The sequence below is a fragment of the Nyctereutes procyonoides genome, unplaced genomic scaffold, assembly GCF_905146905.1.
Source record: "Nyctereutes procyonoides isolate TBG_1078 unplaced genomic scaffold, NYPRO_anot_genome, whole genome shotgun sequence".
Classification (NCBI taxonomy): Eukaryota; Metazoa; Chordata; class Mammalia; order Carnivora; family Canidae; genus Nyctereutes; species Nyctereutes procyonoides.
In genome coordinates this window covers 26,548,264-26,620,352 of record NW_026575128.1, presented here as the reverse complement: position 1 = coordinate 26,620,352, position 72,089 = coordinate 26,548,264, and the positions used below count along the sequence as shown (strand labels likewise).

Below are 72,089 nucleotides of genomic sequence, written 5' to 3'. Positions count from 1 at the left end.
AAATACAAAACTGTATTAAGGTGCCAACAGTGGGCCATTTAACTATGCTTGGAAAGCTCAGCTACAAATAATTGTGGTGAAAAACACTAGATTGTATTGTTAATAAATCCATCCTTTTCAAGGGTACTGAACTTGGTAAGACATTTGTAGCAGTTTTTTTGACCCACCCTGAGTACTCATCAATTACCTAATTAGTTTCCACCAAACATCATTTACAAGCTTTAATTTCTAATGGACAACACATATCCCTACCAGAGTGACATCTATGTATGTGCAGAAATGTTTCTGAAGAATTATGTTGGGTATACAGGAAGACCTGCACATTTTTCAAATACTGACTTGAGGGCTGGTAACAAAGCTGGATTTCATAAATACCAATATTTTACGATTGTATTGCCCATGTAAGTAGCACCTCTATGTTGCTAGCTTTTTATTTCCTATCTACAAATAATCTGTGTATAAAATCATATTCAGAGTCTAGTTTTAAGTAATAATATTGTTGGTAATAGGATTGTAAAATTAGGCTACCATCTGAGTTTAGAAAATAAGGCGAGGAACCCAGAATATACAGGGATTCCTTTTGAAATTTGGTGGTGGGTGATGAGAATTACAGATACAAATACAGATTTTAGAAATCAAGATATTAACACAAGAAAGAAAATGAAATCACAGAATCCAGATGCACTATTATGTTGATCAGTGAAACTGGCTTTTTAACAATCCCGTCTTCTGTTTTCATTTCCAGCCACATGTCCATAATCACAAAACATTGTTTTCAATTCCAAAAACCAAGGTGGGTACTTTTAAGGGTGAAAAGAAAAGATGTGCTGGTATTTGCTGTACCTTAATTATGGATCCATATATGTCTTCCAGTGAATTAAAAGTAGGTTGAAGTCATACTGCTACCAATTTTATAAATAGTTTCCAAATTAAACCAGTATAGAATAAATTTTCTTTTAAGGATTTTTCTAGACCTACCTCCTCTGTCAACTCCTCAGGTTGATATTATCATCCAGCTATAGATTTTGTAGATCATTTTGCATTCTAAACTAACCTTATTATTTATATTAAAATTAGTCTGTAACTTAGGAATATTAAGATTTTTCCCCAAAATTGAAAATACAGGGCATTGAGAAATTATTTCCTTAAACTCATCTCTACCTGCCCCTACCTTCCCCCTCGCCCCCAGACAAATCACTACACAACTAGAGAAACCTTCTGGCCTAGGAATAAACATTCTATTTTCATCATTTTTTTTTTTTGCTGATATGATCTGATGAACTTAAAACCACTTCTCAGTGGCAGATGAATTACTTTAAGAGTAAGAAATGGTTGAAATATTGTCAGGCAATAACTACGGGATCATTTCTCAACAGGTCAAGATACATAAACCTGAACCAACGGACCAATGTGTTAAGTCTGTAAGATAACAAAAATGTGATGCACCAAAATAAGTCAATACATAAAAAGCACTAGGATTGACTTTTATTGTAGTATCACTGGGTTTTTTTATATTTCTTTTTCCACCTGAAATAATAAGAATCTAGGCGATTCAGGTATCAATTTCACTTTCTCATGAATAGAAAGATTAATATGTACCTTTTGGAGTAACAACAGATTTTCTTTACCTGATTGAGTACTCCACCATTTGGAAACTGTAAGTACTTCATGGTGTACTTAGTAACTACTTCACTTGGAAACAAAGATACATAGTTTCCTGGCTTGGAGTTGTGAAGGAAAGTTAGATAAGTGTTGATAGTTTTTGGAATGTGGTTCCAGGTGAAGAGATCATAGAAAGTTAGCTGTCTACAACATATTTCAAGGTTGTAAGCTTGAAAAATAAGTTAGTTCACATTCTCTAGGATCACATTCTCTAAGGTATACTTCCTGTTTTAAAAAGTAATCTTAATGTACTAATGTAGTTTGTTTTCTTTTCTTTTTTTTTTTTTTTTTGAGGTTTTTTTTTTTATTTTTTTTATTTTTTTTTTATAAATTAATTTTTATTGGTGTTCAATTTACCAACATACAGAATAACACCCAGTGCTCATCCCGTCAAGTGTACCCCTCAGTGCCCGTCACCCATTCACCCCCACCCCCCACCCTCCTCCCCCTCCACCACCCCTAGTTCATTTCCCAGAGTTAGAAGTCTTTATGTTCTGTCTCCCTTTCTGATATTTCTCACACATTTCTTCTCCCTTCCCTTATATTCCCTTTCACTATTATTCATATTCCCCAAATGAATGAGAACATACACTGTTTGTCCTTCTCCGGTTACTGTGGCCAAGTTCAAAAAGGGTGTTGCCTGAGTTCTTCTCTGGGATTTTGATGGAATCTTGTCTCACATTTAGATCTTTCATCCATTTTGAGTTTATCTTTGTGTATGGTGCATGAGAGTGGTCCAGTTTCATTCTTCTGCATGTGGATGTCCAATTTTCCCAGCACCATTTATTGAAGAGACTGTCTTTCTTCTAGTGGATCGTCTTTCCTCCTTTATTGTATATTAGTTGAGCATAAAGTTCAGGGTCCACTTCTGGGTTCTCTGTTCTGTTCCATTGATCTATATGTCTGTTTTTGTGCCAGTACCACACTGTCTTGATGAACACAGCTTTGTAGTACAACCTGAAATCTGGCATTGTGATGCCCCCAGATATGGTTTTCTTTTTTTAAAATTCCCCTGGCTGTTTGGGGTCTTTTCTGATTCCACACAAATCTTAAAATAATTTGTTCTAAGTCTCTGAAGAAAGTCCATGGTATTTTGATAGGGATTGCATTATACGTGTAAATTGCCCTGGGTAACATTGACATTTTCACAATATTAATTCTGCCAATCCATGAGCATGGAATATTTTTCCATCTCTTTGTGTCTTCCTCAATTTCTTTCAGAAGTGTTCTGTAGTTTTTAGGGTATATTTTGAGAACCATTTGAATGGTAAATGGTTCTCCAACCTTTTATTTTCAGGTTGTAGGTGTCCTTCTGTCTAAAATGAGTCTCTTGTAGACAGCAAATAGATGGGTCCTGTTTTTTTATCCAGTCTGAAACTCTGCGCCTTTTGATGGGGTCATTAAGCCCATTCACGTTCAGAGTTACTAGAACTTCTTCTTAAAGGGGAGTTTTAAGAGTCCCCCTTAAAATTTCTTGCAGAGCTGGTTTGGAGGTCACATATTCTTTCAGTTCCTGCCTGTCTTGGAAGCTCTTTATCTCTCCTTCCATTTTGAATGAGATCCTTGCTGGATAAAGTATTCTTGGTTGCATGTTCTTCTCATTTAGGACCCTGAATATATCCTGCCAGCCCTTTCTGGCCTGCCACGTCTCTGTGGAGAGGTCTGCTGTTACCCTAATATTCCTCCCCATGAAAGTCAGGGACTTCTTGTCTCTTGCTGCTTTAAGGATCTTCTCTTTATCTTTGGAATTTGCAAGCTTCACTATTAGATGTCGAGGTGTTGAACGGTTTTTATTGATTTTAGGGGGGGATCTCTCTATTTCCTGGATCTGAATGCCTGTTTCCCTTCCCAGATTGGGAAAGTTTTCAGCTAGGATTTGTTCAAATACATATTCTGGCCCTCTGTCCCTTTCGGCGCCCTCGGGAACCCCAATTAAACGTAGGTTTTTCTTCCTCAGACTGTCATTTATTTGCCTTAATCTGTCTTCATGGTCCCTTAATTGTCTGTCTCTTTTTTCCTCAGTTTCCCTCTTTGCCATCAACTTGTCTTCTATGTCACTCACTCGTTCTTCCACCACGTTAACCCTCGTCGTTAGGACTTCTAGTTTGGATTGCATCTCATTCAATTGATTTTTAATTTCTGCCTGATTGGATCTAAATTCTGCAGTCATGAAGTCTCGTGAGGCCTTAATGCTTTTTTCTAGAGCCACCAGTAGCTGTATAATGGTGCTTCTGAATTGGCTTTCTGACATTGAAGTGTAATCCAGATTTTGTAACTCTGTGGGAAAGAGGGCTGTTTCTGATTCTTTCTTTTGAAGTGAGGTTTTCCTTCTAGTCATTTTGCTCAGTGCAGAGTAGTTTGTTTTCTATGAGTCTAACATAAAATCATGAATTAGTTTAGGTCAGGAGATCTGGCGAACTAGCTCTTCTTGAGAGGTAAATGGTAAGTGTAGATGCTTAAAACATTTCTGTTGGCACAAACAACCTATGAAATGGTCAAATTGAGCTTCTTTTAATCAATGAATGTTTATCAAGCAGCTAGGAGATACCAATATTGTGAGAGATAATGGAAATACAAATGAGTGTTGTATCTTCTAGTCTCAAGGTGCTCCAGCCAGGAAGAGACATAGGAAAATCAGCAAACGTTTAAATGTGTTACGATGAATGCAAAATAAAGACTTTCAAATGCAATTGTAGGAGTGTAAGAAGAATTGAGTGACTCCGGGGCCTCAGAGAAGGCTTCATAAAATGTAGACATAAGAAAGTTTTAAAGGATAAACAGAGTTTACTAGGGGGAAAAAGTTGCGATTGTATTCTAGGCAAGGAAAACAGTGTAAGCAAAGATTTACAGTATGAAAAAGCATGGTTTTGTTTTGAAGGGGGATATAAGGGTTTCCATGTTGTTGAACCAAAAAGGAGCACAGTCCTTAGAAAGGCCAGATGATTTTAGAAAAACAGAATGTGAAGGAGGAATATGAAAGGTAAAGTTAGGCAAGGACTTGTAGTCACTGGTAGGAGGAGAGGGCATTGGAGGGTTTTAAGCACACAGATATACTTAGATGTGTATTCCAGAAATGCCATAGTGACATCAGCAAGGAAAATCTGGTTTACAAATGCATATTCTTAGGTAATTTTAAGACAAAGAAGTTATCACAAAATCAAAATCATAAAATACTCAGAATATGGCACAGATTGAACCAAATTTAGTGAACTCTTTAGTTCCAGAGGGGAGAATTTTTTGGTCTATTTCTTCTATGGAATTTTTGTTTATATTTGGGAAATTAGCATATTGTACTCTAACTTTGTCTTTATCTTTTCCTCTCTTAATAGTGGGTGATTTTTTTTTCTCTTTTTAAGCAAGGACCATATTTTATATTTACTCTGTTAAACAATATATTGAATATATTCAATGAAATATATTCATAAAAGTCAGTAACTATTGAACGAATGAATGAATGAATGAATGAGTCAAAGATCTAGTCAGCTACCCATATGTAGCAGATGTATCCAACACCTCGTTTTGTTCTGAAGAACATGCTCAGCATTTGACCATGTAGTGATTCTTCACTCAATGTCAAAACTCTATGCTGTTTTTGCATCTATTTTACATCCCTACCTTGCATACACAGGTAGGCAAAGAAACAACATTTGAGGACTTATAAATATTTTTATGAAAATAAATGAGATTAGTTACAAAGTTATTTGCTACACTGGCATTCCAATATGTTTTTTTTTTTTCTACAAGGGAAAAAATACAGATTGGGTTAACAGCAGCATGAATTTCACATAATTCAGCTTGTATCCTTAAGCATATACCCATATGTATATCCTTACAGGGAAACAAAAACTGAAGTGCCAGCACCAAGGAAAGGGGAATGGGAATAAAACAGGTATGCAGAGATCTGTTTTCATCAAAGGAGAGAAGCTATTCAGTCTTTTCCTTCCATAAACTTACATAAGGTGTCTCTTCTCTGAAAGTGGTCCAAAGCCCAGCCTTTGATCTGTCTGTTGGAAAACCAAAATAATAATTTATCTAATGTAGCATCACAAGAGATATTTCTTTGTGAATAGTAATTAGTAGAATAATTAGACTATAACTTTGAACTTCTATATTTGATCAATAGTAATGAGGAGAAGCTCATTGATAATTTTTCTATTATCTCTTGCTTTTTCTACATGCATTTGTGGAACTGTTTATGTCTTTCTAGAAAAAGTTTATAATTGGAAATGAGAGAATAATTTTAAAAAAATAAACAAAATCCAAACATAATATAAGTAGCTTCCCTTTTAATAGAAATTGACATTTTCAGGGGGAGAAAAACCCACAAACCCTAGTATTTCCTATTTGTTTACAGTCTTTAATTATTTACATTATACATTTTTATTAAATGCACACTGTGAATCCTGCATTGCTCTATGTGCTTGAGATATATCAGCTGGAAATATAAAGAATCTTACCTTCATGGGATTAAAGAAAAATACAATAAACATAGCAAAGAAATAATTATAGCTAACGAGAACACAATAAATGCTATGGAAAAAGAATAATTAGAACAGGGTAGGGAAAATTGAGAGTGCTAGAGCTGAGTGATGGGATGAAATTTTTAAAGATATGATGAAGAATACTTGAATAGAGTTTGAGATGAGGACATTGGCTTGCAGATATTTGGAATGAAAGTGTTTCAAGCAGAGGGAACAGCCACTGCAAAGGCTGAGGGTGAAACATGCCTAGGGTGTTTGAGAACAAGAAGGAAGACAAGGTGGCAGATGCTGTGGTAGCAAAAGGGATGAACAAAATTGCATGCAAGTTCAGGGATGTTCAAGCAGTGTGCTCAGGGATGGAGAACAGATCATGGAAGACCTTGTAGGCCATTTTATGGAATTTTACTGTACTCTGAATGAAGTGAGGAGCTACTGCAGATTTTTAAGAATGGGAATGACAGCTTAGGACTTCTTTTTCAAAGTATTATTTTGGCTGCTATTAGAAATGAAGCATAGAGGGCCAGGGCAAGATTAGGTCAACCAGTTAGAAGGCTATTGGAGTAGTATAGGTGAGAGATAGATGATGGTTCACACCAGGAAGATGGAAGGTTAGAAGATAGAAGTAGCCAGTTTCTAGAAATATTTTGAAGGTGTATTACTAATTTAATTTGATTTAATTTGTTTAATTTGTTCTTGTATAAACTCGGCAAGAGACAAAAGCCTTAAAATGGTTATGTAATGCTAAAATATTCCCTTAAAATGTTGCATTTGCTGTTTCTTTGAAGTATATTTCTATTATCTCACATGTGGATGGTGAATTGCTTGAGTGAATGATGTGAATCTTAAGTATCACTCTGCCTTAACTGTACAAAGTACTCAGTAAGCATTCTTCAGTGAAGACTTTTCTTAAGTGAAGACTTGAGAAAGCTTTCTGAAAATTTCCAGTTTTGCATAGTTCTCTTGCTTATTAAGTCTTCTGTAATTGTAAAAAACATTATGCAAGATCTAAGAATATGTTTTATGGCAACAAATACTCATTATTTTAATAAAATATTGTGGTTACAAAGGTTAACTCACTTAATCTTTTCATCAATTATAATATTCTTCTGGTGATAGAATTTAATATTCTTTGTATTTTTGGTGCAAATATACAATCAAGAAAGAAACACTACCAGTGAAGGAGAAGCATAAAAAAGAAAGAGTAAATATTAGTGGAAGTTCAAATTTCCCCCTTGAAAGAGTTGTCTATTTATGTTAATGAAATATTCTTGGTAACAGTTAATACAGTATGCTTGGATATAACTCTTGTCATAAAGATATGAAAATTAGTGCAATAAATATAATTTATCTTTTGGTATTTACTGTTTTTAAAGTTACATTATTCTTTAGGACAAAATAAACAGAAATGTCCAATAACCTCCATAATGTAAGCTATATAACAAGACAAATAATATAATATCGCTTTCAAATCTGACCACAAATTGAAAACACATATCCTGTCTTTACCCCCTACATAGGGCAATACACATTTTAACCTGGATCCTGTCTTTACCCCCTACATAGGGCAATACACATTTTAACCTGGATCCAGGAGAATACACATTGTCCTAAAGGAAAAAAAATATTCAACATAAAGTGTAATTTGAATTTATAAGATAAAAGTTAATTTAACTGTGCTCACCTAATTTTTGTATTTTGTTATTTTGATCTCAAGCCCATAAAATCAGTGAAGGTAACTAATCCAAGAATTTGAAGGATATGAGGCATTATGCAGAAAGTATATCTGACATAACATGTTTAATCACTAGAGAAGAGAATAATCTTGCTTGCATTGTTGGGATAACACCACTTTGCCTCTATAAGCTCAGCCTACAACAACCTTTACATTTATATTTAAATTTCAATGTGATTGAAACCAGAATTTTTCTTGTTAAAAAATGAGCACAACATTAATAACTGTTAATGATAGATTGGAGATATTTAGGGCATGGGACAAAATGATTAATGACAAGTTTTTGTAGAACTTCATGTAACACAAGTAGTTCAGTTTAAAAATACTTCTGAAGCATCTGCTCTTTCACAATCTGAGTTCATTGGATAATTTTGTGATTTTTTTCCCTTCTAAAAAGTCACCTTTAGTAGCCTTCACAGAATGGATAATAGCATTATGCAAATCACAAAGCTATTTTAGCAGCGTTCTTATGTGGTAGAGGTGTGTGTGTGTGTGTCTGTGTGTTTGTGTGTTAAAATTTGAAAGCAAAAAAAAAATCTGAGTTTTATAAATAAAGATGTTTTAATCTTTGACTATTTTACTATCTAGTGGAAAATAATTCAACTAGAGCCACATGGAGATGTTTCAACATTCTTAACTTAGAAATAAAAGATAGACTTCAAAATAAAATCTGAAGCACCCATTGATTCCAGTTTATCATGAAAAGTGTTTAAATGCACATTTATACCCAGGCAGCAAGCCAATTCATTAAGCTTATATGATTCTTATACTAAGTTTATAGGATTCTTTATCTGTAATAATACTTTCATCTGAGAATAGATCAATTTAGTTGCAGGATGTGCACATTTGTCAGGTAACCTTTCCTTATAACTTCTCATCTTCACTGAGAATGAAAATCATCCATAAGAGAAATCCTTAGAAATTTGGATCTGTACTTCTACTCAAATTGCATAGAACATCTTTCATGCCTGTAGATATTTTTACATCTAAGACAGCCTGCAGTTCTGCTTGGCAACATGAAACTTGTTTCACAAATTTCTCAGCAGCTGGTATGATAATGAGCCAGTTTTTATGTAAATTAGTGATCTTCCTAATCAATTTTTAACTACGGAATTGAGATTTAAAAAATTTTTGAGTAAATTTTTCAATGGTAAAACACTTTATCAAATCTATTTATTTAGCTTGCTTTTCATTCAGTCTCTAATTTTAATAAATGTTTCTATGAAACAGAAAAAAATTTTCTGCCAGAACTATAGTTGTCAAAGGTGTGATATATTAAAGGCACTTTTTTATCTTTTCTTTTAATTAATGTTATTATAAAATAATGCATTTTTACTAATTAAATATAGCGAAGTTGACATATTCTTGCACGGCCACTTTAAAAGCAGTATATTTACATCAATCATTTCTTTAGAAAAAGTACTGCAAAATAAAAATGCTACTTTTGATGCTGCAGCTAGTTATTCTTTTTGATTGCCTGAGCCAACGTTTTCAAACCACAAACTAAGCAACTATTAAATGTTATACAGTTATTGACAAAGCGCAAATTATTATTAACCCATGAAATGTCCATTCTTTTGAGACTAAAGAGTAATACTACTCATGGGCTTATCATTCTCTGACTGTATTTTTGCGCACATGGACCTACTTTCCCAATTTAATACCTTGGAGTACAGTAGTGTCCTCAGAGATGATGGGGAAAATGTACTCGACCTTTAGCATAGAACAGAGAATGAAGTTTATTGTTATATTTATATTTTATCTAAATGGTATACATCTTTCTGTAAAACACAATTGGTTGTACCTATGAATTCAGTTATTTCTAAAGTACTTAGAGATAACTTTTGACCCTAAAAATTGAAAGATAAAGATTTATCTTTGATTCAATAACATAGACACTTCAAATATGCACTGAGCATATTGTGAAATACTAAAATTCTAAATTATATAGGAACATTTTATTCCTATCAATTTAAATAATTAAATGAATTCCTAATATTCAAAGATGAGTTTTTTTAAAAAAGACCATGGATTTGACTGATATTTTTGGTAGGTATTATTTTTAAAAATCTGCCCTTCAACTTTGTAGGTTTAGGTATGGAATAACATATAGGTTGCCACAAATCAAAATATGCTAGCGTTGAAAACCAAAACAGATAATTATTTTCTTAATGACACTATCATGTGTTTTTGCACTTGTTCTCAAATTCAAGATCCATTTTATGTCCAAACGTTACTTCCTTTGCCTCTGAAATCTAGAATTCAGAATGCCCAGAAAGAACAAACTAGATTCTTAATATATATTTAGCAATTAAATGAATGAAAATAGTTTCCTTGTCATTGTACTAACAGTGCAGTCTTTAATTTTTATTGATTTTAAGTTTTGTATGTCAGTTTGGTGAATAGAAAACGTGTATTTGGGATCCCTGGGTGGTGCAGTGGTTTAGCGCCTGCCTTTGGCCCAGGGCGCGATCCTGGAGACCCGGGATCGAATCCCACGTCGGGCTCCCGGTGCATGAAGCCTGCTTCTCCCTCTGCCTGTGTCTCTGCCTCTCTCTCTCTCTCTCTCTCTCTCTCTCTCTCTGTGTGTGTGTGTGACTATCATAAATAAATAAAAATTAAAAAAAAAGAAAACGTGTATTTTATTTTTTTCAGCTTTATTGACATCAATTTCCCTGATGAACATAGATGCAAGAAATCTCCCCAAAATACTAGCAAACTGAATCCAACCACATCTTAAAAGGATCACGTTCCATAATCAACAGTAATCGATCTTTGGGATGCAAAAATGTTTCAACAAATGCAAATCAATAAAGGTGATAAACGACATTAATAGAGTGAAGCATAAATATCATTTCATACCATCATCTCAATAGATGCAGAAAAAGCCCTTGACAAAATTCAACATTAATTTATGACAAAAACTCTAAACAAATTAGGTATGGAAGGAATATACACCAAATAAGAAAGGCTGTATATGACCAACCAACAGCTAACGTCATATTCAATGGTAAAAAGCTGAAAGCTTTTCCTCTAAGCTTTTCCTCTTACCACTTCTATTCAATATAGTAGTGGCAATTCAGGTCCGAGCAATTAGGAAGAATAAATAAATAAATAAATAAATGGCATCCAAATAGGAAAGGAAGGATTTAAGCTGTCTCTATTTTTAAACGAAATGACATATAAGGAAAACCCTGAAGATTCCACCAAAAAAGCTATTAGAATTAATAAATGAATTGAGTAAAGTTGTGGGACATAAAATCAACATACGAAAATCAGTTGTGTTTATGTACACTAATAACAAAGTATCCAAAAAAGAAACAATCTCGTCTATAATAGCTTCAAAAACCAAACAAAACCAAATCAAAAATTTAGGAATAAAATTAACCAAGCAAGTGAACATTGGAAAACTATGTCATTGATGAAAGAAATTAAAAGAACAAGGCTGGTGCACCTGGGAGGCTCAGTGGTTGAACATCTGCCTTTGGCTCAGGTCATCATCCTGAGGTATTGGGATGGAGTCCTGCATCTGGCTCTCCACAGGGAACCTGCTTCTCCCTCTCCCTATGTTTCTGACTCTCTCTGTGTCATAAATAAATAAATAAATAAATAAATAAATAAATAAATAAATAAATAACAGAGCTAAATGAAAAGATATTCCATGACCGTGAATTGGAATTGGAAGTAATATTGTTAAAATGTCGGTACCACACGATGCATTCTTTAAGACAAATTACTGTTACCTCCTTGGCACTTATGAAAATTGATGCAGGTTCCTAGTTTCAAAGCCATCCACCTCTCTGTGTCGACTAACAGAAAGCCAGCCTCAAAACAAGTTAGTAAATGCTTTCATTTGTTGTGTGACTAAGCAATGAATGTAGCCCAGAGACAGACTTTCAGGTTGCTCTGAAGAACTGCTCTGCAGCTTGTTAGCTGTAAGGGATCATATACACAAAAAAGGAAAAGAAATGTACATGTTTGCAAGTCGTTCTCACAAGGTATAATCTGTTCAGTTGTAAAAATTAAGGTTGACTGATTTCCACATGGACATGTGAAAGACCCTTAGGTCATTTAATACGTTCTGTTTTTAGTCATATCTGATCATTCAAAAATATTGCTTGCAATGCTCCACTTAACTGATTGTCCAGTTCTTCCTGTTTTTGATAGCTCCTTGAGGTCACTTGAGATGGTCGCAGAAAGCTGACATCAGCCGCCTATGCAATTTTAGGGGACACCTTTGCAAACCCTGGAGAAAAAGAGCTCAGTGCTCAGTAAGCCTGTAGGTCTTAACCCAGGCAACATGTCATAAACTTTCCACAGCAAGCCTTAATAGAAATGGAATGCCTAACAAACTGCCTCTTCACTATGCTGACTCAAGGGCTGCGCAAGGCTACGCCTACAAGTGGAAGGTCTTTAAAACATGCCTTTAGGCAAGACTGGAATCATTAGGAACTGAGAAATTGAACTACCTGGGGGACAGCTGGATGGGGAAATAGGTGTGAAACAAGAGAGAGAAATCTAGCTACAGAAAATACCTTAGATTACTTAAATGTTTGGGTTGTGTTAGATTATTGTTCATAATATTCAGGACTTTCCTTAACCTTATGGGAGAAATATACTTCCCTGTCCCATTATATGGGACTTGGCCAAGTGACTTGCTTTGGCTGATAGAATATGGGAAGTTTTGATAGTGTGCTAGTTCTAATTCTGGCTTTAAGAGGCATGAAGTTTCTATTGGGCCATTTTGCACTCCTGCCTTTTTGCCATAAGAAGACCATGCCTTGGAAGTTAATGGTTTAAGGTGGGTGGGAGACATGTGGAGCAGCACTGAATGAAGCTTAGAACCAATAGAGCCAAGTCAGTCTCTCTAAGGCAATTCCCAACCACCTCATAGATATGTGATGAGGACAATAATTATAGTTTTAAGCCACTGAATTTGGGAATGATTTGCTTTTGCAGCATTATTGTACCAATGACCGATTTACTCAGTACTCCTCACTTATCCTTGAATTAGCACCATCTTTTAATTGAATTGGCCCAGTCCCTCTCACTTCCTCCTGTCATACTATTATTTTGAATTATAACTATTATCTTTCCTTTCATAATTAGAAATTGACAGATCTGTACATGTAGGTGGGGAGGGACAATCAAATGGTATTCCCCAGCATTATCAAATACAGAGAGAATCTAAAGATTGGGGGAGACGAAGCAGAATTTAATTTAAGAAACTACCTGACTGGGTGGGAAATATAATTTTCAAGTATTACTCACAAGAGAAGTATGTGCAAATAACTAAGAGATTACAATATGACAATTAGAGTAAGGGCGTGTGGAAATAATAGAAGGGAAAAATTGCTGTTAGAGTCTTTATTAGACTATAGATTCTCTTCTGACTCACTCATATTTTACACATATTCCCAAATCCTTACAGGCATAACACTAGATGAACATATTATTAAATATGATTGCATACTGCTGTTTCTTGAACAGCTATTATATCTCCCTCTACTTTTAAGTTCTGCAAATTAGTTTGGCTTAAGTCCAAAAGAACACCAATACTTATGCATTATTTAATTTAAAAAGCCCTAAAATCAATTTTTAAATCCCTGAATATTATTATTTTCAAAGGAAATATGATCTTCTTGGCTTTATTTCCCACAATAAACAAAGCTATTCTAAGAAATTATTTGACAGAACATATAAATGTAATTGGACTATAGTATATCAACTTAGAATTAAAATTGCTCTGTTTATTACAGAGTAGTTTACAGGTTTTTTTTTAATGTAGAAACCTGGAATAATTAAACTCTATTACTTTTAGGACTTTTTATAATAAAATACTTGTTATTGTAACAGATCTACTGTGTTTCCTGGAAGGTAGGTCTTCAAAACAGTCTGCTTTCAGCTTCTTAGCCCTAACTTAGTTGTCTTATTTTTGTATTTTTATTTTTTTTAAGATTTATTTATGTAACAGAGAGTGAGAACGAGAGATCACAGTGGGAGAGGGAGAAGCAGACTTGTCTCAGAGCAGGGAGCCCAATGAGGGGCTCAAACCCAGGACTCCAAGACCATGACTTGAGCAGAAGAGAGACGCTCACTGGCTGAGTCACCCAGGTGTCTCTTGATTGACTTTTAAACTCTCTGTTGTGGTGAAGCTCAATATCAATTTCCCGATTATTTGAGTTGTGGCTAATAGTAAGCCCTTACTCTCCTACAGTAAACTGTGTCTAATTAACCACAAAATCTTTTGCAATTGTTCTTTTCAGTATTTCTTAGAGGTGTTCTTCCCTTCCCAGACCTTTAGCACTTCTTAAAGCACTGCGAAGACCATTGTGATGCTTGCATATGCTTAGCATTCAGCAAATGTTTACTGTAAAGAATGAGTGAATGAATAAATAATTATTCTTTCCCCCAAAAGACTCTTATAATTTCCCATTTTTTAATGTTCTTAAGCCATAAATCTTAAGCACTGTGATCAAGCAGTTCACCAAGACATGACTTAATTACCTTTGCAATCTCATCTCTTAACTGTACCAGACCCTATCTCAGTTCCCTCTCCTGAGTAAACTTCATTTGCACAACGACATGCTTTTGCTAATGTTTTCTTGATCTGAAATATTTTTCCCCGAATTTCCTATCTGGAAAACTCCCATTTTTCTTGCAAATTTCATTTCACCTCTATTGCAGAATAATTAAGAACACAGACTTTGAAGTCCGATTTCTCTGGAAAATGTTATTCAGTTTCCTATAAAACTGAACATATATCTACTACATGGTACAGGAAGTTTACTCCTAGGAACTTACCCAAGAGAAATAAAAAAATATATCAGTGAAAAGAAGTTTGAAAGAATATTTATAGCAATCTATTCATAATAGCCCAAACTGGAAGTAGCCCAGGTATCCATCAATAGGAATATGGATAAAGATTGTATATTTATATTCATACAAAAGAATACTACGCAGTAATAAAAAGGAGTGAACTACTACCACTACATGGATGAATTTTTTTTAAAGATTTTTTTTAAGATTTATTTATTTATTCAGAGAGAGCGAAAGAGTGGCAGAGACCCAGGCAGAGAGAAGCAGGCTCCATGCAGGGAGCCCGACGTGGGACTCGATCCCGGGTCCGCAGGATCACACCCTGGGCTGCAGGTGGTGCCAAACCGCTGCGCCACCGGGGCTGCCCTTACATGGATGAATTTTAAAGGTATTATTCTGAATTAAAGAAGACAAGAAAATAGACTATGGTTTCATTTATATGAAGCTTTAGAGAAGTAAAAACTGAGCTCACTGCAGTTGTCAGAATGTCATATGAGTAAAAAAAAATGCTTGTTGTAAGCAGCTATAATTCTTGGGTAGTTAGTTGTACAGCAAGTTTGACTAATAAAAGCATAACTACGAAACATATTTTTAAAGTATAATATGATATTATGCCCAATTCTAGGTTTGACATTTGGTTGAAATAAAGAATAGGCTCTGAAAAAATGTTTTTTTTTTCCTAAAATGACTAAAAAGGAAGAAGAAAACCTAAAAAGGCAGATTTTTTAGAAGTTCTTGGAAAAAAACATGAATTACCTCTGAAAGATTACTAGGCCCAGATGGTTTTACAAGCTAATTCATTTCAATCTTTTAAAGAAGAGATACTTCCAAGAAGATATATACACACTAGTCAACAGTTTAGTAAAACAAAATCTTCCCAATTCAATTTGTTAAGTCAGTACAGGATAAAAACACTGAAAATATCACACACACACACACACACAACTCATTTAAAGCTAGAGATGTTAGGAGGTAGGTTGGCTGTCGTCAGTTCAATGCCATCATTACTTCCCTCTAAGGTGGGCACACCTTTTTTTTTTTTTTTTAGCAGTTAAACTTTTATTTTACTTTTTAAAATTTTTATTTACATTTTGGTTTTTCTTTTCTACAAAAGGCAGATAATGATTCTTGATCTGCAGTTGTTGTGTTGTGCACGCCCCATAGGGGCCAAAGTAGGAAGCTAGGGCATGTGTGCTGAGAAGGCTTTCCACAGGATGGCTGAAGGACCTCCAAACCTCACTAGAGAGCACCCCTAGGCTAAGAATACCCTTCTTTGAAAACTGTGAGGGTTTGTCAATAAAAGGAACACATGTAATTTGGAGGACAGAAGTGAAGTGGAAGTCACCACTTTCACAAGATCACATGGCCAGACACAGTGGCTTCTTGGGGTTCATTGTGGTCTTGGAAATCTCCACCAGCTACACTGCTTCAGGCTACATTGTTAGTGATCTCTAGCTGCATTGATCTTGACCTTTACTTCCCTTTTCTAATTCCTTCCACATTTTCTAACTTTTATTTCCTATATTCAATTCTTATTCCTGTACATTTACAATGGTCCTGCTTTGCTGACCAACAAGACTGATAAGAATGTTCATACTAGAGTGGTTCTAAGGGAAGAGAATCTTCTTCTTAAGGAAGAGAGTCTGGAATTGATTCTAGAATGTGCTTATATTTTTTAAAATTATCTTTAAAGGCTTCATGAAATTCCTGTAATGGGTATAAGAGCTTCTGATAGTCTCTCTAATATGAGGAAAGAGACTGAAGAACAATGACAAAACTGAGTGAGAACTATGAATAGTATGAATTCAGACTATAGGGGTTTACAAATTTACAATATTTGATATTTGATCTAGATTTTGATTGTTTTTGCCCATGAATGATGTAGCCCCTCTCTCACTACAAGCTTTTCTCCTTTATCTCTCATTCTCTTACAGTGTGTGACTTTTTTTTTTTTACAGTGTGTAACTTTGCCTGTGTTTGTGTGTTTGTTTTGGGATTCCTCATACAAAAGAGATTGTCATAATCATTTTTTAAAAAATTTTACAAAGTTGCCATTGGAAAGCTCGGATAATTCTTTCTAGAAGATTGTTATAATGCGACTTTACTTATCCCTCCTGCAACTCAGGAAAGAAGTATTGTAGAAATCCTGGGTTAGCCATCGACCTCTCTTGGTGGTGGTGGTGGTGGTGGGGGGTGGCCGCCTATATTTCAGACACTGGCTGGCTCACCAATTCAATTGTTGATTTGAAACCTCAAGAGGTCCCCAGGTGAAATCTGAAACTAGGCAGAGTCCACAGAGGGCAAGGAGAGACCCAAGAAAGAGGCAGACCATTCCAGATTGGTAGGTGCCAGGTTTAATAAGCAAGGAAACTTACATATGAGGCTTGTTTGAGGCTGCTACAAGATGAGTAAATATCTCTACTTGCCCACCAGCTTCCTAAAAATTGCTATAGAGGCCTTAGTGGGGTTCATTCTTGTATGAACAACACATTACTCTCCCAAGGTTGCATTCTTGAAATGTCCCCAGCTATGGGAACGGTAAGAGGAATACACATTCTAAGGACAGGGTTGGAGGTTAAGGAGCCTCTGATTGCTTGGGTGCAGCTCATGGGTCAACCAGCAGTCACATCCTTTCGTTGACCTCTTCCAACACCAAGTTTCTAGAATCTAATGTAACTATACAGCCTGTAGAAGGTATATTCATACCATGCTTTGTGTGGGTTCTTCTATTAGCCCATATTTTTGGCTACATTCATGCTCTTTTTCTGTTAATAGTGTCTTCTTTCACTGGGAGAAATTTCTTCTACTCAATGTGATTATTATGGAACTATGAATCTCATTTTCAGAGCTATGTTAGTTGGTTCAGATATCAGAACATGACCCAGAATAACCAAACAAAAATAAATAAAATACACATTAAAAAAATCTAGTTGGAGTAGGATTATACAATCATATGGACACTAACGTTTATGCTACGTATTTGAAGATTTAAAATTCATAATTAGTGAGCTTAATCTAACAAATAAAACATATGCACTCTTTTGAGTTCAACATAAATGATGTTTTAAAAAAATAAACAAATGCTAGACCACAAAAAGTCTCAAGAATTCCAAAAGAATTGATATTACAAAGATCAAGTTATCTCACTACAATATCAACATAAATGATCAGCAGTAAAAATAAAATTTAAAATTGTGCTTATAAATTATGCAACTAGGAATTGAAATTATTTAAAAGGATCACTTAATTAATTTGTAGTTTGTAAGTAATGCTGTGCTAGAAGAGTAAATTATAATACCAAAGCAATATAATAGCAGTTGTTTAAATCCAAAAGCTAGAAAAGACAACTAAAATTATAAATGAGAAAAGAAATTCACAAGAAAGCAAGAAATGCATCACTAACAATATCAAAAAATTGATTCTTTGAAAAGACTAATAGACAAATGTTTAGCAAGACTAATAGAAAAGAAAGAGGTAAGATCAAAATAAACAGCATTATGGAAAAGCGTGTGTGTCTACAAATATAATCTAGAATTTAAAATAAAATAGTACTAACAAATTTATTGCAACACTCTAAAAATTAAATGAACAATTAGAAAAAAGGAACTCCCAAAATTCACTCAATTAAGAAATAGTTACTTTAAATAGACTAATAGAGAAATTCAATGAATATTGAAGTATCTCTATGTACCACTCCCTTCCTACTTTCTTCAAATTCCCAGGCAAGTAATAAACAATTTCTATCTTATGTAAGAGTGTTTGAGAGATTAGGAGTGTAAACTATGGATCTCGTTTTACAATGCTTTAGTAACCTGGATTTTTTTTTAAAGATTTATTTATTTATTTATTTATTTATTTATTTATTTATCTATTTATTTATTTATGATAGAGAGAGAGAGAGAGAGAGAGGCAGAGACACAGGCAGAGGGAGAAGCAGGCTCCATGCCAGGAGCCTGACGTGGGACTCGATCCCGCGACTCCAGGATCGCGCCTTGGGCCAAAGGCAGGCGTTAAACTGCTGAGCCACACAGGGATCCCCCTGGATTTTAAGAAAATGTAAGGGAAACATAAACAAATCACAAATAAATTCATTTTGTATATAGATATAAAACTAAAAAATATGAAAAGTTGGATCCATCAATTTAAATAAAAAATAATAGTATATCATAGTCCAGTGGGATTTATTCCAGAAATGAAAGCATGTGTGAACATCGAAAAATATGAATATAAATTTTATAACAGAAATTAACAGAAATTAAAGTTTAAAAACCATACTCGCCGTTATAGCCTAAGGCAAGAATTTGCTACCTCTGGGTCTCTTCTTTGTTCTTCAAACATGCAGAGCAAACTCCTCTTAGGGTGTTTTCACCGACTGACTTCTCTGCCTGGAACATGCCAGGCTAACTTTTGCAAGTCCTTTAAGTCACTGTACCAGTAAAATCTCAGAGGCTTATTCTGACAACTCCATTTACACTTGTAGTGCAACCTCCTTCTCCTGAATCTTCTAACTCCCTTAGCCTACTTTATCTTTTTAAAAAAATTTATAGCACTTAGCTCTTTTAAACATATTATATTGATTTACTTATTATATTTACTGTAAAGTTTTTGCCTTCTCTTGCCCCACTCTGCTGGATTATAAATTCTATGAGGGTAGGGATATTTGTCTAATGTTTTTACTGATATATTTTAAGCATCCAGGACTGTGCCTGCTATACAGTAAATATCCAATAAATATTTGCTGAATGAAATAGTTCATGATTTAAAGACTCAGTAAATTAGTAATGATATTTCCTTAATATCAGAAATAGCATATGCCAAAAACACACATTAATCTGAATAAACAGTTTTCAGTTATCGCACACTGTTGAGCTGCACCAGTGGAAGGAATATTGAAATATTTTCTTTTTTAAAAAAGATTTTATTTGTTTATTCATGAGACACACACACACACAGAGAGAGAGAGAGAGAGAGAGAGAGAGAGAGAGAGAGAGAGAGGCAGAGACACAGGCAGAGGGAGAAGCAGGCTCCATGCAGGGAACCCGATGCAGGACTCGATCCCAGGACTCCAGGATCATGCCCTGGGCTGAAGGCAGACGCCAAACCGCTGAGCCACCCAGGGGTGCCCCGAAATATTTTCATACTACTGGAAAAATAGCTGTTCCCTAAGTCCCCCAAGTGCTTCCTTTCTGCTACCTTAGTCACCCTGGCTCCCTTCCTGGGATGCTGGTTCTCTCTATGCTTGATTAGAGTTTTAGTTACAGAAAATTAAATATTTTAAATATCTTTAACATGACCATTATTTAAATCAAACCTGAAAGAAAATAGGGATTGAAATCACTTGAGAGTATGGAGAGAGGAAAAAAAAAAAAAAAAGACGTAAGGACGAAGGACAGAGCCCCAAAGCCATTAACATTTAGAAAGAGAAGAATAAGAGAAGATGGATGGAGTTACTAGAGATGTCCGTGAAAACTGTAAGCATTTATTTTGATGCAAATCAAAAGAAAAATAACTTTTTATTTGTCCTGTTTTCCTCAAATTATTGTTGAAACAACATTGTGAGTTTCGAACCATACCTACTGACTAGATTGCTTTGACATTTGTCAATTCAGTTAACCCATCCTCTACCTATAGGGAGATCAAATGACAGAGTTACTTGTCTTGCTTCTACATCTCAGCCCTTCATCGGTCAAGAAGATGTAGGATGAATAGGGTTTTCACTAGGTACTTTGGGGTTGTGCAGACTTTGGTGTCGTAAAAATTTTGAAACTGTATTTCAAATAACCTTTAACATGGACAATAATATAATAACATTTTCTTTTTCTCCGCATCCTCTCCAACCTTTGTTGTTTCCTGCCTTGTTAATTTTCCCCATTCTCACTGGTGTGAGGTGGTATCTCATTGTGGTTTTGATTTGTATTTCCCTGATGGCAAGTGATGCAGAGCATTTTCTCATGTGCATGTTGGTCATGTCTATGTCTTCCTCTGTGAGATTTCTCTTCATGTCTTTTGCCCATTTCATGATTGGATTGTTTGTTTCTTTGCTGTTGAGTTTAATAAGTTCTTTATAGATTTTGGAAACTAGCCCTTTATCTGATATGTTATTTGCAAATATCTTCTCCCATTCTGTAGGTTGTCTTTGAGTTTTGTTGACTGTATCCTTTGCTGTGCAAAAGCTTCTTATCTTGATGAAGTCCCAATAGTTCATTTTTGCTTTTGTTTCTTTTGCTTTCGTGGATGTATCTTGCAAGAAGTTACTGTGGCTGAGTTCAGAAAGGGTGTTGCCTGTGTTCTCCTCTAGGATTTTGATGGAATCTTGTCTCACATTTAGATCTTTCATCCATTTATGCTGAGTGAAGTAAGTCAATCGGAGAAGGACAAACAGTGTATGTTCTCATTCATTTGGGGAATATAAGTAATAGTGAAAGGGAATATAAGGGAAGGGAGAAGAAATGTGTGGGAAATATCAGAAAGGGAGACAGAACATAAAGACTCCTAACTCTGGGAAATGAACTAGGGGTGGTGGAAGGGGAGGAGGGCGGGGGGTGGGGGTGAATGGGTGACGGGCACTGAGGGGGACACTTGACGGGATGAGCACTGGGTGTTATTCTGTATGTTGGTAAATTGAACACCAATAAAAATTAATTTATTAAAAAATAACATTTTCTATCAGAATAAAAAAAGAATGTCCACAATATACTATATGTATAACAAAGAGGAGAATGAATTAACATAATCTCCTGGTGTGAATTGATTTAAATATTTTCCTTTAGTACTGTGATTTTTAAATCTTTTTTTTTAATCTTTGCATTATTATTATGAACTCTGGTGCTTTGTATTTGGGAGTTTTTGCATAATGTTGTCATTTTGAGGGATTTGGTGTTTCAAAATAGGTTATCAGATTCAGAAAGTGATTCAGATAGGGGCAGGTATTTATTTAATGGTACCTAACAGATAAGATTATTTCTGGCTGCAAGTCTGAACAACCACAGCCTCATTTTTTTTTCTTTTGCATGTGGGGCTAATAACACTACCTACTGCATAGGGTTGGTATAAGAATTAGGAAAAATAAGGCGTTTAAATTATTCTGCACCTTGCCAAGGCACATACCTAACTTTGAATCAATATTTGCTAATATTAAATACAGTGTGGCCAAAACAGACTAGCCTCCCTTTCCTTGGAGGTTGAACTCTTCAAACTCCAGCTCTTCCCCTTCTGGCTTTTCGCCCCCACACCAGCAGCATGTGATCATTTTTCCCTGTGTGACAAAGAAAACCCTCAATAATTGTTACCTAAAAGACATTCGTGATTGGACATTAGGTCATTGAAGGGTCTTTACTGTTAAAATTAAAAATATACTTTTTACCTCTGTGACTAGAGTTTCTAGATTCTCCTTTTGGGATCTTCCCAGCCCCCAACCCACTTCTTATTTTCAAAGGTGAATAGCCCTTGTGTTAATTCTAGATTTTCCTCCCGTTAAAATTTATACGTTCATTAAAAGTTTACAAGACGGCATGAAAAACTGTGAACTCTGAAGCCAGTCAGATCTAGGTAAAAATGTCCATTCTGTCATTGAACTAGCTGGGTGGCTTTTTGTAAACTTTTTTCTCCTGAGTATCACCTCTGTCTAATCTCTAAAGTCACCTCATTAATTAATTGGGAAGCTTAAATGAGCTATTGTAATGCTCTAGGTATTGAGTGGGGAACTCAATATCTATGTATGTTCTCTTATTTCTTCTTATTGGCTTTAAGACATGAATTCGTATTAGTCATTTTTGGGGGTATCACTCCATACATATTTTGTGACTTGCAGCTTTGTACATGTATTTGAAGTAGGTGTCAAATGTCAGTGAACAAGTGTGAGGAGGGAATACTTGTAGGCAAGTAGGCCTCCTTTGGACCACCATAAACCATTCTTGTGAGCATACAGAAAACCTTCCCACAGATAAACCTAATCCTGATTATGGGGGACACAGTTCTACTTATTTAAATTCTCCTCAGTTGTTATTAGTATCGTTTCTAGTGTATATCAACTTCAGTATATAAAATGATATAGGTCAACATAAATATTTGCCTGTCACCAGTTCTGTGAAGTAAAAAAAAAAAAACAAAATATACCCTGTGTTCTGCATGAAGTTTATTGGAACGATTTTTTACTTTCTTCCTCTGGAAGAAATATGTCTTTCTTTAGCCTGAGTCTTTATTCGCTCAGGGCAGGGGGGAGGCATCCGGGGAATCAAATCTAATTTAATTAAAAAAATATATTTTAAAGGTGAGATTGGAAGAGACTGAGAAAAAAAGCTCTCTTGGCTGTAGTAAAAGCTAAGGATTAGTGCAATGTTCTGACCTGAAAGTGAGGTCTTGTGATTTCTTTCCAGGAGTTTTTTTTTTTGTTTTTTAACTGCATGAGAAACCTATCTGCAATGGCCTGGTTGTTTAATTCAGCCTTAATTGGACACAAACCGTCAAAATGCGAGGATTGCTGGAAGGCCTAAAAGTGCGCAAAGGTATTTTGTGATGGAAACAGTCACCGTCTGCAGGTGAACAGGGCCCCTGAAGCTCCCCTCCTTTGTTTCGGGCTGACTTGGCATTGCCTTGAAATCTTGAAAGGCCCTAAAGGAGTTTCAGGGACGCAGCGCTTGACCTTTGGAGCACGCGCTCCGTTGTGGGGCAAGGCTCAGCCGTTTTCAGGGAGAAGGCTAAGCTCTGGGCTCAGGGCTGGGCGCCGGGGATCCCGCGCGTGGCGCGGCCGTGTGGAGGTCTCGGCGGCCTCCGCGCCCCACTGGGAGCCCTCGCGGGGGACCGGGCGAGGCGGGGCGCCCCGGGGCGGGGCGGGGTGGGGCGGGGGGCCGCTGCCCAGGGGGTGACCGGCCGGCGGGGAGCGCCAGCGGGGGCAGAGGGCGCCTGGGGTCCAGGCCGCCCCGGGGCGCAGGGCGCGCAGCCGGCGGCCGCGGCGCGGGCGGGCCGGGCACGTGGGCGCCTCCGTCACACCCGCGCTCACACCCGCGCGCACGCAGCCGCGCGCCGGCAGCTCGCGCCCGGGCCCCGCCGACACGCAGGCGCCGCCGCCCCCCGCCCCCCGCCCGCCCGCGGCAGCGACCCCCCGGCTCCCCGCCCCGGGCCCGCCCCGCCGGCCTCGCTGCTGCAGCTGCCGGAGCCGACGCGGCGGCAGGTGCGCGGTGGAGCCCGCGAACGGTAGGGACGCGCCCGGGCTGCCGAGGGCCCGGGGCTGGGCCGGGCGGGGCTCCCCGGCGGCCGCCCCGGGGGGGGGGGACGGGACCCGGGCGGGACTCGGGGGGCCCCGCGGGGCGGGAGGGGCAGCTGCGAGGCTCGGAGCGCGAAGTGGGGCCGGGCGGGCGACCTCCAGGCCGCGTCCCGCACCTGTGCCCGGTGCGGGGCGGGGGGGTGTTGGCGAGCAGGGGCAGCGCACGGGTCGGGACGAGCCGCCGGCCTCCCCTCTGGCCGCGGGGTCGCCCCCGGCCCCCCAGACCTGGGCGCTCCAGGTGGAGCCCGGGCGGGCTGCAGGGGTGCGGCCCGAGCCGCGCGGCTCCGAGGGGAAAGTTGGTAGGGTCGGGGCAGCCCGGCGCCCGCAGCCCCAGGGGAGCCGGGGAGGGCAGCGGGCCCGCCCCTCCCGCCTCCTGCGGCCGCCGCCGAGGGCGCCCCCGGAGGCCGCGTCCGCCCGGGACCCCCGCCCCCCGTCGCCCGAGGCGTCCTGCGGGAAACGGTCGGTACGTGGGCCGCGGGGCGCCGAGGCACGTGGCCCGGGGCGAGCTGGGGCTGGGGGTCTCGGGAGCGCGGCGGGGACGGGCGGAGCTCGGCCAGGCCCGGGGGGTCCACAGCACCCGCCCGGCCGAGACCGCGCCTCGCAGCCGCGGGGGCCGCGGGTCGCCCCCCGGGCCCGCAGCTCGCTCCCCTCGCTCCGCGTCCTCCGCTCGGAGGCAGCGGCTGGAGTAAGACGGGGCGGGGCCCGCGCCGTGACGTCAGCAGTGTTTGGGTGCTTATGCAAATGAGGCTGCGTCCGCCGCTCGCGGGCGGGCGGGGCTCGGGGCGCGGGGCTCGGTCGGCGCGGTCCGCGGGTCCCAGGCGTTGGCGCTCCCGCCGGCGGCCCAGCGCCTCGTCGTCCAGTTTGCGGAGCTGCTCTGCACCTGCCACCGCCCGGAACAGGTTTGCTTTAGGAAGTAGCATCCTCTGACCGAGCGGCCCCAGCACCCGCGCCCCCCGCCACCTCCTCCCGCAGGACACACAGCGAGTGGGCGCCCAGGTCCGACTTGTGCAGGGGGTACCTCGTGGGTGCCCGCTGGGGGGCCCGGTGGCCCGGGAAGGGTATGCGTCTCATTGAGGTCGGGGGGTTTTGATCATCAGAATCGTCATGTTGTATTTTTTGTGGCCGCGTGATCAGGGACCCGTGGCGATTTATTGGAGTCAAGTGTATTGTTGAGTTCATGGACCGCTTTCCTGCACGCGAGACATTCAGGAAGGCAAGAATTCACGCTTTTTTTTTTAAAGATTATTTATTTATTAGAGACAGAGAGAGAGAGGCAGAGACTCAGGCAGAGGGAGAAGCAGGCTCCACGCAGGGAGCCCCATGCGGGACTGGATCCCGGGTCTCCAGGGTCACGCCCTGGGCTGGAGGCAGATGCTCAACCGCTGGGCCACCCGGGGGTCCCCCGAATTCACACTATTTTGAAAGGAAGATGATCTCTTACGGTGTTTTTTTTTTTTTTCTTTCCTGATTGCACGTGGATAAGACGTGGACAAGAACCAATTCTTGGTTCAAGAATTACTTTATACTCCCAATACATGTCATCTCAAGATGTAACATACATATATTTATTATTTATTTATTTATTTATTTATGATTTTATTTATCTATTCATGAGACACAGAGAGAGAGGTAGAGACACAGGCAGAGGGAGGAGCAGGCTCCACGCAGGGAGCCCGATGTGGGGCTCGATCCCCGGTCTCCAGGGTCAGGCCCTGGGCCGCTGAGCCACCCGGGCTGCCCAAGGTGTAATATTTTAATGACATTAAGAAAGATTTTATACATGTTTCTGGAAAATGCATGCTCTGTCACCCGAATAATAACGTAAATAAGAGATCCGTCTGTTCAAGCTGTTGTAGCAAAATACCATAAACCGGATGCTTCATAAACAACAGAAATTCGTTTCTCATCATTCTGCAGGCTGAGAAATACAAGGCACCAGCAGATTTGGTGTCTGGTGAGAGCCTGCTTCCTGCTTCATAGATGAGGTCTTTTGCTGTGTCCTCACATGTTGGAAGGGACTAGTTGGCTTTCTGGGATTATATTTATTACCTCCAAAAGTCCCCATCTCCTAATACCATCCTCTTGGGATTAGAATTTCAATATATAAATTTGGAGTGGAGAACACAAATATTCAAGCCATAGCAAGTAGAAAAAATTTTTTATGAGCTAATAGCTATTTGAAATACCAGTAATCAAATGAGATGCCTTACTTGTCAGTCATTAAAATAAGTTAGAATAATTACTAAAACCTAAACTCTGCATTTATAATCATTAATTTCCCCAGTGATCAGAGTTCAAATTTTGCTGTGTGCATGTTAGAAAATGTGCTTGTCCAGTCATAAAATAAAACTTGGGTATGAATAGGAAGAGATTTGCATTCTGTTGAACTCTGGGGTTACCCAGGTAGGAAAAAAAAAAAATCATTGATTCAAATGATAGACCTGAAAGAGACCTTGCTGATTATCAAAAGCCCTGAAAACTTTCACTTCTCAATTTATTTCTCAACTTCTTTTGGGTAGTGTGTTGACCCTTTGTTGCTATATACATAGGCATGATTGGGTATTTTAATATATTCTATGCAGAGTAAATTAAAATTCTTTCTGAACAAGATTCCATGGGCATGGTCTAATACATGAAAACATTTAAAGTTACATGCCAGGAGGAATCTTTATTTCCAATTTCTCTTGTAACTTAAAATAAGTCCTAACTACTACTCTTCTGCATGGATTTAGTAAATTTTTAATGAGTTTATCTACTTAAATATTAACTTTGGCCAATAATGATTTTCTGATATTTCTCTGTGAATAACTAGCCCCAGAGACAGGATTACAGGATTGTTGTAAATGTACAGTATCACTTGGTATAGAACTGTTTTCAGTTTATTTCACTTTATTTCCTTGTGATTAATGCACAAAAGTATCTTTTCACATAAGATTCATTGATTTTGGGACGCCTGGGTGGCTCAGTGGTTGAGTGTCTGCTTTTGGCTCAGCGCGTGATCCCAGAATCTGGGCATCGAGTCCCACATCTGGCTTCCTGCATGGAGCCTCCTTCTCCCTCTGCCTATGTCTCTGCCTTGCTCTCTCTCTCTCTGTGTCTCTCATGAATGAATGAATGAATGAATGAATGAATAAATAAATATTTTTTTAAAAGATTTCATGGATTATCTTTGAAATAAGTGTTTACACTGGAAGCTTTTTCACCTATCAGATTGGCAAAGATCAAAAATTACTACATTGAAGAAGGCAGAGGGAAACAGGTACTCTCATACATTGCTTGTTACATTGCTTGTTGTGGTCCAAGTTGAGACAGCTTTTATAAAGGGCCACTTAGCAGTATTTACCAAATCTATAGAAGCACATAATCTTTGATCAAGTAGTTCCACTGCTAGGAATTTATTTTACAGATATGCAAATGCCAGGTATACAAAGTCAGTTGCTTGAACACTGAAGCAGATTATCGGAAATGACCTAAATATATACTTATACCGTGGTCTATCATATTATTAAGACAAAATGAAACAAATAACCCCCCCAACAAATAATTGTATTGAGAGCAAGCTTTTTAAGTGAAAAGCCAAATGCGGAGTTATGCATATAGTGACAGTTGTGTAACAAGAAACAGGTTGGGTGGGTGGGGCGAAAACACATATTTAGCTTGACTATACATACAACAGTACCTGTTGGATGACTTACAGATATGCTGAGGGACAGAGTGGGAAGATAACTTTTCACTCTATGCTCTTTAATACTGTATTATTTACTGAAAATATAGATTAAAATATATTCTAAAGTGAAGATGATAGCAAATACCCTTGGGAGAACAGTATCCAGGCATCAGATGCTGTAGAATGAGTAAGGTATAAAAGTCAAGGGGTATTTTGGCTCTATGGTTTTTTGCGGTTTCTGATTTTACAAGAAAGTTTCTACTTCCAGTTTCTTAGCAATAACATTATATTAGAGCAGCAGATGAGATTTAGTGGATTCACTAAATTTAGCCGGTTTTATCAGTATAAAAGTGCAAAAAGATTTAGTGAGTTGACAGCTTTTAAAAAAATTTTGAGATGTTACAGATTCACATGTAGTTGTTGAGAAACAATACAGAGAGCTTTTGTGTGCTCTTCAGGCAGTTTCCTGAAAATGTAACCTTTTGCAAAACCATTACAATGTCATCATCAGAATATTGACGTTGATAAAGTCAAGTTTCAGAACAATTCCCTCACTGTAAAAATCCCTGTGTTGCCCTTTATAACCACAGCCACATCACTCTGCCCTTCATATTATTTTTGTATTTCAAGAAATCAAAATGGAATCATGTAATATGCAGCATTTTCAAACTGGCTTTTCCCACTCAGAATAGTTGTCTATAAATTCATCCAAGTTGTTGTGTATATCAGTAGTTTATTTTTGAGTAGCACTCCGTGGCACGGATTTACCAAAGTTTGTTTAACCATTAACCCATTGAAAGACATCTGGGTCATTTCCAGTTTAGGGTTATTATGAATAAAGCTGCTGTAGATACTCATTTACAGGTTTTATGGAACATAAATTCTCATTTCTCCAGGATAAATGCTCAGGAGTGTAATTGCTGGGTTATATTGTAGTTACATGCTTAGTTTTCCAGAGCGCTGTACCATTTCACATTCTTACCAGCAATGTATCCAGTTTCTCTGTATCCTTGCCAGAATTTTGTTGTCACTGTATTTTAGCCATTTTGAGAGGTATGCAGTGACATCTCATTGTAGTTTTAATTGGCATTTCCTTAGTGGGTAATAACATTGAACCTCATTACATGGCGCTCATTTGTCATCCACACATCATATTCAATTGAAATGTCCCTGTATATTTTTTTACTCATTTTAAAATTGGTTTTAATTGTTGAGTTTTATACATTTTTTTATAGATCCTAAATACCAGCCCTTTCCCAGACATCTGGCCTGCAAATATTTTTCTTCCAGTCTCTAGCTCATTATTTCATCCCCTTAACAGGTTCTTTCATAAAGCAAAAGTTTTTATTTATTTTTTATTTATTTATTTATTTTTTTTAAAGCAAAAGTTTTTAATTTTGAAGTTCAGTTTACCAGATTTCACATTAGTGGATTTTGCTTTTGTTGTCATATCTAAGGACTCTGCTTAGCCCTGTATCTCAAAGATTTTCTCCGATGATTTATTTTTGAAAGTTTTATAGTTTTATGTCTTACATTTAAATCCATGATCCAGTTTGAGTTAAGTGTTGTGTAAGGTGTGAGATTTAGGTTGAGATCATATTTTTGCCTAGAGCTATCCAGTTATTTCAGAACCATTTGTTGAAAGGGGTGTCATTTTTTTCTCCATTGAAATAACCTTTGCACCTTTGTCAAAAATCAGTTGGGTGTATTTTTTGAGGGTTTATTTATGAATACTCTCTTCTGTTTCATTAATCTATGTATCTACCCTTCTGCTAACTTCACACAATTTTCATTACTGTAGGTACAGAATAAGTCTTAAGATCAGGTAGAATGATTCAATTCATTCTTCTGTTCTAAATGTTTGTTGCTGTTTTAGTTCTCTACCTTTTAATATAAATTTTGTAATAATTTATCTATAAATTATTTTTCTGGGATTTTATAGGTATCACATTAAACTTGTATATCAATTTTGAGAGAATTTACATATTTACTATGTTAGTCTTCCAAACCATGAACATGGTAGTTACGTCTGTTTATGTATTTAGATCTTTTTTGATTGTTTTCATCAGCACTTTATATTTTTCAGCATAAAAGTACTATCGATGTTTTGTAGATTCCTTGGGATTTTCAATATAGACAACCAGAATGTCTGCAAATACGGAAAATTTCTTTCTTTATTTCCAATATTTATGCTTTGTATTTCCTTTTCTTTCCTTATTGCACTAGCTAGAACTTTCAGTACTCTGCTCACTCTCTTAAAAGTATGAGAACGGGTATTCTTGTTTCTGATCTTAAGACAAAAGCATTCGGTCTTTCATTGATAAGTAATACCAACTGTATGTTTTTTGCAGTTGATTTTTATCAAATTGATAAAATTTAATTTCATTCCTAGTTGGGGTTTTTTGGGGCAATTTTTAAATTACAAATGCCTTTTCTTTCTTTTTTTCTTTTTTACAAATGCCTTTTCTGAATCGATTGATATAATCATGATTTTTTTCTTTAGCCTGTAGTTATGGTATATTGCATTATTGATTTTTGAATACTGAACCAGCCTTGTACACCTAGAACAAAGCCCATTTGGTCATGGTATATAATTCCTGTGATATATTACCGAGTTCTATTTTCTAATATTGTGTTGAGGAATTTTGTGCCCATATTTATAAGGGATATAGATTTATAGGTTTTGGTATTCTTTTTCCTTGGTACTGTCTTCAGAGTATCAGAGTAATACTAGTTTCATTAGATGAATTGTGTAGTGTTCCACTATCTTCTGTTATGTAGGAGAGAGAGTGCGGAGCTGGTGTTAATTCTTTAAATGTTTACTAGGATTCCCCAGTGAAACCAGCTAGGCTTAGAGATTTCTTTAGTGAGAATTTTAAATAATGTTCATTTAAGTTCCTTAACAGATGTAGAGCTATTACATGATCTGTTTGATATTGGGTAAGTTGTAGGAGTTTGTATTTTTCAAGAAATTTGTTCATTTCATCTAGGTTGTTAATTTATGTGTGTAGAGTGTTTTGCTATTATTACCTTATGATCACTTTGATGTCTGTGAGTTTTGTTGTGATAATCCCTGGTGCATTTCTGACATACAAATGCCTAAAATACAAGACTGACCACATGGCACTTTACAAAAGGATGACTAAATGTGTCTTTCAAGGTTAATATTTATCTTATGCTTAAAAGAAAATCACTGCATGGATTTAAAAATCTAAACAGCACCCCTTTTGCATAGGTCTAGCCCTGTTGTGAACAATTCCTTGGACAATATTTTAAATTTCAGTAGTTAAATATTTATACTTTAGGTTAAATTCAATGAATTTAACTGAAATTGAATACTTCAATAATTGAATAATTTAATTGACAAATTGAATAATTTGTCTCCCCCACAGGCAAATATTTCAGTTTTCTATTGATACATAACAAATCTTCTCCACCACTGTTGTTTTTTTTTTTTTTCCAGTAGGTTCAAAACAAATGGTGTGAACCATTTTAAAATGGTTTATTGAGCCCCTGTACCCTCTGTTGCCTTTCTGGTATTGTAATAATTTAAAACAATGATGAATTATTATTTCTTATTATTCTGTGTGTGGCTGGGCTGTGGGTACCTCATCAGCTCCAGTTGGTATGGTTAGCAGTTGGACTGGGAGTAGAATGTCAGTGCCTTTGTTCTTATGCCTAGGGCTTCAGCTAAATGCCTGGAACAATTGGTGGCTGGCTAAGGTGCTCCCTCTATTTCCATGTGGGATTTCTAGCAGGGCAGATAGACTTTTCTATATAGTGTCTGAATTCCAAAAGGATGAAAACTGAAACTGTCAGGCTTCTTTAGGCCTAGCCTTGGAACTTGCCCTGTCACTTCTTTTGGCCTTCCCCTGGTCAAAGCAAGTTCAGGTAATTCCAGAATTCAAATTCAAGTTCAAGTGCAGCCCAGAATTAAGAGAACAGGAAATAGATTCCACTTCCTGATGGGTAGAGTAGCAAACATGTACAGCATTGGGAGGAATTGTAAATGTTCTTTTTGTAAACAATCTACCATGGGAAATAACTAAGAAAGATCATACTTGACATTTTATGATGATAACGACTAAAACATGTTTATTGCCTCCAAATTCATTTTTCATGACATAACTCAAAAATATAGATAAATGGAGTGTAATGTTATACGCCTATCGTCAGCTAATAATAGCTCCTAAAATAGGTCTATCTACTAAGTCTTGGTACTTGTGAATGTTACCTTATTTAGAAAAAGAGTCTTGACAGACATAATCCTCTGATGAAGAGATTATTCTGATATATCCAGATGGGCCCTATATCACCATGTCCATATATGAAAGAGTCAAAGGAATATCAGATACACACAGATGAGGAGGAGGGACTGGAGTTAGAGATGGGAGGGATGTGGCTTTAAGTGAAGACCTGCTGGCAGCCTCCAGAAACTAGAAAAGGCAAGGAACAGATTGTCTCCTAGGTCCTCTTGAGGGAGAGACCTGACCACACCTTGATTCTGGTTTATTAAAAATTATTTTGGATCTCTGGTTTCCAGAGCCTTGAAAAAATTCATTTGTGCAATGTGAAACCACTAAATTTAAAGTTGTTACAGAATTCTTAGGAAATGAATACAATGTCTAAACCTGAGGTGTTCTCATTATATTAACAAAATTTTAAGAATTTAAAACAATTTCTTGTCTATTTTAAAAATGTTTAAAGGACTTCCTGAAATACTTTGTTAAGGGACGCCTGGGTGGCTCAGCGGTTGAGTGTCTGCCTTCGGCCCAGGGCGTGATCCTGGAGGCCCTTGATCGAGTCCCGCGTCTGGCTCCCAGCCTGGAGCCTGCTTCTCCCCCTGCCTGTGTCTCTGCCTCTCTCTCTCTCTCTCTGTCTCTCATGAGTAAATATATAAAGTCTAAAAAAAAAAAAAAAAGAAATGCTTTAAGATTTTGAATCTCTTAGTTCAATCCCTTGGTTCATAGAAGTCAACGAAAGATACATCTCACTTTATGGATATTACTTTATAATTATAATTTTGAAATAATTGCAAGTTCATAGGAAGGTACAAAGGGAAGTCCTGTGCACTCTTCACCTAGCCTCTCTCATTTTACAATCTTATATATATATACAGTACAATATCAAAACCAGCATATTGATATTGGTGTAATCCAGAGTTTTTCAGATTATGCAGTTATTTTCTCTGCCTGTGTGTGTATATGGGTATAGTTCTTTGTAGTTTTATCAAATGTGTAGTTTCATGTAATCCTTAACCATAATGAACATACTAAACTGTACCATCTCACGAGATTCCCTTGTCCATTATAGCACACTCACCTGCCCTTCCCTACCCTAACTCCTAGCAACCACTGTTCTGTGGTTCATCTATATCATTATGTTATTTCACAAATGTTCTATAAATGGAATTATGCAATATGCATCCGTGTGAAATTGGCCTTTTTCCCCATGTGGCATCATTTCCTTGAGGTTCGTCCAAGTTATTGCAAGTATCAATAATTCTTTCCTTTTTTATTGCTGATATTACATGATATGGAGGAAATACAACTTGTTTTACCATTCACCCCCTGAAAGACATTCAGTTTCAGGCTATTGTAAATAAAGTTGGTATTTATGTATAAGTTCCTGCTTGAAAATAAGTTTTTATTTTTCTGGGATTTATGTCGAAGAGTGCAAATTGGTGGTCAGTAACTCTGTTATTAGTGCTAAAAGGAACTACCAGCTGTATTTTTTAGAGTGGCTGTACTATTTTATATTTCTACCAGAAATATATGATTGATCTAGTTTTTTTCATCCTCACCAACTTTTGTTGTCTTTACTTTTTAAGACTTGTTTTTAAAAATATGTTAGCCATCCTCATAGGCGTGTTATAGTCTACCTTTTTGGGTAAAATATATAAAGTGTAAATTGTGACATTGTATTGTCATTTGTAAAGAAACATTCTCTCCTTTTGATTGACTCTGTGAATTTTATTATTTTTTTCTCAATGCAAACATTTTATGTGAAGGGGATATAATTTGCAAAAGAAATGTTTAGGTTGATTTTTATATTGTTGAAGTTTTAGATGTGTCATTTTTTTCTTGAGTCTTGCTATATGGTTTAACATTTTGTTTTATTTTGTTTTTATTCAGACAGCCTTTATTTTTTTACCCTATATGTTAGAATTAGAAAAATATGTTTCATTTGAATCTACTATAAAGTTCAGATTCACTGTTCACAATTGGTTCATATTTGAAGAAAATTTTATTCAGTAAAATTTATAATTGTCCAAGTCAGGGAGATAATTTGCTGTACTTCTAGTTCTTTATTATAGAATATTAAACTTTTGGCATGTACCAACAATTAGCCAGCGCAAGCAGTCTATTTGAATCCTTTCTCATCTCTAAGATGCAAGTGCCTGTCTGTTATTTTAGGTCTTTGCATATTTTCACTGGAAATGTTAATTAGAATTTAAAACAGTTTCAAAAGAAGTTGTAACAATAGTTTAAGAACTAAGAAGTCTTGAAAGATAGAATAAGAATTGCACAATATTTTAATTACATAGTGAAAATATTAGCAAGATTAATTAAGACAAAGCAGAGAAAACACCTGTTGTCAATATCAGGAATAAAAAATGTGATATGACTACATATCCTACAACTATTAAAAAAACTACGGAATATTATGAACTGCTTTCTACAAACAAAATTTGACAATTTAAGTGAAATGTGTTTGAAAAACACAACTTACTAAAACTAATATGAGAAAAAAGGAAATTCAGTAGCTATATATCAATGACACAAAGTGCATTTTTTAATAAATTGTATTTTTAATTAAACATATTCTCTGAAAGAAAACTCCAGGCCCAGATGGCTTCATTGGTGAGTGCTGCCAAACATTTAAGGAAGAAATAAAACTTAATTCTACATGTATTTTCTCAGAAAATAAATGAGAGACCATTTTAAAATTCCATATATGAGTCCACCAAAACCAGAGAAGCAAAATACAAGAAAAAATTATATATCCACGTTCCTATGAATAATGTTGAAAAAATCCTTATCAAGATATTAGCAAATTGATTCCAGTAATATATTAAAAAGGTAATACATCTCGATCAGTGGCATTTATTTCATAATGAAGGATTAATCTAAAATACAAAATCAATTGATGTTATATTGTGTATCAGTAGATTAAGAAGTTATATGATTGGCGCACCTGGGTGGCTCAGTCGGTTAAGCATCTGCCTTTGGCTCAGATCATGATCCTGGAATCCTGGGATTGAGTCCCAGGATTCATCCCAGGTCATCAGCATCATCTGTGTTCCCTGCTTAGCGGGAGGTCTGCTTCTCCCTTTCCCTATGCTCCTCCCCGCTCATGCTCACTAGCTTTCTCTTGCTCTTTTACTCCCTCTCTCAAATAGATAAAACCTCTAAAAAAAAAAGAGATGTTATATGATTATCTCAATAAAGGTAGAAAATTATGTGCCAAATTCAACAATTAATCAGAATTAAAAAAAAATAAGACCCTCTCTGAACTAGGAATAAAAAGAAACTTCCCTAAACTGACAAAAGACAACTATGAAAAAAAATCCATAGCTAATATTGTACTTAGTAAAATAGTGAGTATGTTCCCATTAGCATCAGGGCATTGATGAAGGTGTCTCTCTTAACATTCCTATTCAGAATTTTAGTGGATGCCCGAGCCAGTAGGTAAGTCAAGAAAAATAAATGAAAGGTAAACAATTAGAGAGAGCTTAAACTTTATTTACCTTTGACATACTGTGTATATAAAAATCCTAAAACACCATAAGCTCAAATTATCAATGTTGCACAATAGGAAGCTTGTGTTAAAAAATCAACTTTTCCAGAGAGAAGTTAAAGAGATATAAGTAAATGAAGAGATATACCAAGTTCATAGATTAGAAAGCTCAAATTGTTAAGATGTCAATGCTCCCCAAATGGATTTATAGAATCAATACAATCCTAGTTAAAATTCTAGCAGGCTCTTTCTTTGGGGTAGAAATTAACAAGCTAACTTCAAAACTTATCTGAAAAGGCAAGGAAACAATCTCAAAAAAGAAAAAAAAATTAAAAAGGTTAGGGTTGAGAAGCACTGAGTTAGAAATTTATTATGTTGATTTAAAAATGTTTTGAATCTAGTTTTAAGTTCTTCAAAATAGATTTTTTTTCTGAAAACTTGCATATGAAGACAATTAAAGCAATACAAAAATGGGAGAATGAGAAAAATGTAAATATAAGTCCAAATTAAGTAATGTAATGTTCCCAACATTTTAAAGTATATGTTAAGTCCTTTTACAGTAAATGAATGGAAAGATACCAATTGTTTTACATTGATTGGAGCCATGTTATTTAAGATTCTTTGTTTGCAAGCTGCAGAAATTGATGCCTGGCTACGAGGCAAAAATAAAATAAATATTGGCAAGGTTCGGGCTCAAAGGAACAATGGGGTGCTTGGTAATGAGATGGAAAAGGGCAAGAATGAAAACAGTTCTTAAAGCTAGGAACCAGAATCCATGACTACGGTGGTAGTAGTTAGAGCCTGGGCATAATACCTTTGGAATTGAGTGAGATGCCAACCTTTTGATCTCTTTGTTCCCGTCCTCAGGATTCAGAATCCAGGGAGGGGAGTGCTAACTGGACAAGCGTAGAAGATTATTTGCAAAGAAGGTGGCAGTAGTTTTCTTTTCTCTCTACTCATATGTTTTGGAATTTGATTTTGTTGCTCCTTCCATCAAAAGGTAGGGGTTAGCCCCTCTAATCAACCTGGACTTAGCTGTGTGACTTGCTTTGGGCCATGAAACATGAGCAGATGCTACACAGAGGCTTCACTGGCACTTGCATGTTGGGCTTCTTTTGGCTAGAGTTAGAACTCTGAGCTTATAATGTGAACAAGTTGAAGCTAGCATTTTGGAGAGATTACATTTGGAAGAATAAAGTGCTCTGGCTGGGCAGCCCGGGTGGCTCAGCGGTTTAGCGCCGCCTTCAGCCCAGGGCATGATCCTGGGGCCCCGGGATCGAGTCCCATATCGGGCTCCCTGCATGGAGCCTGCTTCTCCCTCTGCCTGTGTCTCTGCCTCTCTCTCTGTTTCTCTCATGAATAAATAAATAAAATAAAAAAAGAAAGAAAGAAAAGCTCTACTTATAAAAAAACAAAAAACAACAACAAAAAAAGTGCTCTGGCTGATAGGCTGCCTCCTGCCAGAATGTGAGTGAGACCATCCTAGACCATCCTAGACCATCCTTCCCCACTTGAGTTGATAGATGACTATAGTGGAGACATGACCTGAGTCAAGACCAGCAAAACAACTGATCGTGTAAGCCTAGTTCAAATTGCAAACACACAGAATCATAAGCAAATAAGACATTTGTTTGCTAAGCCACTAAATTTTGAGGTAACTTATTATACAGCAACAAAAAAATGGCATTAGGAAAAAAAAGTGATGTTAAAATGATTTGAACGTATGGCATTGGCTCTAGACTTACATTATCCTTAATAATTTGCAATAAGTCCGTTATAACAGAATACAGCTATAATAGGGACAATAATCATAATAACAAAAGAAGACATATATTGAGTTCTTTCAATGTGTTGGCATTTATCCAAGCACTTTATTATTAGATAACAAAGTAACTTAGCCAAGGTCATAAAACCATAAGTGATAGAGCTAGGATTTGAACTCCGTCTGTTTCTAGAAACTAAATATAAGTGTTTGGCATCAATATATGTCTCTTCACAGCAAGAAATGTTAATTTCTACAAGATCTCAATAAAAATAAACAAGAAGGATTATATGAAAATGTGAAGAGATTGGGGTCATTATCTTTTTTTTTTTTTACTGTGTTTTATAGTTAGACAGTATCCTAAATTGCTTCCTGATATGAAATATGAGGATATTCTCATGCTTTTATTTCTTTCTAATCTTCTGCTTCAATTCCTGGTTTTATTTTCTGAATTTTAATTTATATTTTTCATCTAAACATAATTCATATAGATTTTAAAGCTTATTTTCTGTTTAAATTAGTGTTCACTTCTATCCATTAACATGACTTCTCTGTTAATGAGGTCTTTACCTTTTTTCTCTCTTACTTGGCCAAATTTCATGATCATGTAACCTGTTTCTCTCCCTCCCCAAGAGGGATCATCAGATCTCTTACAGACAAGAATATTTGCCTGTGGCTTTTATAAGTGGAATACAAAATACTTGAGTATAAAAATCGGAGATTGTTTTTTCCTCTTAATTTTTTTTTTAGCAGTTATGAAACATACTGAGGAGTCTTTTTATTCCCCCTTTCTACTTCTGCTTGAAATCCCTAGGAATCTTTATCCCAGTATTTTTTAGGATCGACACCTCTGTATTACTACTTTTTGAAAATATGAATCTGAGCAAAACTTCTGTTATCTTTCAGTATTTTGTGTTATATTAATTCTGTTTTCTTGCCTTCCTTTCAGAGGCTGCATAAAGCCAAAAGGAAAGATATAAATTGAGTTTCTGAATGAATTTGTAAAAAACAATTTTTTTAAGTTTGTTGGATCACCTTTATCTGACCTCTGTTTCCATTAGCTTTTCTCTGAATTACTTTAAGATATTTGACTCTTTTCATTCTTTTTGAGAAGCTTCCGTAAGTCTGTTCTCCAGGTCTATGGATGTACTTGTGGCAGCCTTTATTTGTTTCTAATGTACCTTTTATCCCTATACTGAATTTCCCATCTCTTATCTGTATTCAGTATTCATCTATTTAACTTTTTTCTTCCCAATCATTTTTTATATATTTTCTTTGAGTTTTTAAAATTTCTTTTAATATTTATTTATCTATTTTTTAAAAATTATTTATCCATTCATAAGAGACACAGAGAAAGAGAGGCAGAGACATAGGCAAAGGGAGAAGCAGGCTCCATGCAGGGAGCCCGATGAGGGACTTGATCCCGGGACCCTGGGGATCACGCCCTGAGCCTAAGGCAGATGCTCAACCGTTGAGCCACCCAGGTGTCTGATTTTTTTTTTCAAAAGGAACTTCATTTTATCTTTATTTTGTTGAATCTCTGAGTTTTCTTAAGTAAAATACTTGAAACTCTAGAGCACTCTGTTTCTTGATATATATTTTCTACATTTGTTTCTTTCCCTGTCAACTACTCCTACTCCATCTCCCTGGTTCTATATAAAACCCTATCATTCTTGGTAATTACTTATTTTTAAATGGGTAGAGTTCTATCTTGTCATACTATTTGATAAAGAAATTAGTGCCATACAAATGGAGTCTATATCAAGTGGTCTGAAGAACTCCACATTTTCAATTCAAATTTATTCTCTGAAACAGTGGTTGTCAAGTTTTTTCAATACAATCAGTAAATATTTTAAACTTTGCAGTCTGTATAAATTGACTCTGCTGTTGCAGCACAAAATTAGCTATAGAAAAATATGTAAATGCGTGGGTATGGCTATGTTCCAGTATAAATTTATTTATAAAATCGCACAATGGGTTGTAGTTGACCCATGGGTAATATTTTGTTGACCTCGATCTTGAATATCTGTTGCTCAGGGGTAGATGGGAGGCCTTTACCAGGTAATGATGTAGACTGCCAATGAAACTCCTAAGTGCAGTCAAAGTGCAGTAGATGATAGCTTCTTTCTGTTGCATGAATGGCTGGTGCTAACTTGGCAGAGGCTGTGCAGTTACTTGAAACTGATTATCCTACTGCCCATGACCTGCAGATTGCTGACACTTTATGACCTTCCACCTCACCTCCTTCCTGGACATTCCTGCTTCATTTCTTTTCCCAGATGTAGCAATGATCAATATACTTTTTGGCAATAGTCAGCTTCGCTTTTCATTCTCTTTTTAACCTATATTTATGGTCTACTTTTAAGAACTAAGTTCTTCAAGTAAGCTTTTGGCGTGATAAAACATGTTATATTTTAGAAAAGTTGGGTCTTAAAGATGTGAAAATAATTTGGCTTCCAATTGTTGTCTTATATACAATGGATTTTACAAATGCATTCAGAAACTCAGTTTATATCTTTACTCTTGGCTTTATGAAGCCTCTGAAAGGAAAGTCTCTGACTCAATAAGTCTAGGGCCTTAGGATAAAAAAATCAAAAACCCAAAAAACAACCAAACGTGTAATAGTGCAGAATACTTATAGTTATCATACAATATTAATGTGTCCTTTTTGGAGCTCATTCATTGGACAGATAAGTTTAAACCTTGAGAATGCGAGATGAGTAAGATAAAATCATTTTCTAAGCAGAGTTTATGGCCTAGTGAAGAAGAGAGCACGAAATAAATGCAACAACTTTAGCTTCCTTTTAAAATATGTTTAATTTTATAAACATTGCCCAGGATTATTGTATTATATAATCTGTATATATAGATATGTTTTATATATTAAATATATTGCAGGCATTTGTATTATATCATTGTATTTCAATTTTGTTTACACTTGACATTGATTTTTTTTCATGGAAGATATGAACTTTGGGTTGTTTGATAGAAAATATTATTTTATTTTTTTTAAGATTTGTTGACTTATTTCAGAAAGAGAGCACAGGGGGAAAGGGACAGAGGGAATCTTAAGCAGACTCTATGTGGAGTATGGAGCCCCATGTGGGGCTAGATCTCACTACCCTGAGATCAGGACCTGAGCCAAAACCCAGAGTTTAACTGACTGTGCCATCCAGGGGCCCCAGTCTGATAGAAACTTTTAAATGTAAACTTTGCCAAAGGATAGCATATGTACATTTGTATAATTATTCATTAAATGTGTAAAAAAATATTCAGCAGTGTCCAAAATTTTTTTTTCATTTGATTTTTTTGTGTATTTTTTTTCTGCAAATACTAGATATTTATAGAAGAAATACTACAATTTGTGAGACAATGAATTTGGGGGAGGCTCATGAGTGAACCCTGTCTTTTAAATATTTTCTTCTGAAATTGTGGATGTCTTCACCCTAATAATATTTCTAAACTTTGATGTATTCCTTATCTTTCTATTTATATGGAAAAAAGCAAAAAGAATAGCTAACAACCTTACTTTATTGAGAAAACTAAGGTTAAGAATTATTCTATTACTATAAGTTATACAACTAATAAATGAAAGAACTAGAAGTCTCAAGTTTGTTAGATTAGAGCCAATGCTTTTATCTATGTATCAGTTAAATTACTGTGCTAATAACTTATCTTTAGATAATTCAACAAGTGTAGATCTTTACATAATTCATGTCTCACAAATCATAGTTTCCTATATGTCAGATTGTTTTCTTCCAGCAAAAAATATGTGGAAAATTAGCTTATTTCAGTTTTTCAATGGTTCTATTTATTCATTTACTCCCCTAATATTTACTGATCTCTCAGAGAAAAGACAGCAAATTAAACAGACATAATCCACAACCTCTTGAAACTATTTCCACATCAAAAACTTGGTGATGTCTTTACAATAGTCACTATAAAAAGTTGCTCATTTATTCTAGAGATGTGTCTATTATTTAAATATTTTCTTTTTTTAAAAATAAATTTATTTTTTATTGGTGTTCAGTTTACCAACATACAGAATAACACTCAGTGCTCATCCCGTCAAGTGCCCCCCTCAGTGCCCGTCACCCATTCCCCCCCACCTATTTAAATATTTTCAATGGTAGTTTTTCAGAATTTCCTTCACAGTCTAACTCTTAATCCTCACTAAATCCAAAATGAGGGTTTGCTGTTATTTTAATTTGGAAAGAACTAAACACCTCCAAACCTAAAGGCAACAAATAAGTTACATGGTCAAGTTAATGAGTTCCTGTTTTTCTTTTTCATTGAGTCACCAAGCACCCTGTCTTGTTCATTAAGATTATGAATTAAATTATGATGGGCTAATTCTCTGAGTTTGAATGTAATTTATTTTTTTTTCTTTTAATTTTTATTTATTTATGATAGTCACACACAGAGATAGAGAGAGGCAAGGCAGAGACACAGGCAGAGGGAGAAGCAGGCTCCATGCACTGGGAGCCCAACGTGGGACTCGATCCCGGGTCTCCAGGATCGCGCCCTGGGCCAAAGGCAGGCGCCAAACCGCTGCGCCACCCAGGGTTCCCTCTGACTTTGAATGTAAATCTAACACAGTTCTATCAAAGAATTCCATTATTTTTCTAGAAATAAATGACAAAATTCTTGGTAGATTATTTCTAAAGCCTCCCAACCCAGCTTTGAAGAGAAACATTCATATGTTCAATCACTTTTTATTTTTATTTTTTTTTTAAATATTTTATTTATTTATTCATGAGAGACACAGAGAGAGAAGGGTGGTGGTGGGGCAGAGACACAGGCAGAGGGAGAAGCAGGCCCCACTCAGGAAGCCCGACGTGGGATTCGATCCCAGGTCTCCAGGATCAGGCCCTGGGCTGAAGGTGGCACTAAACCACTGAGCCACCGGGGCTGCCCTTATTTTTATTTTTTAAAGATTTATTTATTCATGAGAGAGAAGGAGAGAGAGAGGCAGAGACACAGGCAGAGGGAGAAGCAGGCTTCATGCAGGGAGCCCAACGTGGGACTTGATCCTGGGACCCCAGGATCATGCCCTGGGCGGAAGGCAGAGGCTCAACTGCTGAGCCACCCTGGCTGCCCAATCACTTTTTAAAATTGACAATGTCATTGGTTTATAAATACACCCTATACACTTACTTGGTTTGTATTTGAACAGAGAAAAGGATATAAGATATAATGTAAAAAGAAATAAAGGGAAAAATGTCAAGTGGTGGCAGTGTGTTTTTTGGGTCATTTGAGAGAATGTTTACACAAATAATAATAGTTACCACCTCTTGCATCTGTTTATGCTATTCCTTACATTTGGTGTGGCCTCACTCCATCCCTGCCCAACTATAATGCCACTTTTGTTCAACATTCCTGATGTCTCCTATCTTAATGGTGTTGGGTAATATAAATTATATAATGTAGTATAATTATTTGGGAGGTGCCTTTCTCCCTGTTAGATAAAAGCTCCTTTAAAGTAGATATCATATGATTCATTACTGTTTATATCTCTGTATTTTATCCATATTACAATTAATATCAAGTGAGTGAATGATAAATATGTGTACAGAAGAGATTCTGTATAAGACAGTTAATAGGATGGCATGTAATTGTAATTCTGTAAGGAATAAAATAAGGGACGTGCATTAGTCAGACAGGTAAAAAGGAAGAATTAAGAGAGAGAGTCACAAAATTTTAATTACTAACAAATAGCATAGTTTTGCATTGGAGTATATCTGGGATCAAATTAGATTTTGCAAGAAGGAAGAAGTTAGTTAAAAGAAAGTGTGTCTGAAGCACGTGTGTACTTTACAATTATTCCACTTCTGGTAATTATTAAGCTCTGAAGGGACAAGGGCAATCAGATGTCTTATACTTTACAGAAAGAGTTATCATAAAAATTATTAATAAAGAGTCTTCAGTATTTTAAATATTTCCCCCCTTAATATTATTGTTTTTCAACTTAAAATTTTACAGGTGTCCATTGGATATTGGACATACAGATCCAAGATTCATTAAGACTCTGTCACCTTGAACCAAGGATTTATATGATACCTTCCTCCATCTTTTATTCATATCAATTAACATATTTCAAAAAAGAATTAACAAATTTACCATAAGGATATTTTTTAAAAATAATAGTAGTAATACCCACACTTTCCAATGCCGAAGAATAGCAAGGTGGTAAAAAGAGAATTAGATGATGAAGTTATTGAGTCTGTCAAAGACCTTCTTTCCAATGAAGACTCAGCTGATGATGCTTTTAAGAAGAGTGAACTGATTGTTGATGTTCAGGAAGAGAAAGATACCGATGTTGAAGAAGAATCCGAAGTCGAAGATGAAAGACCAGCTTGGAATAGCAAGCTACAATACATCTTGGCCCAAGTTGGATATTCTGTAGGTTTAGGAAATGTGTGGCGATTCCCATACCTATGTCAGAAGAATGGAGGTGGTAAGTTTTGGGTTTTTTTATTTTTTTATTTTTTGTTTTTGTTGTTGTTGTTAAGTGACACATTGGTGAGTAAATTGCAACTGCCTGTCTCAAGTAGCCCATGTTGTTGCTGCAGTCTCATTATTTCAGAAACTATGAATTCCATTGTGAAGCCAGGGAGACTCCATTGTTGAAAGTGAGCGCAACTCTGTTTTCAGATTAGGTTTCCATAGGAGCTAATGGCTTATTATGAATACTCAAAGATTACTTAAGGGTAGTATATTCTCACATTCTTTCTGTGGGTGCTATTAAACATCACTAAATTCCTGACCTTTCTAACAAATGTTAGAGGCATCCCTTATGCCTGTCAGTTACTCTTCGGAGAAAAATCTAAAGTTTCTCATATAAGACAGTACTGGTGAAAGAAGTCAGAAAGAATGTTCTCTCCACAATTTATTAATTCTGAATTTTGAATTATTTCACTTTTCAAAAGAAAATTACATATAATTTACAATAATTATGGTGTTCAAATGCTGCCCAGAATTTTGTAGATCCCAGTAGAAGGGATTTAATCATATAATTAATGTAAAGCAGACATTCTTCATCCTTAGATATTATATATATTTGGTTTCTAATGCTACAGTATTTGGGGGGCAAAGTTTAGTTTCAAAGAAAACTTTAAGGAAATTAGCATCCTTAATATAATTTCATTTTTCTTTTTAAGATTTTATTTACTTATCTGAGGGAGGGTGGAGGGAGAGAGAGCATGAGCAGGGGATTGGGGCAGAAGGAGAGATCCAAGCAGTGTCCCCACTGGGCAGGGAGCTTGACAAAGTAGGACTCCATCCCAGGGTCCTGGGATCATGACGCTTAACCACCTGAGCCACCAAGGCACTTCCGTCCTTAATTTTAAACAAATATATCTCCATCAACATAATATTCTACCTTTTTGTATTTGTGTACATACTCAATAAGGGTTGTTTAACAAAAATTATCTTACAGATCAATTTAAAAAGTATATACAAAGGAATGTATTGTTCATGTTGGGATGCAAGTTCTTTTTTTTTTTTTTTAAAGATTTTATTTATTTATTCATGGGAGACACCGAGAGAGGGAGAGAAGCAGAGACACAGGCAGAGGGAGAAGCAGGCTCCATGCAGGGAGCCTGACATGGGACTCGATTCCAGGTCTCCAGGATCACGCCCTGGGCTGAAGGCAGGCGCTAAACCGCTGAGCCACGTGGGCTGCTCTGCAAGTGCTATAGTACATCAAAGTCAAGTAATGTTAACTAACATTTGAGTTGAAACTTTATTACATGGCGACTATTAAAATAAATGTGGTTAAAAACCAAATATTATATTAGCTGCATATCAGCGCACAAAGGGTAGAAAGAATGTTTTGGGATTTGATTCCAGTTTGTGATAGTGTTGTTGATTGGATGAAAATATGGTATTTATACTTGATGTACAAATCAAATGAAATAATAAAATCATATGTGAAATTTCTTTTTTCGATTATAAGATAAAAAGCTAAGGTGTTCTGATAACAAGATATATTTAAGATCTTGCTTAGTTAATTCAGCTAGGCACATAGCAACTGGTGTAGAAATAGTTGCCCGTTGGACAAATCTGCCTGAGAGGTAATTATCAATGTAGCAAGTCCATGATACACTGCACAGCATGCCACTGAAACTGTAAGCTCCTTAGCTAGTCATTAACACCACATATGCATTATTTGTCAAATAAGTTATACTTATTTGACTTGACTAGTTATACTACCTGCTTTTTGTTTTTCATGAGCCATCCCATTTGCCAAGACTAGCAGAAGATGAATTCTGATCTTTAAGCCTTTCATCTTGTGAGCCTCACTCACCACACTGTTGAGAAAGAAGGCTGTCTTGGCTAAAGTCATGTTGCTTTCCATTTAATACCATTTTTGTTTTGGCAGAGAACTCAAAGGATTTCATATTTAGAAATTAGTATAAGAAATAGTGAAAGGGATTATAGGGGAAAGGAGGGAAAATGAATGGGAAATATTAGAGAGGGTGACAAAACACGATAGACTCCTAACTCTGGGTAAAGCACAAAGGGTAGTGGAAGGGGAGGCGGGTGGGGGGATGGGGTAACTGGGTGACCGACACTGAGGGGGGCACTTGATGGGACGAGCACTGGATACTATACTATATGTTGGCAAATCTAACTCCAATTAAATAAAAATAGAAATTAGTTATTAGAAAAATGTGCTCCTCCTCCTTATTTTCAAATGCAAAAAGAGTCAAAATGCTGTTCCTACTATCGTTTCCTTTGTTCTAATCACAAATACTAGACAGTGATATTACAAAATGCCAATGGACTTTATCATCTCTAAATGACTGCCAGGGTACAAAAGGCTATACCCAACATGCAGCGTAGCGTTGAGCTTTTGGGATATTTGAGTAGTGTATTCAGCTGTCTAGTCAAACAGCCTCAGACAACCTGAATCTCACTCATTTGTCACTTGAGGCACTTCATGAATAATAGAACTAAAAAGTAACAGACCCAACATAAGATGATTTGTCTGAAGATATTAAACTTAAAGAACAATGGTGATGCTTAATAAGTAGTATAATATAGAAGCTTCCAGCTCATTTTTTTTAAATTATTTATTTAATTTGTTTTATTTTTATTTTTAAATTTAATTTTATTATTTTTAATGTATATATATATACATTAAATATATATATATTATTAAATATATATATATATATTATTTTACCAGCTCAGGTTTTGAAGTCAATTTGGCCTTGAAGCCTGGCTCTTTCCCACACTAGCCATGTGACCTTTTACAAGTTAGCTTACTTTTTCTAGTTTAGTTCCCGCATCTGTAAAATGATGATGATGATACTCACCCCATTGGATTCTTGTAAGGAATACATGGATAACTATGCGTATCAGGCTTAGAAATGTGCCTGGCAAATAGTAAATGCTCAGTTTTGTCTTAGTTATGATGTTTCTATTTATTTAATTTATTTATTTAGTTATAACTATTATTAATATGGGGGCTAATGTGAGTTAGAAGTATCTAATAGCATGTCATGCACACATAACTGAGGAAAGATTCCCAAGGAGTCCAGTTTTAATTCACTTTCCCTGTCATTCACACATACACAAACTCATCCACATTCTAGGATTAGGTGCATGTGTTAAAATGTACTTTCAGTCTTTTGGGAAGCATTTTAAGGTCATTAGCACCTGAATGTTACTAATCATTTTAGTATTAGATAGTTGATAATTCTGTTTTATGAGCTCACGCATCCATGCTTTACATTATGTATCCATTTGTAGAATCAACTCAAGTCCAAAAGACTGCAAATCAGTCATAAGAAAGTAGAGATTTTCTATGGACCACAATATTAGGGAAATTCTTGTATATGGTCATAATTTCAGAGGTGTACAAAGATACTGAGATAAATCTCAGAATCTATTCAATCTATTCAAAGCCATCAAACACTTCTTTTTTAAAAAATGGGAGAATACAACAAATGGCCTCTTATGGCATTGACACCATCAATTGCATGATTGCCTTGACAGTATCTGATTGGACAAAGCTCCAGATAGGAAATTTGAATGTAGGAAGTTCATTCTAGAGGTTATTTAATGAATAGTTTGCATATGTGTTCTTATGTAGAAATGAATACATTTCACATTTAACTTTATCAGTTAATAAAGCCTGATAATAATATTGTGAAACTATTTTAAAATAACTGGTCATATGTCTTAATTCGAGGTTTAGCTATAATTTTTTTAAGTATGAAAATCTTACCACAAGGATAATATACATTTGCACATGTATTTTCAATAGGTATTAAATATCTTAGTTTCTCACTCAACTTCACTGCCCCTTCACAGAATTTTGAAAAATAAAAAATTCCTTTTGGGGTGCTTGGGTGGCAATACACTAATTTTGAATTAGTGTATAGAATCAGTTGGTTAAGCTTCTGACTTGATTTTGACTCAGATTATGATCTCAGGGTTGTGAGATTGAGCCCCATGACGGGCTCTACACTAGGCATGGATCCTGCTTAAGATTCTCTCCCTCCTCTCTCTGCCCCTCCCCTGCCCTTAGCCTGTGTGCCCACATTCTCTCTCTCTCTCTCTCTCTTAAAAAAAAGAAAGGGAAACAAAAATTCCTGAAATATACTTTTTAAATGAAGTATTTATGAGAAAAAAATGATATTTGTCTGATGTAAAAGTTCTTTTTCTTTTCCTGTTTTTTTTTTTCCTTTTCAGTCTAAGCTGCCATTTCTTCTCTCCTGTTGTTATTTAGGGGAAAAAAGTCAGCTTTAATACTATAAAATTTCATTCATTCTAATTAAACTGATTTGGAATGCATGTTTAGTTGAGTTTGAATGAGATTTAATAAATTGCTTCATGAGCATCATATGAATAAGAATTCCAGGAGTTTGTGATGCCTACTTGACAAAATAATTAACTTTGAGAAATCAGTTATTTTTATGGAAAATGAAGATCTACCCTTCCAATAAAATGAAACTAAAACTTTACATTCTTACTTTTACGATAATTATTTTTTTATCAGAAACTCTTTGTAGCTGTCAAATCCAGGTTTCAAATACTAGAAGGTTTAAAATGATGAAATTGCATATTCTTTCAAGTCCTTTATAATTATACTATAATAGAAGTTCAAATACTGTCTTTAATGAGATATTCAAAATTAGTGTATTCTCTACTGTGACTTTTGAAAATATGATCTATTTTATTTGTTCTTGTCTCTGTAGGTGCATATCTTTTGCCATATTTAATACTGCTTCTGGTAATAGGTATTCCCCTTTTTTTCCTGGAACTTGCTGTGGGTCAAAGAATCCGGCGAGGCAGCATTGGTGTATGGAATTACATAAGCCCTAAACTGGGTGGCATTGGATTTGCAAGTTGTGTAGTAAGTTTCCTGGTATGGTATATGTTATATAATTTTTACAGGGTTTGTCATTGTATAGTTTGCATTTAAATGAAACCCTTGAGTGTGTATTTCTATTCAACTCTTAATTGTGTTAAAAAAACACGATTAGTTTGCACTAATACACTATCAAAGCTGTAAATATTAATATAGTTCAATCTTGATAATGCATGTTCCTAAGACCTAAGAGAGACATCTTCTTAGAAAAGATAATGTGTTTCAAATAAAAATGAAATGGGGAGGATTTTTTAACATGTTAAATGGGGCTTTATGCATTTCATCTCATTTCAAAGGAAGGGGTATAGGAAGCATAATGTAATCACACTATTTTGTTTTTGCAGGTGTGCTTTTTTGTGGGTCTCTACTACAATGTCATCATTGGCTGGAGTTTGTTCTATTTTTCTCAATCTTTTCAGCAGCCTCTACCTTGGGATCAATGTCCTTTGGTGAAAAATGCTTCACACACTTGTAAGACATGTATCATTCAGTGTTTTTTTCTTTTTTTTTTTTTTTTGTATATAAAGATCATAAAGTTGCTAAGGGCATGATATTTTGAGATTTTTTTTCTTTTCTGAAAATAATGTAGAAAAATCTTGCAAAATTATCCTAGCAAGCTTTCTTCACTTTTAGGATTGGCGTACTTAGAGCAAAGACCTTTGGCACCCTCTAATTTTACTAGCTCTTCCCAAGTCATTTTATCATGCCCCACGACATTATGGTAAAATATTACAACCCTTCGGTTGTTAACTTTGACAGTTTTTTATTTTGTACACCTTTCTTGATGCCTAATATTTTGATTAAAATAAATAAAATACAACTTCCGGCTATAAAACGAGTAAGTTATGGAGATGAAAAGTACAGCATAAGGAAGATGGTCAATAATACTGTAATAATTATATGGTGACACATGGTAACTAACTACACCTATTGTGAGCATTGTGTCATGTACAGAATTGTACAATCATTATATTGTACATCGAAATGAATAACATTGTATGTCAACTATACTTCAGTCACACAGATTTTTTTTTAAAAGGACCTACAGGTAGTCATAAAGGAGAAAAAAATAAAAGTAACATAAAAATTAGGGCAAAAAGAATTAGGATTGAAGTAATTGTTTTTGTATCTTTAGTTCTGTTTAGTTTTTCAATCATTTATGTTTAAATTCTAGAACGTACACAAAGGACAAGTCCATCTAGTAGTGATGTCCAGTAAACATCGAATGCAACACATGTATGTAGTCTAAAATTTACTACTAGCTAGCCACACTGAAACAAGTAAGAAATAGGTGAACTATTTTTTCCAAAATATTAACATTTCAACAAATAATTAATAGAAAAATTATTAATGCCCTAATTTACATTATTTAATTGCACAACGTCTCTAAAATCTTCTGGTATTTTGTATTTATAGTACATGCCACTTTAGACTAGCTTCATTTCAAAAGTCACATCTGACCAGCAGCTAGCATACTTGACAGCTCTGTCCCAGGAAGTCAGTCAGATAATTCTGGGCATTGAAGGGGCTATAAACCTGATGTATTTTAACTACTTTGATAAAAAGCTTACATATTCCTATTTCAGCGATGTGTAATAAAAAATATCAACAAGAATACATGTCTGTGGATTTTTCACAATTTTGCACAGTTGAGTTTTCATGGTGAACTTAAATGCTTCTGTAGAATAGTGTACTTTTCTATGAAATATTAAGAACTGATTTGCAGGCTTACTGGGAGCAGAACAATAACCTAATTACTCTTCCTACTCTGAAATGATTGTATTACCTTTCTTTCCATAGTTGTAGAGCCAGAATGTGAAAAAAGTTCTGCCACCACCTATTACTGGTACAGAGAAACCCTGAATATTTCCAGTTCCATTTCTGAAAGTGGGGGCTTAAACTGGAAGATGACCATCTGCTTGCTGGCTGCCTGGGTTGTGGTTTGCTTGGCTATGATCAAAGGCATTCAATCTTCTGGAAAAGTTAGTATGTTAGAGTCCCTCCTGACTCTGCTCCTCACCACTCCTGCGTGTGATGCCCACCTCAAGCTCTGCTATAAATGTCTGTGGGCAAACTACAAGTATCGTGTCATTCTAGGTAGTTAAATAAAGATTGGTGGAAAGTAGTGCTTTTGAAAGTGTGTTTAAAGAAAGAACATAAGTAAGGACGTGTTTTGTAGTGAAATCTAAAGTCACTTATAATCTTTCCTTGTTTCACCCAAGACATTTTTTGAAATTTTGTGTCATTACCTAAAAGACCTTCATTTTTGCTGTTCATTCCCTTGACCCTTAGTTCACCAAAGATGAGGGTGAGACATAAATAACAGGACAGTGTGTCATACAGATCAGGGGATGAGCGCCTCATACTCAGACTGGAGAGTGCAGCCTCTGTTCTGAGGCTGTAGAGCTGGGTCTGAGGCAGCTGGCAAGGGCCTGGGGGTTAGCTCAGCTGGGGGACAGGTGGTGGGGTGGGCAGGGAGGCCACTCTAATGTGAGGCTTTGCAGGTCAGAGAGAGGAATTCACACTTTATTGCAACTGTATGAAAAAATCCCTGGAGTGTGTTAAGTAGGAATAAGATAACATGAGCGGTAGCCTGGAAACTAGGAGGATATTACCAGTAGTGTAGGGCTGCTTCTAGATGTTTGACTTCAGCACCTAGATGGATGGTGGGGCTATTTGCTGAGACAGAGACAAGTAGGGACATCTTTGCGGGAAAGTCAGAAGCTCTTTTCTGGACCTGAAAAGTTTTAGAGACCTGTTAGGCTTCCACGTGGAGATGTCAAGGAAGCAGTAAACGTCTGGTCAGGACAATTGCTTTTCTACAAGAAACATTCACTTAACTTTAAACTGAACACTAGTGAAGCAGAAAGTAAAACCTTGACATTAATTAGGGTCTTAGGAGACTTAACAGGGGCTGCCCTCTACTTCAGAAGCTTTACAGAATTATAATGGAATTTTGATTAATGAAGAAAAAAAAAAGGACTTGTTTTTACTGTTGCTGTGACCTAAAACAATAAAAGTAGAAATTTGTTAGGGAGATGGTAGCCATTATTTCTCTTAAAGATTGCTTGTTTTGTGAACTATAAGAAATAAACACTATTCAAGTTACATCATACCTGTGGACTATTTTAAAGGAGTATAAGTAAGGGGGATTCCCTATTTCTTATTATATATCAAATGGGACCTTAAATAAGTCACATTGCATTAAGACTAATAAGCCATTCTAGTATGATGGTTATACAAGGTATTAATAGTACTATTAATCATGCTACAAAAACAGAGACTGTCCGAGTATAGAACAGAACACAGTCTTAACTATAGAAAGGAATATGGTTGTTAATATGTCTCACCTATATTTATTTTTTTCTTTGTAGATCATGTATTTTAGTTCTCTTTTCCCATATGTGGTACTTCTATGCTTCCTAGTCAGAGTGCTCCTTTTAAATGGTTCAATTGATGGCATCCGCCACATGTTTACCCCTAAGGTATGTATTGCATTTCTATTTATGGCTTATGATTGTAAAATCACTTTGTTTACTGTTAAAATGTTCCCACAGTTAGATTTAAGGGATAATTGTCCTAAACATATGTATACCAACCTTTTAAATTACAGCTGTTACATTAAACAGCCTAGAAAAACCAGGGCTTTTATATATCTATAATTATATCCATCTATTTCTAATTTTAAATGTTCCATTTTAGTTCTAGAGTAAGGCAGTCACTATGTGAACTTTAAAAATTCCCCTTTTTATAGTAAACTAACTTCTAATTTTTTACACTGTTAAATTTTGGGACTTTTTAATCTTTTTTTTTAAGATTTTATTTATTTATTTGAAAGAGAGAGAATGCAAACAGGGAGAGGTGCAGAGGGAGCAGGACAAGCAGACTCCATGCTGAGAATGGAGCCCACCACAGGGCTCAATCCCACAACCCTGAGATGATGACCTGAGCCAAAATCAAGAGTCCGACACGTAACCAACTGATCCGCTTGGGCACTCAAGGACTTTTCCGTCTCTTCTCTACTTTCTTCTCTATGTCAGTAGTTCTTAACCTTTTGTAATTGACCCCTTTGGAAACAAAAAACCCCAAAACAATAATAACATCTTCTTACTAGAGAAACATATTAATTTGTTTAACATCTCAGAAGGTTGACAGATCATCTAAAATCCATGAATCCAGGCAAAGAAGGCTTCTGTACTCTAAATCCTGTCTCCTCAGAGAATATCAGTGTTCTTGTTTTGAGGTTTAGTACCTCCTTGAATAATATTTATAGTGGTGAGTTTGGGAATTTTTGTAACCTTTATAAATGCATTTACATTTCAGTAAAATTCTCATTCGGGTCAATAGAAGGCTCAGAATTTATGTTCTCTGATTCATCTTAGAATTGAACTCAATACTGAGCACATTGAACCTATTTAATTAATCCTGTGGACTTGATATAGTGATTTGTCAGGAAACAAAAACAAGTTTTGAGGTGCATATACATTTTAGTTATTCAATGAAATGAAGTTAACACTTCATTATTAGTTTGCTAACACTATCATAGGTAGACATGGAGTTATAAAGATAAAATTTCAAAATTAGTTCAGAATTGGAAGTTATCTGAAGAGTGAATGAGCAGCCAGCATCCTGCTGTGGAATTTGGGCAGAAATTATCTTCTTTGGAATTCTTTGTCACTCCTGGCAGCTGCCCTGATACTATGTAAAAGACACCGTGTTCTTTGGGTATCAGGTTCCATCCAGCTTGGTATTCATTCTCTAAGTAGCAAAAATGCTGCCATTGGTATCTGATTTTCTTGACTAATTCGAGTCCTGGTTAGCATGTAGAGTTGTTGGAACTCCCCAGTGAATATCTAGTTAAGATTTATAGATTCCAGTTGCATTACAATTTAAATCAGCTTCAAATGGGCCATATTTACTGACCAAAAATATTAATCTTGTAATATTTTTAAAAAGATTTCTGAGAAAAAGATTCTGAGCTTCGAATAACAACCTTTGGTTTGAACTTCTTTATATAAGTTGGCAATTGCCCATGACAAAATTCTAAATATTTGATTTAAATAGAAATCTTGGAATTAAACTACTTTGGTATGACATTTTTACTTGGCTCTGAATTTAAAATTGGCGTTATTGACATTATAAACAAGACGAGGAATCACTATTAAAATATAGCTAACTCTTCAGGTCACTTTTCATTGACTGTAGATAAAATTCTGTATTAGGTCACTGCAAGGTATGTCAGTTAATATAATAATGATTCGTTGTCAATTACTTTTTAATTTACGTTGTTCATCCCAGGGAGAAAGTAAAGAATACCAACTATTCCCAAAACAGTGAATGGAGATTTAGTTCCTGACTTGGAAGTAAGCTGAATGTCTTTAGTAAATAGGCATTGCCTGCCATCTAGTGGGTAAAGTAGAGACAGATAGTTGGGTGTATTCATCTTCAGTGTTAATGACAGGATGGTAATGTAGCAAAGATTAATAAACAATATGCACATTTTAATTAAATCTTAATAAATTATAGATCTGTATTTTTTAAATGTTTTTAAGATATTTATTTATTCATGAGAGACGAGAGAGAGAGAGAGAGAGAGAGAGAGAGAGAGAGAGGGAGGCAGAGACACAGGCAGAGGGAGAAGTAGGCTCCATGCAGGGAGCCTGAGGTGGGACTCGATCCCGGGTCTCCAGGATCATGCCCTGGGTCTAAGGCAGGTGCTAAACTGCTGAGCCACCCCAGTATCCCAATAAATTATAGATCTAATCACGATTAAGCTTCATCAGAATATTATACCTATATCCTATTTCAATAGTAATAGCAAAAATTAATTGGACAATAAATCCTCATATTTGAGAAAATCTGCCTTTTGGAATCTACTTTGGTTCATATTCCGACCCTTCCCCAGAACTGCCATGTAACCTTAGTCAGGGTACTTAACCTTTTTAAGATTCAGATAATAACAAGCAATAAATTTCATGGATTGTCCTGAAGATTGAATGACATAATCCATACAAAGTGCTTCAGAGTGTGAGCTCTTAGGGTTTGGTAGGGAATATGACAGAGTGGTATATGCCTTGTTACTCCCATCTTCGGTTGAAGAAGCTGAAACTGAGGGAGGGCAGCCACTTACTCTAGGTTGCACTATTTTTGGATTATTAAATGGCAAAATCAGGGTCTGAAACTGACTGTGGAACTCATGTTCTTAGCCACATTTGACGTTGCTCCCAATGAAGGCAATTTCATTGCAATAGTAAAAGGAGATAAAATACCAACTTAAACACTGTTATTATTGAAATCAAATTTAACTCTTTATTGACATCTGTGTCAGATATGGCTAATATTAATTGTTCCGTTTAAAAGATTTGATTAAAAATAAATAAATAAAAGATTTGATTATACACAGTGATAATTGTCCCAGAAGCATAGCAGAGTTACTTGAAATAGATGTTCAGCACAGGTTCAGAACTTTATAATATTGGCTCTGAAAGGGTCTCTGAGACGATGTAGTTGAATTGCTTCAATTTTCAGAGAGGCTTTCAGGAAACTTTTGAAAGAAATACATACGTAAATATGCAAAGTACAAATAGTCAACTCTCCGAAGTTTATAATCTGCTTATTATCTGCCCTGACTATTAGACTACCACAAGAAGACACAAAACTCAAGGTATTAGTTAAATCATTAGACTATGTTGGTAGTTAATTTATTTTGCTTTGTATTTGCTTTGTAAACAAAGACTTAGGTAAGAGATGATTGAAGATAGTTAATTTCAAATACTCCTTTTGATTTGTCTTAAAAATAACCTAAAAATTTCTATAATGTAGAAATGTAGAAAATGTAGAAAATCTCTATGTGAGTAAAATCTCCATCTACACACTTGATTGTCTATGGTTTTTCTTATTCATATTTCTTGTTTCACTGCTAAGTGAAAACTTTGTTATTCTACTAAGAACAGATTATTCCTCCAGTTTAAATAACCTTTGGGTGCATAAATATCATTATGATGTATTTAAATGATAGAACTAATTCCATGTAGATTATTCTGAAATACTATTTTGCAGCTGACTTCTCTTATGTTTAATTTTAAACAGCTTGAAATGATGCTGGAGCCCAGGGTCTGGAGAGAAGCTGCTACTCAGGTGTTCTTTGCCTTAGGTCTGGGATTTGGTGGTGTCATCGCCTTTTCAAGTTACAACAAAAGAGACAACAACTGCCACTTTGATGCTGTCCTGGTGTCCTTTGTTAATTTTTTTACATCTGTCCTGGCAACACTGGTGGTGTTTGCAGTTCTGGGCTTTAAAGCAAATGTTATAAATGAGAAATGCGTAACAGAGTATGGATATTAATTTCCTTTAACTTTTGATGACATAATTATATACAAAGTATACCCCCAAACCCAAAAGTCTTCATTCATCATGTTGTTCTATTTTTCAGAAACTCGAAAATTATCATAAAACTTTTGAAAATGGGCAACATTAGTCAGGATATTATTCCTCATCATATCAACCTTTCAGCTGTTACTGCAGAAGATTATCGTTTAGTTTATGATATCATTCAAAAAGTGAAAGAAGAAGAATTTCCTGCTCTTCATCTCAATTCCTGTAAAATTGAAGATGAACTAAATAAAGTGAGTAGGCTCTGTTTAAGCAATACAGTAATTATCATTCAGTGAAATTTGCATTATCTGTAAGACTTCTTTTAGGAAAATGACCCTTAAAATGCCAGCAGAAGATTATGCTCTTTCAAAACTCACATTTTTTATTTCGGAGAACATACTTTCTTTTTTTCTAAGTTTTTATCTTAGTTAAGTTGTAGAATTTAGGGAATGAAACAAACAAGCAAAGGGAAAAAAATAAGACAGAGAAATCAAAAGAACATACTTTTTAAAATTACCTAGGTTTGCTTTACTTTAAAAAGCAATCTCATTGATTAAACCACAAAAATTAAAACTATGGGGGATAGGATCCCTGGGTGCCTCAGTGGTTTGGCGCCTGCCTTCGGCCCAGGGCGTGATCTTGGAGTCCTGGGATCAAGTCCCACGCCGGGCTCCCTGAATGGAGCCTGCTTCTCCCTCTGCCTGTGTCTCTGCCTCTCTCTCTCCCTCTCTCTCTCTCTCTCTCTCTCTCTCTGTGTCTCATGAGTAAATAAATAAAATCTTAAAAAAAATTAAAACTATGAATATAAATTGACTTTCATCATAGAAAATGAAATTAGTCAGATACTTTTCCTGGTATAATATTTAATACAAATTTGAATTATGACTCATTTATTTATTGCATGATTGTTTGGACACATAATTGATATTTAGCCATTTATGTTTAACAAGTCATGATTAAATCCTTTCCTTTAGCTACTGTCATTTATTTTAAGAAACATGAAACATGTGAATATTAATAAGTATCATTGTGTTTGTTGCCCTTTCCCTGTATTGCCAAAAAAGGAAAATGTAATGGAGAATTTGACCATTAATCCCTCTCAGTAAGATAGCTAACACTACACATTCTTTAACATAACATAAAGAATGATGTGCAGGAAGTTCTGGATGGAGCCATCATTTACATAAAAATCTTGAGCTCTGTAAAGAAAGATTTAATTACTAAGTTACCTTAAAAGTTTTTGTTTTTGTTTTTTTCCTTTTTTAATTCTGGCCTGTTGTTTTTATGAGGTAACACAATCAACTTTTGTTTAGAGGCACAGTTTCTTAGGAGACAGCATGATATCAGCCTATCTATTTCCAGAAACCCCCAAGCATTATTCAGTTTTCCCTCCCCTATGTAACTGATATATTTAGCCATCCGGTAATATTGCTCAGTACTAATGTTGCTAATTTATGTATTTTACAGGCAGTTCAGGGAACTGGCTTAGCTTTCATTGCCTTTACAGAAGCAATGACACATTTCCCTGCATCCCCCTTCTGGTCAGTGATGTTCTTCTTCATGCTGGTAAACCTAGGGATTGGCAGCATGTTTGGGACCATTGAAGGGATCATCACACCCGTTGTGGACAATTTCAAAGCGAGGAAAGAAATTCTTACTGGTGAGTTTTTAAGTGTTTGTCTTTTCATTGAACTGGCACAGGCCATTTTACTCTTGGTGAGAGGTCAGAGATGGAAATAGGAAAGTGTTTTATTAATGCCCATTCATGAATATGTGTTATTATTATTTGTTATTTTATTTATATGTTTATATACAATGCAAATGATAGATTTAATGTAGATTATACTATTAGTGATTGCTTATTATATTACTTTTTATTGATAATAGTATCACTATCATGAATTACTGGCACTAGAATAAAGTCATAGAATGTTCATGTATAATTTTTAAGTGAGACAAGTAATTATTTTTAAAAGTTGAGATCCAGTATTCCTTTTCCAAAAAAGTGCATAGTTGAAATTGATAAACCTAAATTCAGTTCATATAAAATATCTCTTGTAGCCTGCTAGTAGTTAATATCTCTGAGTAGGAAAGAAAATAAAATAATTTGTCAATATTGATGGTTATTAATAAGTAAAGTCTGTAAGCAATTTTTAAAGTACGAGTCTTGTACTGCATCATCTTTGCATTTGAAGGATTTAAAGGATGTAAGAGAAATTATAAGAGATACAGGAGATACAGAAGAGCCTTGTCTCCAAAAATAATAGTACCAGTAACTAAAACCAAGTTGGGCACATAAGACTTACACCATGTAATATACTGATAGATAACATAGTACCCTAATAGCATCTTAACATGTTACAAGAATCAAGAAGCTGCAAGGTTCACCTAAATATATACTGGAACTATCAGTGAAAGAGATGGCAGTTGAATTGGAAAGGGAAAGGGTCTTCTAGGGGTCAGAGGATAGCTTTAGTAATAGCTTTTTTTTTTTTTTTTTTAGTAATAGCTTTAGCTTAGCATATATAAACAGAGATAAAGGGAATAGTTAAGGAAGCCAGCCAGAGTCCAGACCAGAGTCCAACAGTGTTTTAAGTAATGCAAAAACAAATTGGAAAAAAATTTGATATTGAATGCTGGGCAATAATATATAAGCTCCTCAAAGTTCTTTTTTTTTTTTTTTTTTTTGCTCTGGAAGATTAGTAATAGCTTGTGTGTAAATAATTCTCAAATATGTATCTTTATCGCTCACTGCTCTGTTAAGTTTGTGTGTATGTATGTAAAACAGTTTCAAAAGTTTGTTAAATACTTTCGTCTCAACATCCTCAACTCAGCAGAACCTAAATGAGAAACTTCCTTATCATCTCCCACAAGGCAGCCTCTTCTGAAGTTTCTATTCCGTTCAAGGCTATCAATATCCTTCTTGATGCGTGTACTAAATAACATCTTTGTTGCTTTCCTCATGCTTGCCCCATGTCTAAACCCTTCTGTAGTAAGAGGGCTTGAAAAATTAAGGGAAAAGCAACAGTGTAGAAGGAAAAAACACACAGGGTATTATTTGGTGAACCCACTGGAGAACCTGTTTGGTGCTGCGCAGAGGGGAATGTCCTCTGTTTTTCCGTTACCTGTCTTTCGGGATCATACCTATATTTAAAGTCATATTTCACCTTGATGAACTGTTCCTCCATCATCTTTGCCAGATGTGCTTTTGTCTTCTCTGACAGTATGGCAGGACTTAGATAAGTAAATTACTTATGATCTTTTCCAATCAAATCTGCAGCAAAACTCTTACTATCTGTACCACCTACAATACGCTTTCTTCATATTTACTATGTAACATGGTAGAGGTTGGTGCCCTGCTACTTCCATCCTGAGACTCCGAGTACTGCGTACTGTGACAAGCATTTAAATATTTCCATATGTGATAGGCCCCAAGTAAAGTTACTTTGCCTTCCCTACATTATATGTTGACATATACTATTCACTTATGTGTGATGTAACTCACACTACTAGCTTAAGAGGTGGAGGAGATGACTTCACTTAACCCATGCTTAGTGGAAATTGTCAGGGAACCCCCATGTGAGTGAACTCAAGGATGTTGTTTTCTCCCTTCCTGAACTGAAGTACCTGCTTTACTACTCTTTTTTAAAAAATATTTTATTTATTTATTTATGAGAGAAGAGAGAGACAGAGAGAGAGAGAGAGAGAGAGGCACAGGGAAAAGCAGGCTCCATGCAGGGAGCCCGATGTGGGACTTGATCCCGGGACTCCAGGATCACGCCCTGGGTCAAAGGCAGGCGGTAAACCACTGAGCCACCTAGGGATCCCCTCTGCTTTACTACTTTTACTCACCTCTACTAACAGGTGGTTGAAGAATAGAACACAGTCATCTTTTGTATTTGACAACATCTCAACTGAAGTGCGTGAGAGAATAGAGTCTAACATAAATATGGGAATATTATATGGATTCCAGAAATCTCTTTAAGCTTATACATTAATAGTAGCTGGTCAAAAGTTACTGTCTACAGTGATTCATATTAAATCTGGGGCTAAGTCCAAGTCACTAAACTGCCCATGTATTATATTCCAAAGTATCAGGAAAAGTGTTGCCTCTTTTTATCATTGACAAGTTATAAAAGTGAAGACAACATTGTTTGAATGTAAGAACTCATAATTAAATTTAAAAGACTTGACTGAATAAAAGCTTAGTTTTTGAATCTATTTCTTTTGTACAGTTGTCTGTTGTCTTCTGGCATTTTGTATTGGCCTGATATTTGTGCAACGCTCTGGAAATTACTTCGTTACAATGTTTGATGATTATTCTGCTACGCTGCCTCTGCTAATTATAGTTATTTTGGAGAATATTGCTGTATCCTTTGTTTATGGCATAGATAAGTAAGTATATTTGCTTTTATGCATTCATTTTTCATCTCTATTTTGGAAAAAACAATTGTCAATGTCTATTTCATCTATATGAGGAGGGAAATGAGTAGAGGGAAAAATTCTTTGCAGCAAAGTCAAATCTTTTGCAGGCTCTTCTTCATTCAGTCCTTTAAATAAAGTATAGTCTCCTATTAGGTGATTAGCTAGAATTGTGTAGGCAGTAAGATAATCTAGGATTCTGGAGCTTTGATTTAATCCTAGTTATCAAATAGTAACTGCCAGGATCTGGGGAGTAGTGGCTATGCTCCAAAAACCTTGTTATTTTAGGTTATTATTGCCCACATTTCACATTTCTCAGGGTTATGAGACATCACCGGACCAGCTCATCACCTACCTGGGCGGAGGCACACCTGGGGTCCATAGCTGTCTCTACTGAGCTTTAAAGCCTATCTTCCCAATTACTGTACTAATCTGTTTTGTGGGAGGAATTTTATTTTACTATGCTACATAATGCCTCATTTTATTATGCTACATAATGTCCTAAGTAGCAGGTCAGTTTTGGAAAATGATATATCTTGCTCTGAGGCGTATGTGGCATTTGCTCTGCACAAACTTCATATTCATGCGGAGTCACTATTTGAATCGCTAGACGCGTAAGCCTCTAGATTATATGCCTGCTAGATGTGAAAAGTATATATACTTGGCATAAAATGAGGCATTAACGTAATCTCAGAAGAAAAAGGTTACCGGAGGTTTTGTACAATATTTTTTTAAAGTTGTTGTCTTTAGCTAACATATATGGACTTCAGCAAGCTTATTAGAGGTCTGTGTAAAGTAGGGGTGAGTATGTTGCATGAAGACCAGAGTGCTCTTAAACAATGTAGGGAATATTCTTGGCCTTGAATGAGTTTCATGACAACACTTAGAGAATGTTTTTATTAGTGTTAAACCCTCCAGGTAAGGAAGGGCGGGGGACCTACTTTTAATAATCATCTACTATACGTCAATACTAGTGATAGCTGTCTGGCATGCATTAAATAAAATAAAAATAAAATACCCTGTGGTAACTAATATTATCCATATTACAGGTGGAAAATTGGCCTTACTTGAACAGGAGAATCAGTATGTTAGCTATAGAGCCAGGACTGTTATTTAGACCTTAAATGCAAAATTAGCTTTCTCTATACTCTACCTCCAACTCCTAACTTGCACTGTGTTGGAAAAGGATATCATTATTGGGCTGATCTGTGGATCAATAAGATCATAATTTAGACTTCCATTTATATAGTTTGTCATTTACAATAGGCGTAGTACAAAATTATCTTTTTAGTAGTTAGTGTCCCTAAATAATAATAGTTAATAACAGCAGGAGAAACGATACCATGACTAATAGTAGTTATTTACCTGATATCTATTAAATTTCTACTATATGTGAACCTGTTAAATTCCTACTGTATGTGAGGTAGTGTGCTCTGCATACATTGCCCATGAGCCTAACAATAACCTTCTAAGATAGAAATCTCTTTCTTAAAAATGCCAAAAAATGTTCTGCCATCTTTTAGTGTATATCTTAGTGTCTAAACATGCAGGAAAATTCATTTCAATGGAATGTGGTTAAATCTTTGGGAAAAAAAAATTAAAAGGAAAGGAGCAGAATAAATCCCTACAGACAACAAAAGCATACAAGCAAAATAGATGAAAAACTAACTACATTTCAAAATGAGTTGAAATAAATTTTCCAAAAAGAAAAAGAATAGCATATATCAGTTGTTTAAAAATCAAGAAGTATGATAATTAGAGAAAAGGAAGATTTGAAAACAGGTAGTAGAACTCAGGAAGTAATTGTGAATAATAATATTCAGAAGTGATGATCAAAATAAAGAGAACACAAAAGCAATAAGCACCATATCTAGTTCTACAAGAATTAGAAGGAATACTTTTTTTTTTAAATCAGGAAGAAATAACAAAGGAGCTAAGGAAAAGAATAGGGACAAGTATTAAACAAAGATGACTTCACATGTGTAATGTGAACAATAAAGTCCTCTAAAAGCAGTGGCCAGAATAATACTAAACCTGTAATTCAAGAAACTTGCCTAAAATAAGAGACAACCTGAATGTTGAAGGGGCACATGATATATTTAGAAAACTAGACATAATGGTCAAAACAGGATATAGTCTAGGCTCTTACTTTAAGACAAAAAACAAACAAAAGAAGAAGAAGAAAAAGAAAGCCATCTGGGCAAAAACAATAACCAACAAGCCAGTCAAAGTTGTTTATAAGAGAAAAATCTGATAGTCAACAAATTTCCTGTAACAATATTATGAGTTAAAATATTTACAATCTCAAGGAAGGAAAACCTAAGCCACACATTTTTATTTTATTTATTTATTTTTTTTTAAAAAAAGATTTTACTTGTTTATTCATCACACACACACACACACACACACACACACACAGGCAGAGACACAGGCAGAGGGAGAAGCAGGCTCCACACAGGGAGCCCGACGTGGGACTCGATCCTAGGACTAGGATCACACCCTGAGCTGAAGGCAGACGCTCAACCGCTGAGCCACCCAGGCATCCCAAGCCACAGATTTTTTAAACCAGCAAAACACACATTCAAGTATAGTGCCTATATAGCCAATTATGAACAAGAACTTAGGGAATATAGTTACTATGATCTCTCTTTGAAGAATCTACTAGATAACCATCTTAACACAAACAAAACTCTACAGAAACATTGGTACGAGCACTGGTGGGTGAGCGTTAATTATAGCTAGATAAATGTCAAGGGATGTAGGCTACTATGTGATGATTATATGCTTTGACAGTTTAACATCATATACCTAACAGGGTGAACTCTATTTCACATAAATGATACCGTGATAACCTTACTTAAAACAACAACTCAAGTCTAATGGTTACCAGGTCTAAGCGGTAATTTATAGGAAATAAGAGGATCAGTTGCACGTGTGAAGCAACACTGTGTAGATGCAATCAGCAAAATCCAGACTGTGAGATTACTATGAGATAGAGCGTCCAGCTGATTGAACAAAAAATTGGAAGAAACAAAAAGAAGTAGGAAGAACCTGGAGAAGAAAAATGGGTTTGAGAAACACATCAGCCAGTTGCAATGTGTGGACCTTCTTTCAATTCAGACTATGAAAAGAAGTGAAAGATTAGGTTATATAATTAGGTTAGATTATATGAAAGATTAGGTTATATAAACACTGGCTATTGGATGATATTAAATATTGCTAAGTAAAAAAAGAGATAAGGAATTTTTAATGTATTGCAGATACTGTATTTATAGAATAGAAAGTCATCAATGAGGACTTTTCAGGAATTGGTTTAAGAGGGCCTTTGCTAAAAAAAAAAATAGAGGGCTTTTGCTACACAAAATATAAATGTTTCTAATTAATAAGTCATCCCCCAATACGATTTTTGATTCAGCATAAAATGTCACAGGGTATCATAGCTAAACCTTTGTCAAACTGTTGATATAATGCACCTTTTTAAAGTATAGGAATATTAACGTGAGGCATATTTAAATGCTTTCTTTTTATTTAGGTTTATGGAAGACCTGAAAGACATGCTGGGCTTTGCTCCCAACAGATATTACTACTATATGTGGAAATACATTTCTCCCCTGATGCTATTGTCACTGCTAATGGCGAGCGTTGTGAATATGGGCTTCAGTCCCCCTGGCTATAATGCATGGATTGAAGAGAAGGTAAAATACACATTAAGGAAATTAGATGAAAAATATATGTAAAACATTATTTTAGGGATTTTTGTCTTTTGCTTTCTTCACAGTGTATTTTGCTGTTTAGTGAATGATGTTGTTTCTATGCAAGGATCTTGAGATTTGTCTTTTGTTTGGCCCCAAACATGTATGATTTTGTTACACATTGTAGGTTTTTTTAATACCCGAGAAATGCTGACTTGGTCCTCACTAAAGTATCTGTGTTTATGTCACCATAGGTGACCCAATAATTATGGGGCCTTTGATTCTAGAAAACGTATTGCCCAAACCACCAGGAATATTTTTATATAAATGTATCATATCATATCCCAGATACTGTGTAACAAGAAAATATGAATTAGCCATTGAAGATATAATCGAAATAAATATTGAAGGAAAGTTTTGTTATCAGCGCTTTATATTAGCAATGGCTGTTTCACTGTTTTCAAGGTGCATTAGCCACATAACAATAAAGATACATGTTAATTGTCATAAAATCAGAAGGCTTGTTTTTCAGAGATACCTCTGACCTTTAACTATCCCATGGTCAATACTCTATATAACAACAACTAAGTTCATGACTGGGGCATTCACAAGTCTGTGAACCCTTACTAATACCCTTGGGGCCAGAGGTGCTTTAAAACTTAGATTTTCATATTTTATTTTTATTTTTTTTTAAATTTTTATTTATTCATGAGAGACACAGAAAGAGGCAGAGAAGCAGGCTCTATACAGGGAGCCCAACATGGGACTTGATCCTGGGCCTCCAGGATCAGGCCCTGGGCTGAAGGTGGTGCTAAACCACTGGGCCACCCTGGTTGCCCAGATTTTCAGATTTTAGAAAGACAATGTGGCACATGTAACTTAACGACTGAGAGTAATGCTGATTTATTATTTCTCAGGGTCCTGCAGGTGAGCTGCATGGTTCTTCTCTAGGGCTTACCTGAGCTAACTCATACAGTTGATTAAACTTGAAGAGCTGGTCTCTCTATGTAATCTTTCATTCTTGGCTTCTTTCTAGCATAATGGACTCAGGGCAGCATCCTAAGAAACAGGCAGAAATTGCAAGGCCAGTAAAGCATAGCCTTGGAAGTTGATTGATGTCACTTCCACACCATTTTGTTGGTCAAAGCATGTCACAAGACTCTTTGCCTACAGACCTGAGACAAATGCAGTTTTTTTTTTTCACATACTTGCAAGAAGATTATCAATGATGATTTTTTTTTTTTGGCTTTCACAGGCATCTGAAGAATTTCTAAGCTATCCAACATGGGGACTGGTTGTCTGTATCTTGCTGATGGTCCTGGCAGTACTGCCCATCCCAGCTGTCTTTATCATTCGTCGCTGCAATGTGATAGACAATAGTTCTGGTAATTTAGCATCTGTGACCTATAAGAGAGGAAGGGTTCTGAAAGAGCCTGTAAACTTAGAGGGAGATGACGCAAGCCTCATTCATGGAAAGATATCCAGCGAGATGTCATCTCCAAGTTTTGGTAAAAATATTTATCGAAAACAGAGTGGATCACCAACTCTGGACACTGCTCCCAATGGACGATATGGAATCGGGTACTTGATGGCAGACATGCCAGATATGCCAGAATCTGACTTGTAGCTGGGAGGAAAACATCAGTGGGTTCCAGTTGGTTCATTTTTATCAATGAACATTGGCTCTACTAAGAGAAGCATTAGGCTTCATTTATCAGAGGGCGATCTCAGGTGTTCCTTGGCTGTGATCTTTAATCCTTAAGTATATGTAACTTCAACTAGAGCATTCCTTCGGATTCTTTGGTTTACATTTGCACAGAAAGGAGTTACAGACAAAGCCGATAGTGACTGAGGTCCATGTGTGTCAGAATTTTTAAAAATACTTTTGGTGTTTTTTTCAAGCATTTCTAACTGAAAACAAAACAAAACAAAAAACAGATGTTACCTCAGTTTCTGATAATTTCTGGTTTAATAGTATTGGCAATCCAAGAATGGTATGATTTAAAATTTATAAGTTTGCCTTCAGGGTAATGCCCAGTATTACAATGAGCAGTTCTGTAAGTTGGTGCCTCTAAGCACATTTCCATGAATATATTGCGTCGATAGGCTGTACTTATTTTGGTAGCACTGATACCTTCTTAGGCAATTAACTGAAGAAAACTGCAAAATATTTTCTTATGTAATGGCTATATAGAGCAATAGTATCAAAGAAAAAGGAGGCACTAATGCTGGATGACAGTTTAGATTCAGAGGTGACTGGGGATCATGTGTGTGACGGTTGTATATTTTGTGTAAAATATATGTGTGAAAATGATCTAAGAACGATCACTCAGCACTCTCAAGAATTATGCAGATTCTGCATTTTCCTATGCCGTGTGCCTAAAAACCTACTTGATATTTATTGTGGTTTCAAGATTACTCATAGTATATTTATATATACTAGCAATGTATATAGATGTATATTATACATCTACGTACTGATTTGAAAACTTGAAGCAAGATGGCATTTTATTTCATATCTTTCTGTTTTGCTTCTGTTTTATGCAAATATAAATCCTTTTTTAAGTGATTGTTAAGATTGTATGGCATTACATTTTAAGCTGCAAATAAATGAAGTTAAACATGATGCTTGTTCTCCATACTGATTTTTCTTGAACTGGATTATCCTGCTTTTCAGTCAGCGCTTAGGCATTTTGTAATACTTAATCATCGCATTCCAAGAGGGATTCATAGGTTGATTAATAGAGTTACCCCACTTCAGAGACAAAGGAAAAATAGTGTACTATGGTTAAATGGCGCCCTAATGTAGTCTCATGATTCTTGAAAAAGTAATCTCCTAGGAGACCATGGGTGCAGTTGACTGCTTGCAGGGTCAGTACTGTCTCCGAAGTGTGAGAAATTTTGATTACTTTTTTTAATGAAACTGTTGCATCTATGAAAGTGGATAAAGTATAGCTCCACTGAGGGCCATCTCACTAAAAGGCTTCTATTAATAACTGTTTTGCTGCTATCTTAGTCATGTTTAAATAATCTCAATGAATACAACAGCAAAATGGGGGAGTTAGTGCAAACACCAGACCCATCAATGTCTTTTTGGCCAAATATGTTTGGTCTGCTAGACCTATGTTATCAGACTACCTCACAGCATTTAAAATATAATTCCACGGTGACTAAAACTTGTGATTTTTGTTTTTACACACTCATTAATATTATACTTTAATCACTTTAAAATTTAAAAATATTCATTGGCAGGCAATATATGTACATTTTACAGAACTCAAAATTTTTAACAATGCAATATAGAGTAAACTTCCCTCCCAACACTTTTAGCCACCCAGTTCCATCCTTAAAGGCAACCACCATTACCGGTTTCTTATGTGTTCTTTTGGAGATGCTCTTTGCATACACATCTTGTGTTCTGCCTTCTGGATCTTACTTATTTCTATGAATAGTTTATTCTGGACAGTGTTTCATGTGAAGGCACATCTGCCTCATTATTTCAGAAGTTGAAGGAATACATCTTAGTTTTGGGTTGAAGCAATATTTTTATCGGCTTCCCCAATATTGAGAAGTTTGTAGCAAACACTGACTTTGTCTGCTGGCCTGTAGCTATCATGACTATGCACTGTCAGATGGCACCATCCCTCTTTGCCCACTCTCTTGCCATGGCATCTTAATCTACAGATTGGATACCTGCCTTCCAATGGTGACTAGATGTCCTCCCTTCTATTTACACAGTAAAGTGCAGGGATGCTGTACGATGGAAGAGAATCCAAACTTTCTAGTACCCTCACTTGGCAGATGAGGCAACTAGACAGTGAAAAGATCAGGATGGCCTCTCCTTTCTGCTTCTTTTATTTAGTCAGTTCTTCAGCTGTTAGTGTATTTACGCATTTGCTTCCCTTTCACTGAGCAGCTCTCCACCAAGAATCTACACTATTCTTAGTACTAAGCCAAAGCACTATTGTAATTAGTGTGAACTATCCATTTTTTACTCTATTTTCTTCTCTTTGTCAGGGAGACCCATTTCCTGCTCTTTCCCAGATGTGTAGTATTTAATCAGTAAACAGTAGTGCATATGAGCTATACTTGTTTTCTTAGTACTTTTACACTACTTTTGTAAACTCTGGCCTAAATTGTACCTGGATATAACACCATCAAGTATCGTCTACCCTCAAATGGAAAGAAGGCTGGGGAGTGTGAAAGTAGGGCTAACAGAGTATTCACAGTGGGTAAAAGGGAAGAAGTACTTGGTATTAGGTGTTAGAATCATAAGGAGGAAGTCTAGCAGTTTGGTGCAACGAAATCATGGGATGTAATCTTATGAAAGTATTTTTTGCTTTGGAACAACACATGGAAATCATGTGTTTATGTGTATGTGCATTTTTTAAAAGAAGGTACTTTCATTATTGAATTTTTAGATGGGCAAGTGATCCCAGAAAACTTAAGATTAAGAGGTAAAGTGTTTCTTAACTATAATTATGCCTTAGAGTTACTTGTGACCTTTTTAGAGACATATTTCTGACCTATTAAATGTGAATTATTTTAGGATTGGATGCAGGACATGACTGGCTTTTTTTTTTTAAACTTATTCTAATGTGCATTCTTGGTTAGGAACCGTGGGTATGAAGGAGATGAAAAGGACAAGTAAATGTGAATTCTAATTGTCTTCAATCAAGCAGAATGGAAATGAAGATGCTATAACTGTGATAACTGGAGAGGAAAATAATTTAGGTGGATAGAAGTTGGAAATCATAATCTAAAAAATGCTTTGAAGAGTAAAATATTTCTCCTTTTGAATTTATTCTGGTCACTGTTGCCTGAACACTCCCCCCAAAGATCCATATCTATGTTCATTGTATATGAATTAAATCAATACCAATTATATGGATTTTCCCATAAATGTTAGTTGTAAATCTTTTGAGCCATAAAGTTTTGATGGAAAACACATAAAACTCTAGAAAACTATTGGAAATATTAAAGATAACACTTTCCATAAGCTAGTGATTACTGAGCATAGCATATTTTACTTTCATAACTAACACTGAAATAAAGTGTTTCATATGTTGTTTTGCCTCAAATGACTGACTTTAAAATTGGCTTATTGTCTCCTTATTTGGCCATATGTTCGCATCTAAAACACTGCCTAGAGAATGCCTATCATGCAAAGGTAAGAAGAGAAAAAAAGGCTGGGACGATATCTTGTCCTGAATTCAATGACCTTTGGATTCTGCTAGTGCTTTAATACACCTGTCATTCTCAAAATCATCCTCAGAATACACACAGAGACCACCACCATGACCATCAATAACAACAACAACAACAAAAAAAAAACGACTTGATTTTAAAAAAATATTTTTTTGAAAGAGAACGGGAGAGGGAACAAGCACAAGTGGGGCAGAGATGGGGTGTATGTAGAGGCAGAGGGAGAAGCAGACTTTTTGCGGAGTAGGGAGTCCCATGTGGGACTCTATCCCAGGACCCTGGAATTATGACCTGGGCCAAAAGCAGATGCTTAACTGACTGAGCCACCCATGCACTTCCAAAACACCTGATTTATACGAATAGCAAAAAACAAGCCCTGTGGTACCCATGCAATGCTGCGTGTGGTGCCATGTAAATACAAAGAACCCTGCAGATTAATAGTGGTATCCAGCTGCTATTCTTTCTCCCCATTTGCCTCTTCAGAATATATTCATATGTTGTATAGGAAGGAAGATCACAATTTTAGAAGAGAGTGGCATTTATGTGTCTGAGAATACAATTTTCTTGAGAAAAAGCCATTAAATAGTTGCAAAAATATGTCATTTTACTGTTATTTAAAGGGATGCTTATACAAAGCAAAAAAGCAGAACACAGTACTTTAATGTACGCCAATTTGAAAAGATTGAATAAAGCTTAACATGGTAGCCATGTGGCATTCATTTGATCTGCTTATCACTGGCATTCACCCACATTATTGACCAGGTCAACAGAATTCATGCATGCAGGTGCCTGGCCTATATTCATTTTCCCTAGAAAAACAGTATCTCTGTTTTGTCAGGATTATGCTTTTTTCCCTCTTCATTTTAAAGTTTTACTATAATTTGAATAAATATTAAAAGGATCAATCTGAAAACACTTGGGGTCAGTCAATATCTGGCACAATTGAACAAAGAAGACACCCTGTCTGAGCAAGAGGGAATCTGGATGGCCCCCCTGTCTCTCTGCTTAACTAATCAAACCGAAGTTTATTCATTATATAGTTTTTATTTATTTACTTTTTCCTTATATAGTTTTTAAATACAATTTTTTGTTACAACCAACCATTCAGTTCAGCGTTTTATAAATAATCATATGAGGGTGAATCATCTCAAGCCTTTTTTTCTGGGTTGCTGTATGAAGTAATGCAATATCGATGCAGACGACCAAACTAACCAACCAGTCATTTCAAATAACCTCTAATCCCTATTTCCTTAGCCAAGTGAGGTCACTGATAAACTGGATTCTAAGACTTAGATTCAATAGAATTAAGTCTAATTATTTACATAATGCACTTTATCATGATGTGGAATTTATGATCTATTTTATGTTTTTACTATTTAACTTATAACTCATTAAAAATAGAGGGCATTTTCTCATCCAAAACTCACTCTTAATTTTTTCCCACTTCTTTTTTTTAATTTTTATTTTTTTAATAATAAATTTATTTTTTATTGGCATTTTTTCCCACTTCTTGATAAAATATTTATTATTTTTTTTTAAATTTATTTATGATAGTCACAGAGAGAGAGAGAGAGAGAGGCAGAGACACAGGCAGAGGGAGAAGCAGGCTCCATGCACCGGGAGCCCGATGTGGGATTCGATCCCGGGTCTCCAGGATCGCGCCCTGGGCCAAAGGCAGGCGCCAAACTGCTGCGCCACCCAGGGATCCCTGATAAAATATTTATATTCAAATGAATCCCAATCCAAACAAGCAGATTAAGCTGCCTTCCTCTTGAATTTTACAGATAAATTACAATAGGAAAAGAGCATACCCCTTTTGCCATCACTTTATGGTTAATTTACCTTCTGTATTGTTTTAGAAAACACAGTAGTCTATATCCTAAACTTGAATTTTTCAAAGTTTTTAGGTTTTTGCATTTCTAACTGTTCCAAACAAGGCTTTTTAAAACTGATTATCTATTTTTAGGCAGAGTAAGCAAAACGCCTTTAGAATGGGAGAGACAGAAGCATCACATTTTTTTTTTTTATTCTTACCACAAAAGTAAACTTTCTAATGCAGATAGTGCTGACAATCGCTAGTTCAGAGATTTTGCCACTATTAAATGAAAAAGTACCTGGAATTTCACAAGTAGTTAGTCTCAGGGGAATTGAATGCCTGTGTATGATTAAGGCACAAGTGTTTCTTCATTATGATCAAATAATTTGAGGGAATGTCAAGGGCATAAAGGAAGTTCTTGTAATGGGGAGAAAATATTTTTGGCACAAAACAGTCCTGTTTCTGAATAAAAACAATGCTGATAATTATTTGACAACAGTCTGAAAAGAGTTCTGAATCTCTGTCTTTACATCACTGTCTCAGTCATCAGAGAGGAAAGTAATTGTCTGTGAATGAGTCTTTGTCTTTTAATAGGGGGAAAAAAGTATCGCCTATGTGATATCATTAAAGAAAGAGAATCAGCCGCTCTGGTCTGTTCAGAGAAAGCAGGGAGATATTTCCAGCAGAAGAGCTTCCTGGTGTGCCCTAGATGAATGAACAGGCTGTAGGACTTCCCTTTCTCTTCCCAGGCTGTGATGCTCGCCACTGATCAGCCAGGCATGGCAGCCATGTCTGCTCTTATTGATTAACTCTCGAGGCTGACTTGGAGCCTTGTGCTGTCCAGGTTTCAGATTTGTCCAGCTGGTTCCACACAAAGGAAATACTGGGAGCTGTCGCATTAAAATGTAGCCTTAACAGCAGCCCCTTCTTAAAACCTTGCATGGCAACTAATTGCAAGCAGGGTTATTGACTAGCATAGCCTATGGAAATTCTGGAAGCAACTCCCACATGTCACTCATGTTTTATGAAGCACAACATATCTTAGGTAATGTGGATTGGAAAGTCTAGAGAC

At 36.2% G+C, this 72,089-nt stretch overlaps 1 protein-coding gene across 1 annotated transcript; it reads left to right on the top strand.

Moving 5' to 3' along the window:
* Positions 1-23,815: 23,815 nt before the first annotated feature.
* Positions 23,816-66,612, top strand: SLC6A15 (solute carrier family 6 member 15). The gene is made up of 12 exons (XM_055341871.1): positions 23,816-23,886; positions 43,108-43,582; positions 48,336-48,493; positions 48,853-48,979; positions 50,309-50,490; positions 51,883-51,993; positions 55,598-55,839; positions 55,941-56,133; positions 57,350-57,542; positions 60,118-60,277; positions 63,837-63,999; positions 65,252-66,612. The coding sequence occupies exons 2-12, from the start codon at positions 43,294-43,296 to the stop codon at positions 65,621-65,623; spliced, it is 2,190 nt and encodes a 729-aa protein (XP_055197846.1). The 5' UTR covers positions 23,816-23,886; positions 43,108-43,293; the 3' UTR covers positions 65,624-66,612.
* Positions 66,613-72,089: the final 5,477 nt, after the last annotated feature.

What these genes read in the sequence shown, in the direction of transcription:
- SLC6A15 (XM_055341871.1), top strand. Translation starts at nt 43,294, where the DNA reads ATGCCGAAGAATAGCAAGGTGGTAAAAAGAGAATTAGATGATGAAGTT. An exon ending in TTGGATTTGCAAGTTGTGTA is followed by an intron (nt 48,494 to 48,852) that starts GTAAGTTTCCTG and finishes TTGTTTTTGCAG; the next exon opens with GTGTGCTTTTTTGTGGGTCT. An exon ending in GCCACATGTTTACCCCTAAG is followed by an intron (nt 51,994 to 55,597) that starts GTATGTATTGCA and finishes AATTTTAAACAG; the next exon opens with CTTGAAATGATGCTGGAGCC.